Source organism: Panicum virgatum, chromosome 9K (assembly GCF_016808335.1).
Source record: "Panicum virgatum strain AP13 chromosome 9K, P.virgatum_v5, whole genome shotgun sequence".
NCBI classification, from domain to species: Eukaryota; Viridiplantae; Streptophyta; class Magnoliopsida; order Poales; family Poaceae; genus Panicum; species Panicum virgatum.
Genome location: NC_053144.1, coordinates 39,736,761 through 39,808,302, shown reverse-complemented (window position 1 = coordinate 39,808,302; position 71,542 = coordinate 39,736,761). Strand labels below are relative to the sequence as shown.

General features: G+C 47.3%; 3 protein-coding genes across 5 annotated transcripts; 2 read left to right on the top strand and 1 right to left on the bottom strand.

Annotated features, from left to right (window-relative positions):
- Positions 1–3,542: 3,542 nt before the first annotated feature.
- Positions 3,543–10,376, top strand: LOC120651374. 2 transcript variants are annotated; one of them, XR_005666150.1, is made up of 3 exons: positions 3,548–4,774; positions 9,666–9,723; positions 10,064–10,376. XR_005666150.1 is itself a non-coding variant. In XM_039928850.1 (2 exons), exons 1-2 carry the CDS (start codon positions 3,661–3,663, stop codon positions 9,671–9,673), a joined length of 1,122 nt encoding a protein of 373 aa, XP_039784784.1. In that variant the 5' UTR covers positions 3,543–3,660; the 3' UTR covers positions 9,674–9,926. The 2 variants fall into 2 exon arrangements, 1 of the variants encoding a protein (XP_039784784.1); XM_039928850.1 differs by lacking the exon at positions 10,064–10,376 and having other exon boundaries at positions 3,543–4,774; positions 9,666–9,926.
- Positions 10,377–29,954: 19,578 nt separating this feature from the next.
- On the bottom strand, positions 29,955–33,062 carry LOC120651373. 2 transcript variants are annotated; one of them, XM_039928849.1, is made up of 3 exons: positions 31,891–33,062; positions 31,714–31,758; positions 29,955–30,262 (listed from the first exon to the last, which is right to left on the bottom strand). In XM_039928849.1, exons 1-2 carry the CDS (start codon positions 33,011–33,013, stop codon positions 31,715–31,717), a joined length of 1,167 nt encoding a protein of 388 aa, XP_039784783.1. In that variant the 5' UTR covers positions 33,014–33,062; the 3' UTR covers positions 29,955–30,262; position 31,714. The 2 variants fall into 2 exon arrangements, with proteins under 2 accessions (XP_039784783.1, XP_039784782.1); XM_039928848.1 differs by lacking the exon at positions 31,714–31,758 and having other exon boundaries at positions 31,891–33,049.
- A 21,368-nt stretch (positions 33,063–54,430) lies between these two features.
- On the top strand, positions 54,431–57,294 carry LOC120647977 (zinc finger MYM-type protein 1-like). The gene is made up of 2 exons (XM_039924770.1): positions 54,431–55,981; positions 56,069–57,294. The coding sequence occupies exons 1-2, from the start codon at positions 54,431–54,433 to the stop codon at positions 56,996–56,998; spliced, it is 2,481 nt and encodes an 826-aa protein (XP_039780704.1). The 3' UTR covers positions 56,999–57,294.
- Positions 57,295–71,542: the final 14,248 nt, after the last annotated feature.

Sequence of the window (71,542 nt, the reverse complement as noted above, 5' to 3'; positions counted from 1 at the left end):
CCTATTATGCTGTTTTTTCTCATTTTTTTTCATGTTCCTATTTTTTCAACCGAAACGGTATACAATTGGTTTATACGGGGTACAATGCCGGTCGAGACTGATTTTCCCGTCCCGTTTTCATCCCTATTCAACAAGATGTTTGAAACTCAACTTGCTAAGCTGGCTGCTGCTACTCCTACTGCCGAATTAGGGAAGATTCCGGGGCAACCCGAATCTACCCTAGAAAGTGTCAATGCTGTGACTACTAGATGGGGTAAACCATCTAGGAAATCACCTCTTACCAGCTATACAGAGAAGCTCACACGACCCAGAAGAGGATCGTGGGGAGAATTGCAGCAACAATAAGGGAGTATCCCAGAACCCCAAATATCAGTTGCTCAATATTTGATTGCAACTTTGAACAAGCTCTATGTGACCTTGGAGCAAGTGTCAACATTATGCCCAAGGTAACATTTGAGGGATTAGGGTATCCTGCACTTTCCCCTACCATGATGTGTGTGCAATTGGCCGACTCCACCGTAAGATACCCCATAGGAATTGTTGAGAATCTATTGGTGTGAGTCAAGGACACTTTCATACTCGCGGACTTTGTAGTCTTCGATATAGAAGGCGATCTCGGGATTCTGCTCACTCTCGGACGGCCGTTCTTGAGAAACCCCAAGGCCAGGATTGATGTCGGAATGGGGAGGAATCATCCTCCGCATTATGGGAGAAAACCATGAAATTCAGGTTCCAAAACAAGAAGGAATTGTTCTTGATTCATGAGAATAGCGAGAGGGAAGGACTACTTGGAGGATTGGGAGATCCATGATCCCACCAATTGAGCATGCAGGAGAAGATTGAGAGAAGCAGGATCCTCCAGCTGAGCTAGCATGGGAGGATTGGGAGATTCATGCTCCTCCAGCAAATCCAGTAGGGGAAGATTTGGAAGTCCACAACCCAACAACTAAGGATCCAGCTCCCACGCCACCAACACCACCAAAGCACACTAAGAAGGTGTGGCGTAATCAGAAGACATCGATGTCCACTACTACTTCTCCTGGTACGGACGGATCAAATCTCAACCTGATCAGGTATGGAGAAAAGGTCCTGCTCATCGGACCCTAAACCAAGAGCTAACTTGGAGGAGGTCCCCTCCCCTAAGTCAACTATATCCTTTACTGCTTTCAATAAAATATGATAAAAACTCATAAAATAAAATAAAAATATTTACTGCTTTATTTTCATTTCCATATGCGCTGTAAGAATGTTTAAATTTCTCTAAAATTGAAAGGATGAAATTTGCTCTGTTCTGCTCAATCTGATATGTTTAGTTTGTGGCTTAGTGCTCTCTTAAATTTGAGTTTGTTGGCTTTCTTAATTCTTTACCATGAACCTAAAAGTTTTGTGGGTTGCGAATGCTTGATCCAATTCTATGTTGTTGTGAGAATAGATATGGTAATTAGAGCTTTACGATCTTGTTCTAAGTGATGCTTGAAATCTGGAGTTTTGTTTTTAAAAATACAAAGGAATACAAGTTCCTCAGTGATAATAAATTCACACCAGAGCCATACATATGTTGCTTGCTATTTCATTTAGTTTGTCAAATTATGTGACCCTAGTGAGAATCTTTTCATGCTTTCTCGATCAAGATCACGTACACATCCACCTCCACTTGCGAAAATCCTTCACTGAGAATTAGCATCTCCATCTTCCACCAGAATAAATGCTCCATTTGATGGCAAACTCTCTCTTAGTAATATCTCTGAAAGAAAAAAATAAAAGGGTAAAGACTATGGTATCCCCAAAGAAAAAAGATGGCATGCTGTGAAGCATGACCTAGAAAAAAGAGAGAGAGAAAAATGGGTAACCATGTCTGGAAAAAAGAAAAAAACAAAGGAAAAGAGGATGGTAAAAGAGAGGGGAAGCCAATATTTTCAGAAGTAAGTCATCCGGCCCAATTTGGATGGCCCAGTTGTGGCCCATGAGTGCTAAGTGCACATGTTAGTACCACCTTGCTAGTTGAGCAAGGGTGGAGCCAACTTATAAGCCTTTGTTCTTCAGCCATAACACCTTCGGGTTAACCCTTTTACACAAAGTGAGGACGAAAGCGTAAATGAGGTATTATGTGTAAGTGGGCTCGCCTCTTGGAAGGGCTGGGCTGTGCGGTGTTGAGGGGGAGGGGGTGTTACAATGGTATCAGAGCCAACCCTCGCGGTTGCACGTATGGGTCAGTGTGCGGGCATATGGCGCATGGCACGTGTGTGCTCGGGTAGGGACACACGGTATGGCATATGGCGCCGGCATTGGACGTGCGGGCGTGCCAAGAGGGAACGTTCCTAGACATTTGCCCAGTGTGGGTGAGTTGGACCGACGATGATGTCGAGTTCTTTGAGGGGTGAGGGTGCGTGACATCCGGCCCAATTTGGATGGCCCAGTAGTGGCCCATGTGTGCTGCGTGCACATGTTTAGTACGACCTTGATAGTTGAGCAAGGGTGGAGCCAACTTATAAGCCTTTGTCCTCCAGCCATAGCACCTTCGGGTTAACCCTTTTACGTGAAGCGAGGACGAAAGCGTAAGTGAGGTGCTATGTGTAAGCGAGCTCACCCCTCGGAAGGGCTGGGCTGTGCGGTGTTGGGGGGCGGTGTGTTACATCATACCACCATGCATTCATCCACACACATGCATATCTTGATCTTGATTGTATGATTTGTTTCTCCATGGATTCATTCTTTGACTTTATAATATATGGAATACAAGTATGCCCTGTTCATATATCCAACCTTAAGCTCCACAAAAAGTCTATATTCTTAGTAGGAAAGGACAAGAGGCAGCGATTGTTCTGGTGAGGAATCATACACCCTAAGTGATTTGTGAGGATCATCCAAGGGACTTGATCTTGGTTTCAAAAATTCTTCATGAAAAATCCTCATGATGGATTGCTAATCTATGAACAAGTGAGTGTTACTCTATGAACTGTTCTAACTCTCAATAGCTCAAGACAAGGAGAAGCTAACAACCGCATAGACGAGTAAGGAGCTAAGGTAAAGGTACATGGACACCGTGGGGATAGCTTTAGCCATGGAGCTTGGCCATAGAGCTCTGGATGGGGACAAAGGACCTCCACCCACGAGCTGCACTCTACACGATGGCCTTCGCCCCAAGTAGCCCTGTGGCAGCGGTGCAGCGCTCAGCTCGATCTTGGACACCTGCGCCTGCGAGTGGAGATGGAGCAACCGGATCTGGTGGACGGAGGAGAACTGGAGCTAGGAGGCTCGAAGTAGCGGCAGCGGGAGCAGAGGAGCGGTACGGTGGCGAGCGGAGGCAGAGAGAAATCGGGAGATAGAAGAAGCAGGTGGGGGTTCGAGAAATAAAATAAAATTTGAAAAGAAAAATGATAGGACAATGACACATGTGTTCTATATAATCATTGAAAAATAAGGGTTGAAGAGTAGGCACAGCTGCTGGAGTTGATTGTAAAATTAAAGACACCTAAAAACAGGAGTCCCTCCTACCCAAATTAAAGGCCTCAGATAGAGTTCATTGCTCGAGTTGCTTTAACCCTCTACCCGAAGGTGGGAAATGACATCCTCCCTCAATTTCCTATCGCAGCCCCTATTTCCCACTTCCCAAACGCCACCGTACTGTAGAGCCCGAGAGAGAGAGAGCGCGCGCGCCACATGACCTCCCCGGCGGCCCTGGCGCCGCCGCTAGACAACGATGATCTCCTCTCCTTGATCCTCGTCCGCCTCCCGCCGCTGGCGTCCTCTTTCTCCAGCCCCGCCCTCGTCTGCAAGCGCTGGCACCGCCTCGTCCGCGACCCGGGTTTCCTCCGCCGCTTGCGCGCATTTCATCGAACACCTCCCGTGGTCGGCTTCTTCCACAACTCCCCGGACTCCCCCCGCTTCGTGGCCACCCAAGGCATGTCCGGCATACGAATTGCCACCGCGGCGCGGGATCTCCGGAGGGACGGCGCCGGCGGCATGTGGTGGTTCGTCGACTGCCGCCACGGTCGCGCCCTTCTCCGCAGTCGTGACTGGGTCGATCTGCTCGTCTGGGATCCCATCACCGGCCACCACGTCTTAATCAACGTCCCCGACCAGGTACGGGCAGGCGCGTCCGACTGTAACGCCGCAGTCCTCTGCCCATCAGGCACCACTGGCTGCGGGGGCGCTTGCCGCTCCAGCCCCTTCAGTGTGGTTGTCGTGTTCACCAGGGGGCACTGCGCCTTCACCTGCGTGTACTCGTCACTGACCGGAGCGTGGGGCGAGCTGGTCTCCATGCCGACGCCATCACAGGAATGTGAGCTCACGGAGGAGCCTGGCGCCTTTGTTGGGGATGCAATGTATTGGCTACTTGGCGAGAGCAGCATACTTGAGTTTCGACTGGGTGACCAAAAATTAGCTCTTGTTGAGCGCCCGTTGGAGATATTTTCTGTCTACAGGCGGAACATCCGTGTTCTGAGGTCCGAAGGCAGCGTGCTTGCCCTTGCTGCTGTGAAGAATTTTAGCCTGCATCTATGGGCACGGGAGGCTGACAATTGTGGCACTACAAAGTGGGTGCTGCACAGAGCAATTGAACTCTGTACACTCCTTGAACTGCCATTGACGCAGCCTCGTGTGGGTTCCATTCCTGTCTGGATAAGTGGGCTTGGTGAGGACGGCAATGTAGTTTTTCTACGGACTATACTCGGCATGTTTGTGCTCTGGCCTGAGACTATGCAGTTCAAGATGGTCACTAACAACGTGCTCATGAAGACAGTTTATCCGTATGCTAAATTTTATTTTCCAGAAGGTAATAACAACTATCCCTCATTATTTGTGCTGAAGCATACGGTTTCTCTTAGTGGTAATTGATATCTAGGTAATGGCTATTATTGAGCCAGACCCATGTACCTTTATGTGTTGCTCTGTTCTGGAAGCCTGAACTATAAGTTAATTAATATCTTCTATTTTGCTGAGGTCCATGATTATCAATTGTCATACTGGGTGACAATTGACAATTAAACACTTCAATTTTACCTATGTTCGATCAATTTAATTATTATCTGACATCTCAATTCTTATTTGAAAAATCTTTCGAAATTATAAATGTGTGTGGTCTGTAGGAAAAAGCATAAATCTTGTGAGCATGTCAATGTAACAAGCATAAAATTCACATCTTTTATGTAATTCTGTTTACATTTCATATGTCTGTTGATGATAGAAATATTAGAATTCTGACTACAGAAGGAATCTTCCATAACTTATGGACAATTGGACATTGGGGCCAAAATTCATACTTTCCCTTCCGAGTGTGCATTGAAATTCATGGTGACTTGTTAAAGAACATAAAGGAGAATAATATCAATATATTTATGGACTTCAATCAATTAAATGATTGGTTAGTGCAGATAAATTATTGTTACTTTAACTAGGTTGCTTCTCCGAACGCCACATATTTCTCTGTTAAAGGAAGTACAACGATTGAATTGCAACATAATTTTGCTCTGGCCAAAGCCCTTAACTATAAAGGGATGACATGTCAGGAGAGTTATGTTATTTCATTTTTTGTAAAAAGCTGCAATGCAACAAACCTCTTGTGTTGCAGTTTGTTAATTTCGACAAGTAGTTTCTTCTTTTATTGAAATAGCTTTCAAACATGCATTACCAAATGCACAAAAGAACCTTATTCAATATATGCCATCAGTATTGTTCTATGCTTAAGGAACTCTATTAATTGTGAAGGTCTTGTCAGGCTCTTGAACTTCAAATCTTTCCTTTACTTTTGTGTTGAGCATTGCATGATATACTAACTTGAACAATGAATCTTAGTTGATAACTATTCAGGTCTAATGAATCAAAGCTCTCAAACATGAAGAAAGTTGAAATGGTAGCCTTAACCTTAATGGATTACTCATGAAGTCAAGTCATCTATTTTCTACCAACGTGAACCTGTGGGATGAGAATAAGCCATGTATCTAACTGCATGCACAATCATTGATAGCCAAAACTTAATGTACATCAAAGTTCATGGTGAATAGTGATTTATGCAAGAGTATGTATAATATGTGGAACTCTAATTTCTATTTGGTTCAAAGCTGATGTTTGTGATATAGTACCCATTCTGCTTGGCTTGATGAAACACGTCAGCTGCAATTAGTGGGTATTCTAGATATAACATTGATAGTTGGGAATTGCTAAAGATTCAAAATGGGAAGTAGCAGGCTACCCTTTTTCTTCATAAATTAACATTTTTATGAGAAAGTAACTGTTTATCTTTATTTTTTTATATCGGAGTGTTAACTATAATGTTTGCTCATTTTTCCATTTTTCCAATTCATTAATTGTTTAGTGCTGATTGTTATGACTTGAGTCTAATTGTATTGAGCAGCTCCTTGGGCAAATAGTACATGACTGCAAAATTTAGATTCTTCTTCTGACTCTCGTTATTGATCTGGATACGGTGTCAAGTGAGCAAGGATCGGGTCGTCGCTTCCTCAGTGGCGCGCTACATCGGCGCCCGGGTGTAGTGAAAAGTGAGCAAGGGTCTTCGCATCTGACTCGGCGGGTGCGAAGGGCAAGGAAGCTAGTCGAGCCAACTAGGATTCGTCTAGGTAGTTGGAATGTAGGGTCCCTTACGGGTAGGTTAAGAGAGTTAGTTGGTTCAGCGATTATGAGGCATGTAAATATTCTATGCGTTCAGGAGACTAAATGGAAGGGCCAGAAGGCGAAGGAGGTAGAGGATACTGGCTTCAAGCTTTGGTACACAGGAACGACTGCAAATAGGAATGGAGTGGGAGTTTTGATTGATAAGAGCCTCAAGGATGATGTGGTGGATGTCAGAAGGCGAGGAGATAGGATCATCTTAGTCAAGCTCATTGTTGGTGACTTAGTCCTGAACGTTATTAGTGCTTATGCCCCCAAGTAGGACACGATGAGAGTGCTAAGAGACAGTTCTGGGATGACTTAGATGACATGGTTAGAGCTGTACCTATTAGGGAGAAGCTTTTTATAGGAGGAGATCTTAATGGTCATGTAGGAACCACAAACACAAAGTTCGAGACAGCACATGAGGGTTTTGGTTTTGGTAGCAGAAATCCGGAAAGAGAGGAAGTCTTAGACTTTGCTGTAGCTTTTGACCTAATGCTAGCCAACACTTTCTTTCAAAAGAGAGAGTCCCACTTAGTGACCTTCAGTAGTGGCCAACACACTAGTCAGATCGACTTTATCCTCACAAGAAGAGAGGATAAACGAGCATGCTTCGATTGTAAGGTGATACCCGGAGAGTGTGTAGTTTCCCAACATAAGCTGGTGGTGGCCGACTTTCGTTTTCAGATGCGTGCCCGTAGGTCTAAACAAGCCAAGATCGCAAGAACGAAGTGGTGGAAGCTAAAAGGGAAGATAGCCGAGGTATTCAAGGGAAGAGTTATTGTGGAGGGCTCTTGGAATGAAGAGGGCGACGCAAACTACATGTGGGAGAAGATGGCGACCTGCATTCGGAAGGTAGCTTCGGAAGTTTTTGGGATGACCAGAGGGGGTGAGTGCAAAACTAAAGACATGTGGTGGTGGAACGAGGACGTCTAGAGGGCTATTAAGGAGAAGAAAAAGTGTTATAAACGTTTGTTTCTTGATAGGAGTGCAGATAATATAGAGAAGTACAAGGTGGCAAAGAAGATCGCAAAGCGAGCTGTGAGTGAGGCGAAGGATCGGGCTTATGAGGATATGAACCAACGACTGAATACAAATGAAGGAGAGAAGGACATCTATAGGATGGCGAGGGTGCGTGAGAGAAAGACGAGGGACTTCAGCCAGGTTAAGTGCATTAAGGACGATATGGATCAACTCTTGGTGAAGGAGGATGAAATCAGAGTTAGATGGCAAGAGTATTTTGACAGACTATATAACGGGGATAATGAGAATATAACTTTTCAGCTGGACAACTCTTTTGATGACACCAACAGGCGCTTTGTGAGGAGGATTCAAGAATCTAAGGTCAAAGAGGCGTTGAAAAGGATGAAAGGAGGTAAGGCGACAGGCCCTGATGGTATTCCAGTCGAGGTGTGGAGGTGCCTAGGTGATATAGCTATAGTTTGGTTAACAAAACTTTTCAACCGTATTTTTCGGTCGAACAAGATGCCTGAATAGTGGAGAAGGAGTATATTGGTGCCGATCTACAAGAACAAAGGGGATATTCAAAGCTGCACCAACTACCGGGGAATTAAGTTGATGAGCCATACTATGAAGCTTTGGGAGAGAGTTATGGAGCATCGTTTGAGAGGGATGACGCGGGTCACTATGAACCAGCTTGGTTTCATGTCTGGAAGGTCAACCATAGAAGCAATTTTCCTAATAAGATATGTCATGGAGCGGTATAGAGAGCAGAAGGACCTACACATGGTTTTCATTGACTTGGAGAAGGCTTATGACAAGATACCACGGAATGTGATGTGGTGGGCTTTGGATGGGCATAAAGTCCCAACAAAGTATGTGGCCCTCATTAAGGACATGTATAATAATGTAATGACTAGGGTTCGAAGTGATGGTGACACAAATGACTTTTCGATTAAGACAGGACTACATCAAGGATCAGCTTTGATCCCGTATCTTTTTGCCCTAGTGATGGATGATGTCACAAGAGACATACAATGTGATATTCCTTGATGTATGCTTTTCACTGATGATGTCGTGTTAGTTGATGAAAGCCGTGCGGGTGTGAATAGGAAGCTGGAGTTGTGGCGGCAAGAGTCCAAAGGTTTTAGACTTAGCAGGACTAAAACTGAGTATATGAGGTGTGACTTCGGCGCCACTCATGAGGAGGGAGATGTTAGTTTGGAAGGCCAAGTAGTGCCCAAGAGGGATACTTTTCGATATTTGGGATCGATGTTACAGAGAGATGGAGATATTGATGAGGATGTTAGTCATAGAATCAAAGCGGGATGGATGAAGTGGCGCCAAACATCTGGCGTCCTTTGTGACAAGAAGGTACCTCAGAAGTTAAAAGGCAAGTTTTATAGAACGGCGATTAGATCGGCAATGTTGTATGGTGCGGAATGTTGGCCTACAAAAAGGTGGCATATCCAAAAATTAGATTTTGAAGAAATGCGCATGTTGCGTTGGATTTGTGGGCATACAAGGATGGATCGAGTTCGAAATGATGATATACGGGATAGGCTAGGGATAGCACCAATTGAAGAAAAACTTATCCAACACCGGCTGAGATGGTTTGGACATGTCCAACGGAGACCGCCAGAGACACCAGTGCATTGTGGTATCCTAAAGCACGACGGTAATATGAGAGGCAGGAGCCGACCGAAGTTGACATAGGAAGAAACAATTAGAAGAGACTTGAAAGACTGGAGTATATCTAGAGATTTGTCCTTGGATAGGAGTGCTTGAAAAGCCGCGATTCACGTGGTAGAACCATGAATAATAGTTTTTGTTGGGTTTCAACTCTAGCCTACCCAACTTGCTTGGGATTAAAAGGCTTTATTGTTGTTGTTGTTGTTGTTGTTCTGACTCTCGTTATTCTAGGCTAAAATCTAGTTGCATTGAAGGTAGCTTTCTGTTGCTGGTCAGGTGTGACTGAGGTAGCAATAGGTGTGTTGGTAGTTTTCTGTTTTATTTTTTGGACGTAATGAACTGTGAATGTAAAGCTTCTACCGCGCACACCTGGTCTAACATTCTTTTTTTAATGGTTTGGACAGGCCTTTAATCTGGATGGTGTTCATTGGGATTAAGTATTGAAGAAATTTCATAACTGCGGTAATGGTTATAAACTTCTGCCTTATTGGGACACTTTTAGGATGCTACCATTACATGATTACAGCCTTCATTTCTACATCATTAGTTTTAACTTGACACATTTGTATTTTCTTTGAATGCAAGTCATTTCTGCAAGTACATGGCATAACATTCTCTCCATGAATGAATCTTGATTTTACCCTATGAAGAAAAGGGTTTGGAAACTTAGGTGTATCGTGTAGCTCATAGTTATCTGTATGGCTTGTCCTTTTCATAATATTGTTCTTGGAAATATCCAATTCCACTATAAGCTGATGTTAATTGTGTTAAGCTGTTCAATGATCTTTTTTTTTTCGTGCAGGTTATTTTTCTGTTGTTCCAGAATGTGCATTCAGTTGCTTGGTTGAGGCTATGGCATCTGGTTCATAGAGTATAGGACTGCACACCAGGAAACAAGATAAAAATGTTCTCTGGTGAAGTGGCGATTGATGCAGAAGGTACTGCTTCCTATGCTCAGCAAGCATTAGTTCCTAAGCTGTTGTGAGATGTTTAAATGTTTGATTCACTTTATTGGATCTATAAACATTTTATGTTTATGCTGTCTAGTTTGTAATTCATCCTCTTTTCTACTCCCCTATTCTAAATTATAGATCGTTTGACTTTTTTGACATTAAGTTTGACCACTTGTTTTATTTAAAAAATTTGTACAAATATAGTCAAATTTTAAACCATTCTTGAAGAATTCGTATTGATAAAGCAAGCCACAACAAAATAGGTGATTTTTTTTTTTAAAAAAGCCGAGTCATCAAATTTAGAGTCAAAAAAGTCAAATAACCTATAATTTAGAACAGAGGGAGTAACCTATCCTATCATGTGCATTACAAAGCATGCTAGTTCTACTCTTTGTAGGTATAGAAAGAATTTGCAGCAAACACTGGCCACAGAAAGTGATCCGTAGGTTAGAACTTCAATCAAAACTACTGCAGCGTGATCAGCTGCGTGCTGGGATATAGTTAGGGACGAAACACGATGAAAGGTGAGCAGCGACTGAGAATTGAGATGTGTAGTGATTATCTTCGGTCGTCAACTAGATAGATCAACATTGGGACCAGATATGTTGCGCTGTGAAGTCAGGATTGAAATATGCGTTTAAATAGATCAGATTTTAATTTGAGGCAAATTATGTGAAACAATGCTACTGCTATGTATTTCAGATAAAAAATAGATATATAAAAGAAGAACTGAAATATGTATTTCAGATCCAAAACTAGATAGATAAAAAAACTGAAATAAACGTATGTATAAACCCATCTCACTTGCAGAATAGCACTCCGTCCTCATGTTCATATTGACATAACGCAGTGCAGATCGAGCATTCGTGCAGCTGCGCCATCCAGAAATCTTATTGTCATCTCTCATGTAGACTTCACAACGACAAAGGCTTGGAGATACCACTCACCCTTCTCCTCAATGCACGCCAAGGAGAAGAGCTAGCAAGATTCAATAGCTCCGTACCACATCATAGATCACCAGATGAAAAAGGGAGAGGAGCTCGTGGGTGTTTTGTGTGCCTGTTCCTAGACGTCTATGAGACTCCTTATAAACGAGAAGCAACACACTGCTGACCATTTTCGCTATATATTCACGACAAATCAGAAGTAGTAATCACCCAATTAATGCTGCCAATTTAACTCGAGATTATGGTATTGACTGTGTACTAATCACATTAATGACTATTGTTAAAAGAGTAATACACAAATGGCAAAAGTTCGCAAGCCTCGATTCAAAAGATTCACCATAGGGAGGTATGCCCTGCTGTTTGATCCATGTTGTGAAATTGATCTTGTGTTGTCTCCGTACCCACATGCCTCTGTGCATCCGTCACGACCACGGCAGATCTCCTCCAGGTGCTTCTCAACCCACTCCTCCATGACTAACCGATTAAGGGCATTGTGATGAGCTTCTTGCACCATTTTGTATTGTACATCAGCGCGTACTTTCCTCCCTATGCACTCCATCCCTGAGATCGCCTTCTTGCAAATGGATGGGCAACCCAAACGCATTTCTGTCCCGAATGTATTTGGCGCAGCACTTAATGGCCTCCTCCATTGTGTATGCCTTGATCCTAGAGCCCTTTGGGTAAGCACGGTTATGGACGTATCTGTTTAGGGTCGACATGAACCTCTCGTACGTCCACATCTGGTGCAGGTATATAGGCCCAAGGTCCTGTATCTGATCAACCATGTGCATCATTAGGTGTGGCATAATATCGAAGAAAGGCGGCGGAAAGCACATCTCAAGCTGGCAAAGAGTCTCTGCGATGAATTGTTTCATGCCTGGCAGCTCAGCTTCATCGATGACATTTTGTGTGATCCAGTTGAAGAAATAACTGAGGCATGTGATGACCATCTTCACGTACTCTGGACAGATAGCCCTAATCACAATTGGGAGGAACACTGTGAGCATGACATGGTAGCCATATGCGTTGAAGCTGGTTAGTGTGAGGTCCTTCATCGAGACTAGACTCTTGATGTTGGAAGAGAAACCGGTCGGCACCTTCACAGCCCTAAGCCATTGGCACACGACCCTCTTCTCATCTATCGTGAGGTTGTAGCTCGCGCCCAGAAGGTCCACTTTCCTGATCTTGTGCAGGCACGGCGTGTTGCTGTTCTTCGGGTTTGCTCGTTTTCCATAGTCTTGTGGTGATCGGAATTCTTGCCCGAACAATAACCCCCACATTGGTTGACAAATTTTGTGCTACCAGCCTCTGGAGCACTTGGACAGCCCTCTGCGTCCACTTCTGTGACGACCTATCTTCCCTCCATTTTTTTGGTTGGCCGGCGTCTCCCTTTTGACTGGCTCAACGAAGTCGATGCGGAGGTCGACTAAATTACAGAAAAGATATATTAATTGCAAAACTAATCTACCGAAGTCACCATGCATATAGTTTTAAGATTCGTACTGGAACATGCTGCTGTTGATTGGGCGGCGGCGCAAAGTCATCATCTTCTTCATCGGCATCTCCAGACATATTCAGGAACGAATCAGTTGTCCGAGTATCTTCTTCACCGATTGGCTGGGTGGTGTTGGCCCTCGTATCTTCGTTTATTGCGTCCAACATGTATTGTCTAGCGGCATCGTCATCACTGAAGGGGTCCATCCTTAACTGAAACCGTAAAAATGTGTTAGAGTATGTGTCAATCCTTAAATGAAGAAGGAGAATTCAATTCTTTGAACGAATATGTGTGTTTGAAAGAGAGAGAGAGAGTGTGTGTGTGTGAGAGAGAGTGTGTATGTTAGAGGGAGAGAGAGAGTGTGTGTTTGTGACTGTGAGTGTGTGTGTGTGAGTGTGTGTGTGTGAGAGTGTGAGAGTGTGTGTGTGTGTTTGTGTGTTAGTGGGACAGAGAGAGAGAGAGAGAGTTAGTGAGTGTGTGTGTTAGTGGGATAGAGAAAGAGAGAGAGAGAGAGTTAGTGAGTGTGTGTGTGAGTCAGTGTGAGTGTGTGTGAGTGAGTGTGTGTGTGAGAGTGTGTGTGTGCGTGTGTGAGCGAGAGACCGAGCGTCGGTGAGGAGACAGCGAGAGAGCATCGGTGAGGAGATAGCGAGAGAGCGTCGGTGTTAGGGGGCCGCGCTCTAAATTTAAAGCGTCGAGGTGTTAGTGTGTGTGAGAGAGTGTTAGTGTGTGTGAGAGAGAGAGGGTGAGTGTGTTAGTAACACGTAAGAGGGCCGCACTCTAAATTTAAAGCGTCGAGGTGTTCGAGCTCGAGAATTAATTTAAATCAATCTAAATTAAACATGGAATACATGTAATGAGTTACAGAGGAGCTTGATAAATTAAAGTCTTTGAATACATGTCCATTTGCAATAAATTTAAGTATTTAAATATATGTATATTTACAATAAATTGAAGTCTTTGAATACAATAAATGTGTGTGTGTGTGAGAGTGTTAGTGTGTGTGTGAGTAAAAGTATTAGTGTGTGTGTGAGTGTGTGTAATATGTACGAGAGTTAGCGAGAGACCGATCGCTGTTAAGAAGTCATTAAGAAGGAGAGAGCGTCGTGTTTGATTTCATAATTAAGAATGAAGAATTCATAATACATAAATACATGAGTTACAGAAATACACGAGTTACATGATAAATACATGAGTTACATGATAAATACATGAGTTACAGAAATACATGATAAATACATAAATACAAGCCTTTGTCACCGGGTGATAAAGTATTAAAAAATACTACATGTACATTGAATAAGGACATCAAATTCTAAAAACACTACATCTATAATTAAATTCTAAAAATATCACTATATAATAATGGTAAAACTATATCTATAATTAAATTCTAGTTAATATCTAATAATAAAAATACTATATCTATAATTAAATTATAAAAATATCTCTATAATTAAATTCTAGTCAATATATAATAATGGCAACACTATATCTACAACTAAATTAACACATATAACACTGACATCTAACATGCACGAGTATTTTTCCTTCGAAGATCTAGATGCAACTAAACTAACAAAGTTGATTTTGCATTTTTACCATTTTTCTGTGATTTGTTATGCATTTTACAAAATCTCAGCCGAATTAAACAATTTTGGAAAACCCTAAACCCAAAACAGGGCTTGACAGCTGGGCCCCACTGGTCAGTGAGAGGCCCAGCCCAGCCCCAGCTCGCGCACGCCATGGCACGGCGGCGGCGGCGTTCCGGCCGGCGCAGGGCCGGGCGGCGGGAGTGCGGCGCGCGCCCACGGCCAGGGAGGCAAGGTGGCTTCGGGGCACGCGGCGGCGGCGTGCAGCCCCGCATAGGGGCTGCCCGCGATGTGCGTGCGGCGGCGGGACGCCAACCGCGGCGGTGCAGCTATGCCCCGGCAATGGCGGCGCCGGAAAGAGAGGGGAAAGGGGTCGGAGAGGATGAGGAGGGCGTGGGGAAGCTCACCACGAGCTCTATTCGGGTGGAGGTGGACCGGAGCGGCGTCGAGGCCGGTGGGCGGCGGCGCCTCTCGTACGCGGCGGTCGAGGGGGCGTCGAGGCGTCGAGGGCACGCGCGGAGGTCGAGGTGGCGGGTCGAGGAGATGCCGCGGCGGCCAGAGCGGCGCGAGCGTCGTCGAGGCCGGCGGCGCAGTGGGGCGTTGAGGTGGACGATCGGAGGCCGGCGGCAATCGCGAGAGGAGGGGGGAATGGAGGAAGAAGGGCCGGGGCTTAAATACCCTAAGCCTTTGGCACCGGGTGATAATTTCAACCGGTACCTAAGAGCTCCTTAGGTACCGGTTGCAGTTCCACCCGGTGCCTTAGTGAAGCCTTAGGCACCGGTAGAAGTTCCACCCGGTGCCTTAGGAGCCCAACGGGCGGGAATGAAATTTCCCTTTGGCACCGGGTGGAGAAGCAAAACCGGTGCCTTAGGGTCTTTGAAATTTGCTTTTGTAGATTGCTGGCGGGATGAGATCTGAAATCCCTCGATAGCTCAATGGTAACTTTGTGTAATTTGTGCGCCGCGGCCATGGTTCGAACCCGCGCCCAACCCCTTTTTTTCGAATTGCCTGCCTTAGGTACCGGTTGATAATTCTAACCGGTACCTAAGGCTTTCTTTTCTTTTCCCCTTTCTCGTTTTCTAATAAATCTGTTAATTCACTAATAAATCTTTTAATTGCCTAATAAATCTTTTAATTCCCTAATAACTTGTTAATTGCCTAATAAATCAAATATTGCTTGAAAATATTCGAAAAAATATTATGACTAATAAATCAATTATTGTGTGAGAGAGAGAGTGTGTGTGTGAGAGTGGTTCTTTAATAAATATGTTAATTGCTAATAATATGATAGTTGCTTAATAATTTTTTAAATGCCTAATAAATCTGTTAATTCCTAATAAATCTTTTAATTGTACCTAATAAATCACAAATAATATGTCAAATGATGAGTACAAATAATACTCCATATGTTGATGACAAATATTACAATAATACTCCATATGTTGATGCCTAATATTACAATAACACTCCATTTGTTGATGACAAATATTACAAGAGATAATCATTCAACTAATGGAATATTAGTGATGGTTCTCTTTACAATTATTCCTTCATTGTGATCATGACGTGCGTAGGGAGCCTCCTCTTGGGCTAAAAGGATACTTGTATCGACCTCCACAGCAAATGGAGTCATGTCTTCAACCTTGTTGTACTCTTCTTCATCTGTGACGTCATCGACACCCACAATTTTTCTTTTGCCAGCCAGAACTATATGACGCTTTGGCTCATCTCCCACACCAACATGACTTGATTTATTTCTAGACTTGTCCTTTTTCGGTTTGCTTGATATATCCTTTTCATAGAAAACTTGGGTGACATCCTTAGCTAAGACGAATGGTTCGTCTCGATAGCCAAACTCTTTGAGGTCTACTGTTGTCATTCCATACTCGTCGATATCGACAACTTTTCCTGTCAGCTTAACCCATTGGCAACGAAATAGAGGGATCTTCAATGGCCCATAGTCGAGTTCCCAGATCTCCTCAATGTAACCAAAATATGAGTTTGTTTGGCCGTTGGAGTCTGTGGCATCTATGCGGACACCACTATTTTGATTGGTGCTCTTGTTATCTTGGGCTCTTGTGTAAAATGTGTATCCATTAATTTCATATCCTTGGTACATCAAGATTGAATGTGCCGGACCCCTGACAAGCCAAGCTAGCTGCTCATGAATTTCATCGTTGGCCATGACTTCCTTATGCAACCAGGTGGCGAACGTATCGTTATGATGGTTTGTAATCCATGTCTCAAACTTCAAAGGGTACATGCTTCAGATCATTTGCATGTGCTCCTCCATGTATGGAGCCACCAAGGCTAATTGTTGCAGAACTGTGAGATGTGCTTTGCTCAACGTGGCATGATCCATGGGATTTACTGATTTTTTTCCAAGTGTGCCCTTTCCAATTAGCCGCCCCTCATGCCGTGATACTGGAACTCCAATGGGGCACAGTTCATCCACATAGTCAACACAAAACTCAATGACCTCCTCTGTGACATAACCCTTCGCAACTCTTCCTTCCGGACGAGCCCAATTACAAACGTATTTCTTTAGGACTGCAAAGTATCGTTCAAAAGGGAGCATATTATGAAGGAAAACAGGACCGAGAATACCAATCTCTTTGACCAGGTGAACTAGAAGATGCGTCATAATATTGAAGAATGATGGAGAAAATATCATTTCAAGACTGACTAAACTTTGGACAACATCCTCTTGTAGCCTGCTTAAACTCGATGGATCGATTGCCTTCTGAGAAATTGTGTTGAGAAAGGCGCATAGCTTTATGATTGTTGCTCGAACATTAGCTGGTAGAATACCTCTAAGTGCAACTGGAATCAATTGAGTCATCAACACGTGACAGTCATGGGACTTTATGTGTGCGAATTTCTTCTCTTTCAAGTTCAGTAGCCTCTTTATTTTCGAAGAGTAGCCCGATGGGACCTTGATACTGTTCAAACAGTCGAACATACTTTGCTTCTCTTCCTTACTAAGAGTGTAGCACGCAGGACCTAGGTAATGTCATCATTTATCCCTTTTTTCTGGATGTAGGGCGGCCCGTTGTTTCATACATTGAAGATCTTGCCGCGCTTCCAATGTATCCTTTGGCTTACCGTAGACACCAAATAAGCCTAGAAGGTTCACACAAAGATTCTTTATTAGGTGCATCACATCAATTGCGTGGCGGACGTCTAAAACTTCCCAATAAGGTAACTCCCAAAAAATACTCTTCTTCTTCCACATAGGTGCACGTCCGTCATCACTCTGCACTGATCTGCTGCCGGGTCCTTTTCCGAATACTACTTTTATATCTTTGACCATTTCAATCACCATTTTCCCACAACGGTGTCTAGGTTTGGTATGATGATCTGCCTTTCCATTGTAGTGAGCATGCCGCCTCCTTAATGGGTGCTTGATCGGAAGAAATCGACGATGACCCATATACACGATCTTCCTACAGTGCTTGAGGTACGTGCTGTCGGTTTCTTCTAAACAATGGGTGCATGCCCTATAACCCTTATTGGAATGTCCGGAGAGGTTGCTTAGTGCTAGCCAATCATTGGTGGTTACGAAAAGCAATGCACGAAGGTTAAAATGTTCCTTTGTGTGCGCATCCCACATACGAACACCCTCCTCTTTCTACAATAATAGAAGATCCTCAATCAGTGGTTTCAGATACACATCTATATCGTTACCGGGTTTCTTCGGGCCGGGGATAAGCACCGACATCATAATGAATTTCCGCTTCATACACAACTAGGGAGGAAGGTTGTATATACAGAGTGTCACAGGCCAGGTACTATGGCTACTGCTCTGTTCACCGAAAGGATTCATGCCATCCATGTAACACTCTAATTTAAATTTCAGCATTTAATAATAAATTTAATTGGCTTTGTTTAATTTTCTAAGGTTTATTATGATTAGTCTTGCATTTAATCTAATTTTGTTTCACAAGTAAATAAAATTTTTTCTTAGGTCAACATGTTGTGCATTCATGCTGATGCATAATTTTATTTGATTGAGTGTGGTTTGAATTCAAATTTAAATTTGAATTCAAATAGGTTTAGTTTGGTTTGAAATAGGAAATAGAAAAGGCACGCGCTTTCCCTCTCACTGACAACCGGCCCCCACCTATCAGCCCGTTTCTGCGCGCCCTCCTTGGCTCACTGACAGAGCTGGCCCGCGCGTCAGCCGCACCTTTCCCGTACGCAGCACGCTCGCTCGTTCACCCGCTTGATCGCTGACTCCGCGGCCCCACCTGTTGGTTCCTCCTTCCCCGACGCGCCCGCGCCCAACGGCCCCCGCCAATCTCGCTGGGATCACGCCCGAGCACGCCTCCCCGAGATCCTCGGCCACCTCCTTTAAATGCACCCCGACCCCTCCCTGCGTCTCACCTCTCCATCCCGCAGCCGCCACCGCAACCCTAGCGCCGCCTCCACCCCGCTCCGCCCTGTCCCGCCGCGCAGGGCTCTGCGCCGCCGTGAACCCACCACCACGGTGCACCCAAGTCCCTGCCAGTCGCCGCAGCAACTCCGCCTCGACGTCAGGGACCTCACCAAGCTACTGGTGCTCGAGCTCAGCAATCCAATACAGGAATTGCCCTCGGATCCACCACCGCAGGTGAATCCAACCACGGTCAATTCCTCGCCGCCGGCGATCCCTGTGCCTCACTGACCCCCAATCCTCGTTCACAGCTCACCTGCGCGTCGAGCCGTGGGATCCAGAAGCCCGGAGTGTCGCTGCAGCACCTACCTCCACGAGCTCCGCTCGTGTGCCACCGCCGGACTTCGATGTCGATGCCCCTGCACGCCGTCACAGCTCACTTTCGAGCCTCGGTGAGCACCGCTTGCACCCCCTGTCACGTTTGCACTAGTTATTTTTCGCCCGTAGCGCACCCTAGGTGCCCGGACCCGCACGCCGGCGAGCACCACCTCCCAGCGCCACCCATCGCCGTGGCCAGCCCTCTGCGGTGCAGCCCAGCCACTCATGATCCCTGCTTAGGTGTGCTTTGGCACTACGCACGCACACAGAACCCCTAGCACTCGGATCCGAGCCCCAAAGACGCCCAGCGCGTGCGCTTCGGCGAGTGCCACCGCGCAGAGCTGCCACCGCCGTCGAACCCGCCGTTCCGAGCATCCCCGAACCCTGCTTAGCGCCCAGGTGGATCACGAATGTCGTGCTGAACCTCCCCGACCCAAGGACCGGTCGATTTGACCACCAGAGCATCGAATTCGATGAACTCCGGCGAGCCCGGGCCGCGCGCCTCCGCGAACCCGAGCTCCGGCGTGTTCCGCCGCCGCCCCGCGCGTCCAAGCCATCCTGAACCGTTAGATCTAGATCCGCCGGCCACCATCCTTAGATACCGGTTCGGCCTGGAAGACTTGCTAAAGAGCCCCTGAACTTCTTTGAAATCAACCCGCAGTCCACGCCAGTTCAAAAGTAATTCCAGATCAGCCCAGTTTTTAACGTTTAGGACCCTGAGCTTTCCCAAAATGGAACCCGCAGTCCAGCCCCTGCAGTTTTGCGCGCCGACCCCAAATCTTTTCAGTTTTTACATATAGGTCCCTCGTTTTTACAAAAAACCCCTAGAAACTCTGTTTTTCTTGCAGTTTAGCCCCTAGATCTTGTTTTAAGCCTAGTTTTCACGTTCTAGCTCTGTTTTAGGTGTTCTTTATGTCCACACGATCGTTGTAATGCGTAGAATAGTTCTAGCTCAGTTTTGTTTGCTATTTTTTTTGAATTATTGTACTATTTCTTATTTTTTGCCTTTATTTGCATGTATGTGTATGCGTTGGACTTTGTTTTGGCATTGCGATCGTGAGTAGACGTTGATCCTTCGGAGGAGTACCAGGAGCCACCTTCCGCGGGACACTTTGAGCAGCAGGAACACTTTGAGGAAGGCAAGTATATCATGAACACCACCTATCACTTTTAAATACAATTTCATACTGCATTTTAATACTGTATGCCTATAAGGACTTTCCTAGCGACTTTATTACCTTATATATATTCTTTGGATTGCATTTTGGTTAGTTGTGCTAGGTGCCGCGCTATAACACACTTGGTCCTTTTTAATTAATTTGATTAATGGTATATGCAACTTAATTCTGAGAGTGGCCCTCTGTGTTCTGTGCTTGAGTGGCTCACGTCTCGTTAAAATTGTTTTGTTAGAAACTTAGTTTAGGGGGCCAGCACGATGCTTAGTGCTGGGTTGGCCACTCTCTATAAGGACTGGTTCATAGAGCGACAACCTGGGACAACAGCGCTACCACAAGACTGGAATGGGATGGTCTTGGCTTACTAATTAGGTCATTTTGGTTCGGGAGTACTTACCGACGGGGCAAGAGGAAGGGTGAGCTTCAATGTTCCCTGTGCTGTGAGGCTTGGTCTGTGTTATCTTGTACCCCCTCGAGGTGGGCCCCATCATTGCGGAGCCTGAATCCTTAGCGGTTACACCTTACCAACGTGGTCCTTTGTAACGGCCTCGTAGTGAGTTTGCTAGTCATCTCACCTACGGAAGTGTGATGAACAACTAGCGTAGCTCACGACTTGTGGGTAAAGATGTGCAACCTCTGCAGAGTGTAAAACTGGTATACTAGCCATGCTCACGGTTATGAGCGGCCCAGATCCTCCTTTTGATTAGTGGGGTTATCTTCCTTTGATTAGGGGGGTTCCCCGGGTGGTTTGGTTTGATTTGGTTTGGTTCTCAGTAGTATCATAATTAATTCTAATTAATTACTATGTAACTGGTGTATGGTAATTCATCAACTTGTAGTAAATAGCTTTAATAAAATTTTGCCAAGATTAAAAGCTAATGCAGTTGAGTCAGCCAACCTTAGAGCCTCATAGTTTGTGTTATACTTGTTGAGTACAAGTTGTGTACTCACTCTTGCCTACTCTACTCTTTTCCTCTTGTTCTTTTTGGGGATACCCTACTGCTGTTCAGTTCCCGGCGACGTGGAAGAGTTCACTTGGAGCTACCAGGAGTACGAGGACTTCTAGGCGGTCGTCTCCCAGTCGTCGTCCCTATGGCGCCCAGCTTCAGAGAGAGTTTCGTACTTGTTCTACGCTTCCGCATATTTGTATCAGACATTTTGTCATTAATGTAATAAATAACATTCGTACTGGCTTTATTATATCTTTTACGTGATATGTGCTGTTATATACTGTTCATTCTGTTGTATATACGTGTGACTTGATCCTGGCACGTATATGATTGCTCGGTTTATGTCCTTTTGTAAACCGGGTGTTACAATCCATACTTAAGCCGAACCTTATATTCCTCGCATCATTTGCAAATGTTGGGAATGTTCTGTCCACTTTTCTCCACTGCGACCCATCAGCGGGGTGTCTCAACATATTGTCTTGCTTACGTTCTTCTTTGTGCCATCGCATCAATTTAGCATTCGTTTTGTTCATGAACAAACATTTCAGACGTGGTATTAGAGGAAAATACCACATCACCTTGGCAGGCACCCTCTTCTTGACACGCATCCCCTCAACGACGTCTGGATCATCTCGAGAGATCTTATACTGGCATGCGTTGCATACAGGGCATGAATCCAAATTTTCATACTCACCTCAATATAGGATGCAGTCATTAGGACAAGCATGTATCTTCTGTGTCTCTATTTGTAAAGGACAAACAACTTTTTTTGCCTCGTATGTTGTCTCCGGCAAGGTGTTACCCTCAGGGAGTAAGTTTTTTATAAGTTTCAGCAACTCCTCGAATTCCATGTCAGACAAATCATTTGATGCCTTCCATTGCAACAATTCCAATGTGGTACCCAACTTCTTTTGGCCTTGTTTGCAATCTGGGTACAATAATGTTATGTAGTCCTCCAACATACGCTTCTGTAACACTCCTGTGTTAATCATGCTCGCTAATCATGTGTTTAATCACTAATCATGGCTTAAGCACGTCATTAGCATTAACCGAGTTTGCGTGTTAAACATCATTTTAGCCGTGTTCGACTACGTTTTTCTCCTTGATCCGAGCCTCAAATCAACTTTTGCCCAAAACGAAAGTTGTAGATCTTCTTTTACTCTACAACTTTTGTTTTGGCCAAATTTAAAGTTGCTATGTGAAATTATAAGTTTTCGACAGTCAAATCGAGTCAAAACTTCAGTCAAAATCGAACACAGTTCTTCTTCTGTGCACCACTGTGCTAGTCCCGACGCCCATACCAGCGCTGTGGCCGCCGGCGATCCTCGCCCTCCGCGCACGCCGTTCTTATCCGTTCACGGGCGCTGGATGCTTCTCGTCCATTCCTTTTCCCTTCCTCGAGCTCGCACGAGCAGAGCCTAGCGAAGCCGCCGTCGCTCGACGCGCCGGCCGCTCCTCGCCACCTCGTCTCGACTCCTTACGCCAGAGCCTCCTTCGCCTCACCCCGCACCCACGCCGCACCGCCCCGACCTCGATTAGGCCGTTTCCCGAGCGGAATCGGGCCGCCGCCGTCCACCATTGTCGTCCGCCCCAAAGCTCCGCCTCTCCGTCGATCTCTCCTCTCCGGCCACCCTCCGCCCAAATCGAGTGCATGGTGAGCTTCGCCGCATCCTCCTCATCCTCTCCTCCCCTTTCCCCGCCTGAATCCGGCGCCGTACCCGCCGGAGTGTCGCCGCATCGCCAACGCCGCGCGCACGCCGCAGGCCGCCCTACACGGGCCCGCAAGCCGCTGCCGCGCGCCCCGAAGCCGCCGGCCTCCGCGGATCGCGCCCCCGCCACCGGCCAGGCCGTAATACCGCGCGCCGCCGCCGGAGTGCCGCTGCGCCGCCACAAGCCGCTCCGCGCGCGGGTCCTGCGGCGCCGCCGCGTGCGCCTGGCCCCGCCGGGCTGCCCTGGCCGCGAGCAGGCCAGGCCGCACTGCCGCGAGCTGCCTGGCCGCGCGCCGGCCGTGGCGCGAGCAAAGCAGGGGAGGGAGCTGGCTTTCCCCCCTGACGTGTGGGACCGGGTGTCAGCCGGTTTAAGTTTTGTTTGTTTTCCAAAATCTTCTATTTCGGCTGAAATTTCATAAATGCATAACAATTCACAAAAAAATACGAAAAATGCAAACTAAATTTTGTTGGATTTCTAAAATCAAGATATTCAGAAGAAAAATACTCATGCTTGTGAAATTTCACTTTTGCCCCTGCTAAAAATTTGGTTTGTGTTTAAGCTAGTTTATTTAATACCAATTGTGCTGTTGTTCTAAAAATTATGAAAATTACGCAGTGGTTTACTCCTTGCATGTGTAATCCATTGTAAAAAATTCATGTGCTAGTGTTGTGTACTTTTGTGTAAATCTATTTATGTTTAGTTTACCTTGCTAGAGTTAAATAAATGCTTTCTATCAGCAATAAATGTTGGAAAAATTTGATGGCATGCTTTATTAATATCATGTTAAGCTGGTAAATTTTTGTTGCTAGATCATGTATGCAAGTTAGGTTTTTACTTTTAAATTGCCCCTAGCTATACTCTTTTCTTTTATAAATGTTGTTAGTTAATTATTTTCATGCATGTGTAACCTCAACAAAACAAGCTCCTGCCTTAATCCATGCTACTCTAAGCCAGTTTAGTAGTTGTTGTTTTGAAGGAAACACTTCAGGCTAAACTAGGTTGGAAACTAAACTTACCTAGCAGCGCCAAGCCGTTTCTTTTATCGCTTGGTTTCCTTGTTGTTCGTTAAAGGATTGCCAGTCATGTCATCTTTTAATCGCGTTGCATTGCATCATGGCCGCCATGCATTGTTTTAGTTAGTGCATGACATTTTTTTCATATGTGTAGACGCCACGAACGAAGCCGTCTACGAGCTGGTTGCTGAGCCGGTCCAGGAGCTGCAAGTAGGAGAACAGCAGGAGGACGCAGTCGAGCACGCTCCTGAAGAAGTCGCTAACCCCGCTGACCTGCAAGGCAAGCCCCGGAGCATAACCCTAATTTAAGTATTCAATGTTTATTTAAGTATTTGTGCATTTAAGTTTTAGGAGTTGTATGAAACCCTTGTATGCATGTTTTCCCTAGGTACCTATGAGTCCATACTAGTGTGCAGGTATCGTTAGCAATGCTTTGCTAAGTAGGATCTCGGTAAAAGTCGAGTGATTACTGTCACTCGTGAGTTTTAGGATCTTGATTCCTTAGCTATGGCTTTGAAATGTGTTGATGAGTAAAGAGAAATGGAGACCGGGCGAAGATGAGTTGGATCTGGATATGAAAGGAATGGAAATTAGCCTCCGCCTGTGTCAATTGAGGACCGTACCATTGTTGGCTGTGCTGACCAAGTTTGAATAGTACTAACCACATGCCGGAAGTAGGAGGTAGTCGAAACCGGTAAGCTAATTACCTGATTTGCACCGATACTTTGAATCGCGACCCGCTACTCTAGGAGTGGAATGATGACGGGTGTTGGATAGTATGTCGCCTCTGGTTTCTCCCGGAGTTCGCTGTGAGGGACCCTTCACCCGGGTTTTGGTAGGCGTGATTTAGACATCGGGGTAAAGAGGGGAACGGTTGACGTGTGTGACCCGATGGGGTTTACGCGTGTCGTGTGAGTTAGGTCCACCTTGCAAGGTTAAATCAGATCGATTCGCCGTCTCTCTCGGTTAAGGGAACCTTGGTCACTTCATCACATCGTAGTAAAGGATGAAATGAGAATGAGTTGAAGACGTTTGAATGGTTTTAATAGAGGTTTAATGTGATCAACCAGGTGTGCTCTAGATGTTCAGGCTAATCTAGTTGTTACTTGTCAAACGAAATGTAGCTAAAATATTGAAAGTAAGGATCCAACATAAGTAGCTTTTCAGCAAAACAAACCCAGAGCCAAAATCCTGTATGTCTAGGAGTCGGCTAAGTATATACCATAATCGGGTAAGCCTCGCTGAGTATTAATATACTCAGGGTTGTTGTTGTAACCCTCCTGAGCAGGTTGTATCCTAGCTGACTTGGAGGAGGTCTGTGCGTCCTGGATTGGACAACCGCTTCCTGCGGGTTGGACCGTCGAGTGGGTCCCGTCTTCTCCGTGAAGTTCGGGCCAGTTGGCAGCACATCGTGGGCAAGATGTGAAGCCCACTTTTATCGTCGTCCGTAGTACTTTATTGTATTTCGAACTCGGTTTTAACTTCCGCTGTGTATTTGAACTCTGTTGTTTGTATTTAAAGCTTTTATGTAAACTTGTGTTGTAAATTAATTTGAGTATCTCTGTATGCTTGTATCACCTGTGCTCGTCTTCGCGCGAGACTTCAGTGCTAATGTCATCCTGAAGTACAATAGTTTAATCGGGATTTACCCAACGGACTGCCGGATTACACCGTTTTAAGTACGTGGTGACTTTATTATTCATTAAGATGATAGTTAGCGCACTTAAGCCGGTTTAATTTAGGCGGATCTGCTACAGCTTCAGATCTCTCGATTCCTTTTCTGTTTGGCAAACTTCCTCAGCTTTGCGCAGCGTCTGACCAAGATCATCTTCTACAACGTATCCTTCAGTATCTTCTTCAGGCTCACCCATTGCAGTGTCATTGAAAAATGCATTATAATTGGCTGCAAAGTCAGGAATCCTGTCCTCTTCTTCTACATTATTATCCAGCATAATTCCTCTTTCTCCATGCTTGGTCCAAACATAGTAGTTCGGCATGAAACCACTATTGAAAAAGTGACTGTGGATGGTTCTTGATGATGAGTAATCCTTCTCATTCTTACAGAATTTACATGGACAACGAACAAAACCACCATATTTGTGTTTCTCGGCCACTTCTACGAATTCATGCACGTCATCAATGAACTCCTTTGAACGCCGGTCGGCCATGTACATCCATTGCCGACTCATCTGGGTCCACAATACATTTATATACATCATTGTAGTGTACAAATAGTTTATTCATACTACCAATTTATAACTAATATTGAATACACTATTAATAAAACTTAACAACAAAATTATAACGATGCCTAGAGCCTTGAGGATTTGGGATCATCGTCTGTGCAATGATTCTCTTTGACACGGTAATTCTGGCTGTATTAATGGCAGTGGCACGATAATGTTTTTTTCTTGTAGACGCGCACGCTGCAGCACAGCAGCGGTAGGCCTAGCTGAGCTGCGGGTCTCGAATTGGTGCAGCATGCATCTCAAATGTGGAATCTTGTAAAGTTTTAGAATTTTGAAGGAAACTACATAAAGCCCCTTGCATATGTAATTGATAATATTTCCATACAAAATTTGAATTTAAATATATAATTGATAATGCATATAACTATAATAAATAGATATTATTCACTTATCAAATAAATTGATAAAACATATAAATACAATAATTTGATAGTATTCACATATCAAATAAATTGATAACGCATATAACTACAATAAGATGCTACAAAAAAAATTATCATATATATAAACTAAATTAAATGATAACTGCTTCTAAAAATTAATTGCTAAGTTATGGAGAAAAATAACTAACCTTTTTTGAAGAAAAAAAGAAAATCGCCCCTCCCCTCACTCAGCTGCCATGAACAGTGAGTTCACGGCTGCTTGGAGGGGGGAGGGGTTGGGGTATTTATAGGCATGGGCCAATGGCACACCATACGGTGCCAAACAATAGGCTTAGGCACCGGTTGAAGTTACCAACCGTTTCCTTTGTGGTGGGCACGTGGCGGCACCGGGTAGTGGCAAAACCCGGTGCCATTGTCCGCTCTTTTGGCACCGGTTGGTGCCACCAACCGGTACCTATTCCTCCTTGGTACCGGTTGGTGGCACCAACCGGTGCCTATACTGGGGTTTTGGTACCGGGTGATGCTTTAACCCGGTACCAAACCCCTTACCTTTGATCGCCACTAGCCAAAGGTACCAGTTGCTTTTGCAGCCGGTACTGATGCGTGGCATTAGTACCGGTTACAACAACAACTGGTACCTTTGGCCAGGATCTTTGGCCTGTTTTCTAGTAGTGATCTTAAAAAAAAGCTCGATGGAGCCAAGTTCTTTTGTGAATAGTTTCCTAAATCTTTGATAATATAATTAATGATCTTCTCCACTTCATGCTTTCGCGAGGAGCAAAATCATGGCTAACAACCAGGCAACACAATCTAAAAACATCTACACATTGTATAATAATGTGAGGTATGTAACGTACATGAAGCTTGAAAAAAAAATCCAAACTGAAACTCTTGCTGTATGAGATAATTCATATCTGATGGTTCGGTGAGCTAAAAGAAACCACCGATATATAAACCAAAGAGTTGAAACCATATCAGCCAAGAACGAGGAACATACGGTACGTAGATTATTCCAAACATTATAGTTCGAAACTGTACAGCCCTGTCTTGCTGTTTGCAAGACAAAGTTAAAGTTTGAATTTACCATGCTAATGCATAGAGCAAACAAAAAGTGCTTTCCAGGGATTAGTTACAGACTAGAATCTAGGGATGTAAATGGTATGGATATTATCCGACTATATTCAAAGTCCATTCGGTTTGGAATGGTTTTATCCGTCCATATCCGATTTCAAGTATTCAATATCCGTTCACTAATACAAAAAAAAGATTTTTAAAAGCAGGTAAAAAAATATTTTTAGGGATGGGTGCGGTACCCGTTCTAGTTCTCACGCTTAAAATTGTCATTTTTAGGGGTGGGTGCGTTAGGGGCGGGTCATGGCGTTATCCGTCCCTAAAAATCGATTTCTAGGAACGAGTCATGTCATGGCCTGCCCAGAAAATAAAAAAGGTTAAAAAGTCCGAAACAGGAAAATAAAAAAGAAAAAAAAACATCCTTGCCAACCAGCCACCACCACTAGCCCTGTACGGTCAAGCTACATTTTTTTGACAAAATATACACAATTGTATCACTCGCCCCTACAAATGCATTTCTATTTTATCTAAAGATTCATTTAATTGTTTACATATAGTAAAACAAATAAAAAATGTGAAACTTCTATACTATGGTTATTATGAACTATAGAAACAAAAAATATGCCAAGTATATTTCAGTGTATATAAATGATAAGATTGTGGAAATTTCGAAGTATTACTTGAGTTATATGAGATACTATATAATTATAGCTATTAGAGAAACTATAATAATTTTTTGGACCATTAAATGACATTAAATGAAAAGCTATAAACTACAAAGCTTTAGATCTCGTCAATCTATACAACTTTGATATAAAGTTTGACTTCATCTGACATCATATGAAAAAGTTATAATTTTTTTTTGCGTGGAACCATTTGTAGGGGTGGGCCATACCATCATCCACTCCTAAAAATGCATTTTAAGCGAGGGTGAGGCCATGACCTGTCTATCGGTGTTTAACCGCTAAGCCCACCGAGGGATACCCCCGAGGTGGTTGATTGTAGATAGAGACTCGTCGAGATCAGCACGCTATGGTGCAAGAAACACAATGATTTAGACAAGTTCGAGCCGGTAATATCCTACATCCTGTATGGTGATTTGTATTCCCTTAGGAGTTGATGATGAGGCTGTATATGTTGTGGAGGGGTCCCTGCCCGCCCTTATATAGTCTGAGGGAAATGATTACATGAAAAGTCCTAGCCAAGTATTAGCAGAGTCCTACTTCAACATGATCGGGTAGTTTTCTTGTACATCGACTAGTTCTACTTCTGTACGAGTAGTTACAACAATAACCTCTAAATTAGACCCTCTAAATGCTAAATGGGGGCTGCCTCTATTTTATAGGAGCTTCTTAATTTATTTCAATTCCAGCAGTAGCCCTCAATTATAACTTATAATGGAAGACTCCCTATAGACATACTAAAAATGGAGGGTGGAGAAGGGAATTTGGAGGCTCCCAAAATAGAGGGCTTAGTAAAGTGTCTGCGGGAGTGCATTTTTTAACCCTATAAATTTATGATAGGGGGCTAGAGTGTCCGCTGGAGTTTCTCTAAGAAACATTGCCGAAGTGTGGGCTTTGGGTTTTGTTTGCGGTGTCCATTTGGAAAGGGAAAAAAGGACAATCACCTTTCACTCTCCATTTGAGTTCCTTTTCAAAAAGAGGGAAAAATAGCAAAAATTAAGTAATTTTAATTCAGAGGCCTTCCTTAAACATTTAGGATATGTTAGGGGGTACTCCAAAATTCCAACAAATGACTTGTTTCATAAAGAATCAGATTGCACGTCTTTAGTGGAGTAGCTTTGCGGCACCAAGGTAGTGGGTTAATCCAGCCAGGACAAACCTTAGGACACCCGAAAAGGTTGACCAGCGAGAAAGAGCATGGATAAAAATGTGGTGATGAACATGGAATAAAAATATATTTACACCTATTTTAATCAAATTTTTATGTAATACATGGTTGAAAAGAAACAATAGTCAAAGACGCTTATTGAAGGCAATATATATTGTGCTGTTTGAGACTATAAAGGATCAAAGACGCTTATTGCACTTTGGCTGCAACTATTTTTGAAATAATGAATACGCAACTCTGGCACTGGAACCTACCATAGAACGCTCAAAATGCTGGAAAAAGCTTGGCAAATTCAATAGGTGCATTCCACAGTTGTACTTTGCAATCAAGCAACAGGGATGTGCCACAGTTGCAGCTTGCGCTTGTGCATTCCAATTTGTCAGTAAAGCTATCGCCATGCCCGAACGAGATAATATAAACCTACTCCGAAACAGCACCGCAATCAGTTATGTAATTATGTTAGATAGAGAACCGCGCATCCCCTCTGAGAAAATCCACGGAGAATGGCTGCTTACGAGCTCAAAATATCCAGAACATTCGAGCCAAGAGGGAGATAGTGCCAGTTGACCCAACAGTCGCAACTGTACTTCTGCCGATTCTGCAGCTAACAAACAAGTAGCCATGTTATGAAACAACCAAGTAATAAACCAAGCATATACACCTCGATCAAGTAATAAGTTTCTCCACATAGCTAATAGCTTTCGCTTCCTTACGAAAAATAGCGTCATTTCATTACTTGTCGTCACCTCTCCTTGAGCCTAGACAGTTTCTCAGCAGTAGGTTCAATGGAGTGACCTTAGTGAATTATGGTTCTCAGTTTTACTGTTTCCGTGGCCATCCTCCCCACCACCACCGCCTCCACCTACAACCACCGGAAGTAAAGGATAAGGAGAATGTTCAGGCATATGAATCAAAAGATATAACCCAGTGCATGGAAAGAAAAAGTGGAATTATACATAAATAAACATAGCTACAACAATCCATACGGAAAAAATGCCCATATAGCTACCACAAAAATAACACCACATCCAACATCAACAAGAGATAAACTAAACTACAACGCCGCACCAATCTTCGTAATATCGTTCAGAAATGACTTGGAAGCAATCCTATATTAACTGACAGTGGAAGATGCAAAACTAGATAATTAACCTAATGTAATTTGTTTATTCATGTTCTATAAGGTGAAGTCAATTCTAGCATAAGATTGGTATCCAAAAGGCCGGATTTTGTAACTATGCTTATGCATATGTCAATTCGGAAGCGAACAGATACTGGAACGAACTTCTATTGAGACCTTCAACTGCTGCTCTATTATGAATAAACCATATAAAACAAAGCACCGTCTTGATTCTCCCTTGTTTTGGACAAAGATAGTTAAATAAAACTAAGCAATAAAAGGATTACCATCTCATCCCTTGCACACTCAAGATGACATGATATGATATTACTCGGTAATCAATCATATAAATGACAAAACACCAAACCATACTGTGTTTTAGTTCAAATATACCAAACCGAATATACTTCCTAAAAGACTTAAACTGAACTGAAATATAATATAAAAGGATAGTAAGTCCTTATTCATAATAGTCTGAGCACTCAGTCACAAAACTGTAAAAATTATTTTGCTCAAAAAAAACTGTAAAAATTATTTGCAATGACCATCACTACTGCACCACTTAAATCTTCTTTTCCTTCTAGAACTCAAGACACTAACAGAGATGATAAAGAATCCAGCCTCAAGGCACTGCAACTGCAACGGTGCAGCCTGACTAAGCCTGTGAGTTGCACAGACCCAATCTGAATGAAGTTCAAACCTTTTGCTGCTCTCTGATGTGTCATTTTAGGTATGGTTAAAATGTTTTTTACAGTTTATTTGACCTCATCTGCTGTTGCTTATTTATTACTTTCAAACTTAGCTTCAAATGGAATCAGTTAGTAATTTTCAAAGAACAAGCGTATATCAACATTGCCAAAGACACAAGGATGTCATAAGCATAAAGTTTCCGATTCTATTAACTCACTCTTAATATTTCATCCAATCGATAAAGTTGTTGGTATGCTTTTATCTGCAATTAATTTGTTTTCAGGAAAATCAAATGAGTGTTAAAACATTAATATATACACTAGGGGAACATGATAAAATAACACTCCATTATCCTGGCTGTTTAATAGCAGAAGATTTTGATTTTGCTACCATCAAATTACTTCTGTCAGCAGGAAGATCAATATGACATGACAAAGGAGAATAGAAAACAAATAGACATTAAGTGCAATACTGATATGCCACTTCCATCACCTAATGCTGACCTTATTTTTCTGCAAATTTGCGGCAAGGTTCGCCATGTGAAGGCGCTGCACAAATATATATCCATTGATGTGTGATTAAACTTTCCATGCCAAATATTGTGCAGTTCATGTACCCATTTAAACTTTAAAGATAAACCATGCTTCAGGCGAAAGTAAATTGATGTTAATTGTTCATACCTGCGACAAAAAAGCTTGAGCAAGGACAAACAATCTCCATGAGGCCAGCATCAGAGACCTTCTCGAGCTGCACTGCCACAGCGTCGAGGGAGAGCATATAGATTCCGCATATGGTCCTTAGAAATGCGAAATCGCCACCCTCATCAACCCCAAGTATCTTGATAGGCGGCACAAACGTGATCCGAGGAGTCATCCCTGGCGGCGGAGCGAACACGCTAAGGTCAAATGCAGTGCGCAGCACCCAATTCGCATTGCCATCACCGTCGGCCTCCCGCACCCACAGATGCAGGCTGTACTGCTTCACGTCAGCGAGGCCCAGCACGCCGGCCTCAGACTCCATGAGCTGGATGTTCCCCAGGTAATGGCTCTGCGCGTGCGGCGGCGGCTCCACCGAGGCCAAACTCTCTTTGCCCAGATGGAGCTCGAGGATGCCACCCTCGTCAAGCAACCAGTAGACCGCGTCCCCGACCAGCGCGCTGGGCTTGTCGCAGACGTCGTCGCAAGGCGCCTCCGCCGTGATCAGCCTGCCCCAGGCGCTAGTCTCAGACGAGTAGACGCAGGCGGACGCGCGGCCGTTGCCGGTGAAGACGAAGGCCACGCGGAAGGAGCCCTCGCGGCGGCCCACGCCGACCGGGTCGCCAAGAACGGTGGCATTGCACGCCTTGACGTGGCATCCGAGCCGGCTGAGGCGGACGCAGCGGCGGTGGCGGGTGATGGGGTCCCAGACGAGGAGCTGGAGCCAGCCGGGTCGACTGCGGAGGAGCGCGCGGCCGTGGCGGCAGCTGAGGAGGACCCAGCTGGCGGCGTCGGGGAGCGCGAAGGCCGCGCTGGCGACGCGGTCCGGGGCCTCTCCGACGGGGACGAATCGGCCACTGCGCTGGGAGATGCGGAAGAGGCCGAGCACGGGCGGTGTTCGGTGGAATGCGCGGGAGCGGCGGAGGAAGCCCGGGTCGCGGAGCAGGCGGCGCCAGCGCGTGCAGACGAGGGAGGCGCGGAGGAGGCAGGCCGGGTGCCGCGGGAGGCGGAGAAGGATCTCGGAGAGGAGGTCGTCGTCGTCCAGCGGCAGCGTTGGCGGCTGCGGCGCGTGCGCTCGCTGCCGCGGCCTGGAGATCATGCTTCCCATCGCGCTGCCGGATGGGGATTGGTTTGGTGGGGGCGTCCGGAGCAACACCCACTACACCTCACCGGTTTAGCTGCGCTGGGGTTTTGGAGTGCCAAGTTGGCGTGTGGGCCAGCGCTTATTTATTTTCTTATTTTATCTATATGTTCGTTTGTATTTTTCAGCTTGTTCATATATGAGTTTCAACCTGAGGTTTGACCGTTTGACTGCAGAAATGTGTGTCTGTCAAAACTGGAGATTGAACAGAGGCCCTTATTTTATTTCAACGCCTACTTTGAGCTACTCTTATAAGTTCGATCTAATGCGAGTTTCAGTTTTAGCAGCCTGAATCTCCCCGTAACCATCACAAACAGCTGTTTCAATTCTCTCTTGCATTGAAGGATCCATCAATGTCAAGGTACTTTTCTTGGAGCCTATCTTTGCCACAGGGCTATTTGGTCCGCGTCTAACTTTGCCAAGCATAAAAATAGGTGGGCGAGCAAAATAGCCATCACACTTGTGGGAAATATTGATACAGCAATGGACTTATGACATATGATGTGGAACAAGGGTTAATAAAAAAAGGTTTGCCAAGCCACAATTGCAGCTTGAACATAACACTCACACCTCACGCAACATTTATTGTGCACTTATTTACTAACTTCTCGCCACATTTACGCCTAAATATTTGTTGGCCGCACGTTGCCTAACCTATTGTTTCTGCCAAGGGTACGGTGTAGCAAGTCAGGGCTTTTCACCAAGTCATTGGTTTTGCATCAGCTTTTCTTTAGCAAGCATGTAGCTAGCTGTTCAGCATCTTACAGCAGGAGTCTAGCTATGCCGCCTTCACCTGAATTGTTTCTGTTTGTTTCAGACCACCACGCCCGGCCGGAGCAGAGCACACAACTTCATCTGCATTTTGGTCTCCATTAACCATACTGTACAGTACCTGCCGATATTGTCCTGAAGGTCAAAGTGCTATGGGATAGGCACCCGAGGTACATTTTCATTTAAGAGCAAGTATAGTAACCGGCGAATAGTGAGTGAGATCCGATGTTGATGAGAGAGAAAGGAGGAAAGAGAAAAAAACAGGCGAGTCGCACGAGACGGGCCGGTGTCGTGCACTATTTGATAGCGGAATCGCGCGCTCGTCTGCTTCCATGTCGCAACTGAGGAGTTAAACTGGCGGGGTGCACCACTATCGCTGTACAGCTCATCCAAGCTGGAGCGCAAGACGCCCGCGAGCAGCCGAATTCATTAAACTTGCTCTAAGTCGTTCGGTACTTAATTAGTTGCATGGATCAATGCAGCCTATGTAGGATAAGATGGTGAACATAAGAAAATAGGCCGACTTCGGTACTTAATTAGTTGCATGGATCAATGCAGCCTATGTAGGATAAGATGGTGAACATCAGAAAATAGGCCGACTTCGGTACTTAATTAGTTGCATGGATCAATGCAGCCTATGTAGGATAAGATGGTGAACATCAGAAAATAGGCCGACGGATCATGCAGAACTGCAGAACGGACCGATATGGTGTCTCACATTTCTACCAAATCAACACATAGGTTGTCACTCGATCGGTTAATTATATTTGCTTCTTCAAGGCTCAAGCCGACTCTTCATCGACTACTGTGTATGAGTTATCCTTGAGCACCGACCTGCGACTGAGGCTGTGAGGTTCCATAGACCATACAAGGTGACGGAATGCATACGGCAGAGGCGGAGCGGGCCACGAAGGAGGCTACAGGATGCCAAGTGACTCTGAACTATGCTGTTAGGCGCCACGGCTACCAAAAAAAAAAAAACAGCAGTGTGCTTGTGCTGTTGCGCAGGGAAATCAGACTTAGCAAGGCAAGAAGCCAAGAACGGACCTAAAAGAATGATACTTTCTCCGTTTTACTAAATTAAAATTATATACCTCACTTTTTCTTTGTCCTAAGTAAAAACTTCTCTAGTTTGAAAAGTTTGTATAAAAAATTCTTTGCAGTTGTTGTGCCGTTGCAACTGCATTTTGTTTCAGAACAAACCGCTGTTGGATAGCCATATGCGTTGCCTGGGCTCATTGGCAAGTTGGGTTTCGGCCGGATCAAAGTTGGGATTGGCCTAAGGACAGCCTAAACAAGTTTGGGCCGTTATGTGGACCTGATCCAAAGGTCTAAACTGTGGCTTGCTTGTCAAGAAAAACAATCCGGTGAGCTCAACCTCTGAACAAAGCGAAAGGGCATGTAGTCTAGCGGTTATAAGAGCCTCGGTAGCATTTGAGATCTTGGATTCGACTTCTCATGGGAGCGAATATTCTGGGATTTAACGGTGTTGTGCATTAAGTGGTAGGTGACGTTTCCGTTGACAGCGAGGCGTCTGTGGTGACTTCGTCAATCTCGAGGATTTGCCGGCTCAGTCTTCGAAGATGCTCATAGAGGTAGGGTTTGTGTACGTGTGTTCATAGAAGTGAGTGTGCGTGCGTTGTGAGTGTCTGAGTTGTACTGTGTATCTTAAAAAAAAAACCTCTGAAGCAAACCCTCTCCAAAAAAGGAAACGATAGCAGAAGCTTAAGCCGCTTTATTTTTCATGAAACAAGTTACATAGATATAAATGTTCATATATTAATCCATATAAATACACATAACACCCTATTTTTATGAACACTTAGAAACTAGGTTGTCAAATCTTAAGAGTGGCGAAGTCACCACTAGCATCTTAATCACGATAGCTACGTCCCCTACTATTGAAAGAACAACGAAAATAATTCTTACAATAAATCTAGGAAAAATGAGCGCCCTGTCGGGTTTCACCATAATAAATCCACAACGCGCTTTAGGTCCCCACACCAGAAACCGTTTGGTTCACTGCCAAACTGGCGACGCAGCATCGCTGGGGTATGATCCCGGGGTAGCGATAGATACATATTAAATCGTTCGACTCGAGATATCTAGAAGTCGTCAGGCGACAAAGGATGGGAGGACGTGGCATGTCGTTTAGGGGTGCAAATTGTCAAATTGGTGATCTTCACATACACCTCCAATCCTATTTAGTTCAAATATATATGTAGTACAAATATTTAAACTATGGAGAGTAAAAATATTTGAACTAAAATAAAGTTAGAGGCGTACGACCAATTTACACACCTGCCTCGGATCGGGTGCGGTGGAACCTACTGGCGAAGCATCGTGCGCGCGGCTGGGCCCGCCCTGGATAGTAGCAGCAAAGCAAGGTGGCAAGCAAGAACCTGGCGTAACCTCGTCCTCGTGTTGCATGCATTGTATATTCGGTTATCAGTACATCAACTTGGCATGCAATGCAATGCAACTTCAGTCGATCGAGAGTTCGTAATCCTTTGGTTTGCACGCGCGCATGCAGGTCGCAGCAGGTGGGCGCTTTTGCATTGCTCCGTTGTTTGTTGCTTTTAATTAATTTATTATTACTGGAGAAGCAAGGGGCCAGTCGGCCAGAAAGGCCGGCCGATGCATGTCAGCGTATGCATCCATGCGCAAAAGCAAGCTAGCTCTACCTTACTACTGTACTAGCATAGCAGGCAGACAAGCAGCGTGCGCGGCGTACTCGTGATCTCGTGATCCGTATATCGGCTGGGCTGGGCTTATGTACGGACGTGCGGCACGTGGAACCTATATATCTTTCGGAAGTTTTTTTTTTCTAATCATTTTCCACTGTCCGAGATTCGTGCAAAGCAATCACAATCTTTGGATCTACTCTAACCCTATCTTCTATCTCCCAGCTGCTCTGCTTCCCCCGACCGCCACCGCCGTCGCCGCTCAGCGCGCTCGCCCGCCCCACGCGCCTGCACCGCCGCCGTGGCCTGCTCCGCCCGCTGCTTGCCTACTGCATACGTGCCGCCGCCGCCTGCTGCGCGCCGCCGCTCGCCTGCAGCGCGCCGCCGCTCGCCTGCAGCGCGCCGCCGCCCCCAGCTCCGAGCGCCCCGTGCTTGCTCCGCCGCCGCCGCGCATCTCCTGCCCGCCGCCGCCGCCAGCAGCTCCTCTGCCGCACCCGCCGGAGCTCCGGCACTGTTGCCGGCACTCGCCGGCACCGGTGAAGAAGATGGGGAAAAATATTGAGTTTCAACATTTTTGAAATACTAGTTCAACATTTTCGAAACATTTTCGAAATACTAGTTCAACATTTTTAAATGCTAGTTCAACATCAACTGAGTTTTAATGGGCTTTATTGATGATTTGCTTAATCATCTTCTACAAGATGCATAGGGTCCCCGTGCGGCATGAGTGCATCATGAAGCGGAAATAAAGTCGCAAGGGACGAAGTTGCATGCCAAGCTTCCCCACGGACACGACGCATTCGCGGCCGGTGATCAACTCATCACGATGGCCAGCACAGCAGTGAACGAACGTTCAGGGCCAAGGGCACCGACACCGACGACGGAAGGCCGGAATGAAGCTGCGTTGCTGAACCGCGCGATGCCTACAGCTACAACGGGCGATGGGTGGGTGGCGTGGCGGGGGCGCAGAGCCCCTGTACTGTATGTACTGTACGTGTGCCCACACACAGTAGCCGATCCAGGCGGGGGTCCCGGTCCGACAGCTCGGCGTGGTAACGGACGACGGACCTTTGGCTGGCTGCCCCGCCAGGCCGCCACCGTAACCAAACAGAAACAGGGTCAAGCGAGTGGGGTAAAAGCAAGGAGGGGAAGCCGTGGATTGAAAGATGCTGTCGGCCTCTGCCTCTTTTCCTCGTCCGCCAGTCATTCCCCGCCTCCCCGTCGCCTCGGGGGCCAGGCCCACGACCCACCGCTGGTCTCAACTCGTCGTGTCTTGTTCGGACGAAATGGACTCCAGCTCACTTGGTTGGATGGTTTGGGTAGTACTTTAGTTTGACTTTCACTTTCGATGAGAGCGAATTTTAGATTAAGGTTTAAAAAATCTGCCTCGTTGGCAAGAGAAGCTAAAGTTCGGAGGGATTTCTTAGCCGAGAAGCCGAAGATCGCTTCCTTTTAATGAAATTCGCCGGACCGTCATACTCATACCCCCTCTTGTCGAATTTTTTTTTATGTTTCGTTGTTCGGTTAATCCTCTGAGGATTGGGAGAAATTGGAGGGACTTTATGTTGACGATTAAAATTGGCACTAGACAGTACCGACTGGTCTGACCGGTGCGCCCTAGAGGTCTAACCAGTCAAACGCTATATTCGGTCCGGCAGCAGCCGACCGGTCTGACCGGTCTTCGAGGAGTCCGAGTGCAATTAGATTATTTCATGGGTTTTTATCTGTAAATGGATTCCTTGCGGGATAAGTTCACCCCATCCTATAAATATAAATGGTCACGGCCGATTAGGGTATCAAATCGATCAAATACAAATTTTTTTTTATCTTTTTACTTTTTCTTGCCCTAGCTTTTTCAATTTACTATTTGTTGTTCCTCCTTGTCTCTAAGTCAATTGAGGGCGTTTTGGTGGCCTGTCGATTCTCGAGCAACCCTGCGTGCGCCTGCCCCGACGAGTCCTTCCCAGGCGACGTTTGTTGGTCTCACCGCCGGCTTTCCCGGCGACAACCCGTCTGACCGGTATACCCGACCTGTCTGACCGGTCTGAGCATCGGCACTGCATTGTGCCGTCGCTCGTTGCTCACCGCTCTAATTCTGCGCCAACATACTTTTTGGCGACTCCGCTGGGATCAGAAAAAATAAATCGGCTGCCATGGCCGGTATTTCTAAACCTGGTGAAGTTGATGCTCCCAATATCAAGAGGCCGACTGTTCAACAACTTCCGGCTGAGCATCAGAAAGTTCTTGATGACATCCAAAAGAAGATCAGAGAAGAGAAGGAGAAGGAGATCCAGAAGCTGGAAGAAGAAGCCATGAAGCAGTACATCTCACACTTCTCTATCGACCGTCAAGGAAAGGTCATAACGGATGCCGCCTTCGATGCTTCACAGTTTGAGGTAAAATTCGATGAGAACGAGCAGCCTGTCCTTAATTCTAAAATAGCTAATGCTATAGATGATATTGTTTCTTCTCATGTGAATAATAAGTTAGAATTTATTGGTCAAAATATGCATGATATGTTTGATGATCGCTTTAGCCGAATTGAAATACATCTTGGTATGAAGTTTGTCGGTAATAATGCATTTACATCTAATACTGATAAAACAATGTGTGGTTCGGCAATTTCAACTAATAATGCTATTGTGACTAATTCGGCTAATCAGCAAAGCCGAATTAATTATAATGCATCACCTAGTGCAAATGTGACGCATGGGCAGCAAGTTCGTTACGACATTCTACACCGCCGTACTTTGCTCAACATCATGGTACACCTAATGTAAGTCGGCCTATGGCTGATGATTTTGGATCTGGCAGCATTAAAGATGAAGTGATTAAAATCTTTAGACAAACTTTTGGTATAGATACAAAAGGAAGATGCCGATCATATAAGAGACCATACCCTGATGAGTACGAGCATGTTGCATATCCATAGGGTTTTAAAATTCCTGAATTTGTTAAATTCACTAGTGATGATAGTAGAACTACATTAGAGCATATCGTCCAATTTATTATACAATATGGTGAGGCTAGTACTAGTGATATTTACTAATTGAGATTATTTTCTTTATCTCTATCGGATGTTGCATTTACTTGGTTTATTTCATTGCCAACCAATTCAGTTCGCACATGGGCCGATTTAGAGCAGAAATTCTATGATTATTTCTTTACTGGTGAAACTGAATTGAAATTGCCACATCTTATATCAGTTAAGTAAAAGATACATGAAAGTGTTTCTAAATATATTAGAAGATTTAGAGATACTAGAAACTGATGCTGTAGTTTGACAATTTCTAATAGAGATTTAGCTGATCTAGCTTTTGCTGGTTTACTTGATTTTCATAAAACAAAGATAGAGGGATAAAAATTTCTAGATGTTAGTCAAGTCTTACAAAAAGCTCTGGCTAATGAAAGCCGAGTTAAAGAAGCTAGAGATTCCAAAAGTCCAATGAAAACCCTAATCGTCCTCTTTATGTGCTTAGGTGTGATTCTAATTATTCGGATGATGAAGGTAAGGATGTTTATACTGCTGAATTTGTTTGGCCTTCCAATGATAAACCTTGCATTTGTGGTTCTCTTAATCCGGTTCACAAAGTTCGGCAAGAAAGATTTACTTTTGATGTATCCAAATGTGAGAGAATATTTGATGAATTATATAAGAATGGATATATCAAGATGTCGCATGTCATACCGCCGCTTGAAGAATTAAAGTGGCGAGCTTATTGCAAATTTCATAATACTTTCTCTCACACCACTAATGATTGTAATGTGCTTCGGAGACAAATTCAATCGGCTGTTAATAAAGATCGAATAATTGTTCCACAAATGAAGGTGGATTAGAATCCTTTTCTTGCACATACACACATACTTGAATTGAATAATCCCAAAGTGTTAATTCGGCCAAATCAAGCCGAATCGACAAAAAGAAAAAAAATATAATTGTTGGTGAAGAGAGATCTGAGCTTTCAAAATCTCGCAAGGAAGCTCCAACAAAGAAGGTCCCTGAAGACTCATTGAAGAATTCAACGCTCGGGGAGGGGGGGGGGCAAGAAAAGATCAAAGCACCAGGTCTGCTAAGACCGGTCTGATCGGTCTAGAAACTAGTCTGACCGGTCACTCTGAGAATTCTGGAAATAATTCCAGAAACAAAAATGAAAAAAAGCCGAGTTTTAAAGAACTCTTGGCCAAATATGAAAAGAAAGGAGTCGTCCAGAAGCAGAGGGACGGCCAGACAAAGTAAAGGATACAAAGCCATCATCGTCTCAAGAGCAATCGAGTTTGAGGCAAGGTAATTCATTTAATGGACCGATTGCTCCATGGTATTGCTGGTATCCTTATTATATGTCTTTGGATTATGGTAGGATGCACATGCAGTGATATTATATTCATTATCCTTCTATATATCTGAGTTTTGCTTCACAAAGACCGATTAGCGATAATCTGGTCAAAAAAGACATTGATTGCAGTAAAGAGTGTGAGAAGGGCATAAAACAAGATTCAAAATATCTACAGCCGAGGTGGTGTCCCTCAGGCTTGTCTCACACCCAAAAGAGAAGGCTGCAACGGATGCCCAAAAAGGAGTCCATGGAACAGCAAGCGGAGGTTGTACCAGCGAGGTCGGCGACCATGAAGCAGGTATGGAGGCTTAAGCAAGTTGTTTCGTCATCAGCTTGAAGAAGAAGCAAGATACGGCCGATAAATTGTTATCGCCCTTAGCACAAAAAATGGCCGATGTATTCATCACCCTTAGACAATTTTGGTCCAGAAGAGTGTTCTTTGGCACACAAGCTTTGCCAAAGAATAAAGGGGTATATGTTGATGACTAAAATTGGCACTAGACACTACCGACCGGTCTGACCGGTGCGCCCTAGCGGTCTAACCGGTCAGACACTGTAGTCGGTCCGGCAGCAGCCGACCGGTCTGACCGGTAGGGTCGACCAGTCTGTCCGGTCTTTGAGGAGTCCGAGTGCAATTAGATTATTTCATGGGTTTTTATCTATAAAAAGAATTTCTTGCGGGATAAGTCCACCCCACCCTATAAATATAAAGAGTCACGGCCGATTAGGGTATCCAATCGATCAAATACAAAAAACTTTTATCTTTTTACTTTTTCTTGCCCTACCTTTTCCAATCTACTATTTGATGTTCCTCCTTCGTCTCTACGTCGTTTGAGGGCATTCTAGGTGGCCTGCCAACCCAAGAGCAACGCTACGTGCGCCTGCCCCGACGGGTCCTTCCCGAGCGACGTCCATTGGTCCCGCTACCGGCTTTCCTGGCAACAATCGGTTTGACCAGTATACCCGACCGGTCTGACCGGTCTGAGCATCGGCGCTGCGTTGTGCCGTCGCTCGCTGCGCATTCTAGCGCTTTGGTGTGTTGACCCTAATTCTGCGCCAACACTTTAATTTGTTGGTGATTTAATCACACCCAACCATGTTGGGTTTGGAGGGAATTGAAGAGGATTGGAGGGGATTGTTATAATTCACAACAAGTCAGCAAGTCAAAATCTCCAAACCCCTCCAATTCCTGGCAAACTCCTTAGTCCCCGTTCGGTTCGGGTCGATCCGGGCTATTCCATTTGCTTGCCTCCTTCCAGCCCAGAATGCCTACTGACGTTAAGCTAACCGTAGTTTGAGAATTCTGCTAATTCCAAGTATTCCATTATTATTGTTAATAAAAAGAATATAAAAAGTAAAGAGGAGAAGGCATAACCAGAAGAATTGTGAGCGTTTCTATCCCCTATAGAATGTGCTTTATTTTCGTATTGGGATTCGATTTAGCTTTGTTAGACGGGTAGGAGCCGGGCAATGGTGCCGTTGAATGGCTTTTTAGCCTCTAAGAGACAACAAGAAGAGCCTAACCAGGACCTTGAGATAACAGCCCATAGGGTAGCCCCTACAGAGCAAAAATCTAAGGTCGGAATACCGGAGTGGCCTCGAACGATCTAGAACCATTCCAGGCTTTATTCTAGGTGTGAAGGACTTCCTAGCCTGGAACGGTTCCGGCCTAGAGCTGAAGGGGCCCTTAAGGATTTTGTTGTGAAAACTTCTAAAGATTATAGATTCTTAAGATATTGATAAAGCTTCACAACAGCATAATTTTAGATTCTGCTCATTGTCTCACCACTCCATAAGAAAAAAAAAATCAATTGTTCTATTCTTCACATGATGAGCTAGAGTGTGTAAAAATGCTATTACTCTCTCTCTCTCTCTCTCTCTCTCTCTCTCTCTCTCTTAACGAGGTATTTCTTGTACCACTCAACCTATCAATATCTCTAGGCATCTTACATAATATAGAAAAAGTTCTCCTATCCATGCAAAGGTCATTTATGCAGTTAACATCACTCTCACGTATAAGACCATACATAAGTTGATTTCTATGTTTTTTTAACTTTATCCTCCTTTCTATTTCCTAACACTTCCACTTATATGATAGGACTAATATAATAATGCCAAGATATAATAATACATTAGCATGATGGAACACACCATATTTTTAAGGGCTGTATTTCATTGAGTTAATGGAATACGAGCCATAGTGCTATTCAAAGATACTAATGTGTGAAATTACAATAGGACAATGTTGTTCAAAAGTCTAAAATAAAAAGAGCCTATCTCTACTTCAACTCAAACAAACATACAAATTAGTAGAATAGTATAGTGCTCCTACTCGCCTCTTCTCATCCTCTGTCATCCACCGCCACCCCACCCCCATGGGCCACGGACCCACAAGGCCACAACCTCACACCCCCACAGACTGGTAGACTACCATTCCTCTTTGCTCAAAACAACGAGTTTTGTGGAAAATCAAGAGAGCATACACGCACCCCCCAAACTCAATCACTTGATGATGGAGATGGTCGAATATATACGATAAGATATGACGGAAGTGAGCGGATCCAAAACCTTCTTGTAGAATGAAGCGGGCAGCAGCCTACCTGGAGGCCACATTAAGAATGATTTATGACCCAGGTACTGGGGCCAGCCGGTCGGGTACATTGTACGGTAACAAGCATTCCAAGTAAGGATGGATCCGGATGGCTGAATATTCGAATTATCCGTATTCGTATCCGCTTAAAACGTAAATATGGATATTCGTATTCGTATTCGATTTTAATATGGATGTCATATGGATGCATCCGAATTCGACTTTGAGAATTTTTCTCTATCCGATTCCATATTCATATTCGAGGAATATCCGATCATATCCGTATCCGTCCGTATCCGCAAAGAAAAAGTGACTAGTGAGACAATCTTAAACTTATTTTTATACCTAATTACTTAATGATGTATACTATTTAAATTATTTAGAAGACTAGGTAACTAATAATATATTTATTAAATTAGTAATGATATAAAAATTAACTTTAACTATTTAATATATTTATTTCATGATTAAAATTATTTTATATGATTCAAATTAATCATTTATTTAATGATAAAATCTTTTTATATATCTTAATTATTAAGTATTTAAATATTTCTTTATTTTACATTTAAAATTAGTATTATATATTTAATATAAAAGCTATACATAGATAATTATATTCTTTTTTATTAGCTATCTTCTAATCCTTTACTCCCTACTTGTATAGTAATTTTCATCTACTATAAAATATAGTAAAAGGTGACATTCGCATTCGTATCCGAATTAAAATATAGTAAAAGGTGACATTCGGATCCGATTTGATCCGTATCCGATCCGAATCCATCCTTAATTCCAAGGCCATGTTTAGTTCCCACTCCATAAACCCCGTAAACACAAAAAAAAAGTCGCATTGAATATTTTGACACATGCATGGAGTACTAAATGAAGTCTATTTACAAAACTTTTTACATATATGGGCTGTAAATCCCGAGACGAATCTAATGAGTCTACTTAATTCATGATTTGCAACATTGATGCTACAGTAACCATCAACTAATTATTAATTAATCATGGGTTAATTAGCATCATTAGATTCGTCTAGCGATTTACAACCCATCTGTGCAAAAAATTTTATAAATAGACTTCATTTAATACTTCAAATTAGCAAGATTCCATCGCAAAATTTGTTTGCAAAACATCTAAACACGGCCCAATTTCCTCCGGTGCTCGCTGAAAACATCTAAACACGGCCCAATTTCCTCCGGTGCTTGCTGCTCTTGACAAGCTATGCATGCCAAACATGGGGTACAGTGCTACCGTGATTCAGTGATTAGGCTGTAATAAATGTTATGCCCGGTCCATGTCCATGAGCGAGAGCTCGCCGCACCTTTTGCTTTGGTCGTTGGTGAAGCTTTTGCATTGGTCCACAGGTTCACTGCGCCAGAAGCAACCACAGTCCACAGGTTCACCTGGTCAACCAAACAAATTGGCCGCAGGATACGGCTGCACCCAGAATCTACAGTTATCAACCGCAACAACTCCACTCAACGCCTCAGCGGAGGCAACTAATTTAAAAAAAAAAACTGGAATGTACAAAACTGAAGAACAAGATAATTTTGGAAAACGACACACAAATATGCTATGCAAATTAACCTTCTTTTGGCTAACGACAAGATTATTTCAAGTACTTCCCAAATGAATATTTACTTATCAAATTCTTAAGTGGAAAATTAATAGCAGCAAGCAGACTTACTTCCTTCGAGCACAAATGAAGGTGGAATTAGTTCTTATCTTTTTTGTGGTGCAGTACCACTTCTTGTCTAAATGGATGATGTTTTCCATTTCGATGAACTTAGCTTCATTTGACAATGTCCTTTGATCTAACAAGGAAATACAACATTGTGGTCTTTCTTTCTTGTTTGCTTCTATCAATAGAGGCTTTAGTGTGCTGGTGTGGCATCGTAGTTGCCCATGCTTGAACCACCTATGTTAGGTGCTCTTCATCACACCAATGCCTTCAGCTACAAATCATATAGTAGTTCTCATGCGTAAGGGAACACTAAAGATGCATTTGGTTGGGTTGTGACTTTTGGGAAAGCTGCTGTGAAATGTTGCCTGGAAGTCTGTTTGGTTGAGCAGCTGAAGCATTGAGTATAGCTTCTTTCACTTACGAGCGGACCCCACACACCATAGAGACAAATTACGTCTTCTTCCTCTCTCTCTCTCTGAAGCTGGCAGGGGCAGGCCGCCGAGGCCACCCTCTCCTCCTCCAGCGCGTCGTCGGCGGTGGAAGTCGCTCTCCCACCCACGGGCCCCTGTCAGACCCGGGACAGTAGGACTGTCCACGGGCACAGAATATTCTAGAGTAGGGAGTAGTACATGGTTATGCCCTACCTCTTTTTGTATCTACCCGAATAGGAGTAGAACTAATCGATGGTCTCGGGAACTAGCCGAACCTCTCGGACTAGAATCCTAACAGAACTCGATTAGGACTTCCATGTAACCCTGCTTCCCCCGATCATATAAGGGCGGACAGGGACCCCTCCAAAAGATCGAACAATACCAGAGGGAATACAAACCACCACACAGGACGTAGGGTATTACGCTTCGGTGGCCTGAACCTGTCTAAATCTTTGTGTTCCTTGCACCATCGCGTTCTGATCTCGGCGAGTCCCTACTCATAACCACTCTCCTCGAGATACCCCTCGGAGAACCCGACGGTAAAACACCGACAGCTGGCGCCCATCGTGGGGCCTCTCGCCAAAGATCATTAGAAGGATTCGATGGCATCCTTCGCCTTCGGCTTTCCGTCGATTGATGCCGGAACCTCCTTCATCTTCGGATCGTGAGTCTGCATCGCCAACGGATCAGGAGGCTTCTCTAGCCATCTGATCAACCCCACGAATACGAGGGCTCCCCAGTAAGAACAATTCGGCGGAACCACTCCGCCGAGATCCTTCTTCCCGGAATCGCCAAGGAAATCGAGAACATGTCCTTGTCGGACTCGACACCTACTCGTTTTCCTTTCGGACTGAAGAATTCGGCCATGTCGTATTCAACACTTTCCCGCCGATGGAACTGGACAGGGACTCGGACTCTTCCCTTGTTCGGCTCCTACCCGGACTCAGATGATGACTTTGACTCCAACTTAGATTCACTCGACTGCTAGAATCTGACCATCCTGGTGTCGGGGACCACGATTAGGGGCACCCTAATCGCGGTACTGAAATCACCCTAAAAACGCAAACACATATTAGGCAATTGAGCCCGCAAAGGCCTACGGCCTCCTTCCAATCTGGAAGAAAGGAAAGGACTCAAAGAAGCCCAGCACGTGGCCCATCCGCACCCCCCTCGGACCCGCGGGGTGATCTCCGCCTCGCTCGAGGGCTCCCATCGATACCCTCGACCGCGCCCCGCATCTCCGCCTCGCTCGAGGGTAGCGAGCCTACCCTCGGGGAGGCGAATCGTCTCCGCCTCGCTCGAGGGTAGCGAACCTAACCTCGAGCGGGGCGAATTGTCTCCGTCTCGCTCGAGGCCACCCCTCAACGAAGAGGACAAACGGCCCTTCCGCTCACCCGCCCGTCGTACGGAGGCATTAAATGCCAACCACTCCTCCACAGCGCCCAGGACTGTGACACCCTAGGTGTCTGCACAATCAAATTGCATTCATTGTATCGGGACGTTACCCGACAGACCAAGAATTGTTCCGTTTGAAGTGCGTTTGAGCCGGTGTTGCCTTTATGGTGATGGCCTGCGCACTTGAGCCAGGATAATTCAGGTGGTTCTGCCACAGCTGGCATCAGAGCTGCAAGCATACACCAGAGGTGTTGGAACCTTAAAAATTATTTTCCGTATAAAATTGGAACAACAAGGTATTTCGGAAAACTACGTTGGATTCGTTAAGGATTGTGCATAGAACGTAAAGTCCTAGGGAATTTACGGGAATTACTAGGTGGCTATTTATGTATGGTTTATGTTATCTGACTTCCAGCACTTTACATTTTGTCAAACCATACTCACAAGCAACCCTTAATTTTTGTAACGACGCACCTACGTGAGGTAAGAAGGTAAGGATCCTCAGTCAGCTGAGGGAGTCTGACCTTCCCGTCGGCGATGCGAACCGAACGCTGCGCTCAAGCAGTGACCTACTTGAGCTGCTGCCAATATACTGACTTTGGTCGACTATATTGGGAGTAAAGGAACTTGTGAATACGCCACTAAGTGGTGTATGTTAACGTTGGCCATACGGCGGAAATTGTATGGCTGCCGCTTCTATAGTGAGCGGTAATGTATGGGAATGCTTTCATGGGTGCTGGCATGAAAGGTTCAATGGATATATATATGTTCTGTCAATCTTCTGCAGGTACACTAACCGCGATTCGATAAGTTAAGAACGGTTAGAATGTATCGACTAGCTATATAGGGAGAGCCGTATTTATGTATGCCACCGTGCTAACTACGTAAGCCCAACGATAGTTGGCAATTGTTTATCTTGTGAGGACGGTCAGGACGTGCATGCATATTTGGTTGATGTTCGAATTAATTCCTAGTATTTGAAGTTGTTACATGAGCTTTTTAAGGAATTTCTTGTATGAATCCTCATAGATAAGTGTTAGTGTGCTTAAATCATGAGTGAGTTAAATTTTGATTCTAGGAGCATGCTTGTTCAAATGCTTAGACTTTCTTGGATGAAAAAGATGGTTTTGAGTCGTGCCTTCATCCTAAGCCTCATCTTGTTGTTAGAAGGATCTTTTCATTCCTTAGAATCTCAAATGATGAACCAGTACCAATTGTGGTTTATTATTTTCTGAGTTTGGAACCATATCATCTTTGGAATCAGAATCATATTTTCCCACTTTCTTCTTAAAAAGCTTTATTTGAGAAGGTCTTTTGTAGTTAGTGGCTTTGGATTTTGTATGAACCTTACCATTAATCATAGCTTGTTAATCAATCCAACCCTTGATCAATGCCTTGAATCTATTCCTATCAAAACCATTATTCCTTTTCCTTCATGGCTCCCTAGTTAAGCCATGATGTTGTTAACAAAATCCCATCAATAATCATTCTATTCCTCTTGGTGTTATGCCTGATCTTGCTGGCTATTTTGATTTCAACATATGAATCCTATATTTTCATTCTTGCTCAGTTAATTTGAGATAAAATTAAAAAGGTTTATGGTAATAATAAACTTTTGAAATACAGTCCTTGATGCAATAATCATGCATCACATCATTTCATGACATTCGTCAATGCATAGTGTTGCATCATGATCGGGAATCTCTAGACTGACTAATGGGTATGCGTTTGAGTACCACTTCGTGGGTTGTCTTCGGTTCCTATTTTATCGTTGCTGGCGCTATTGGGTTGCCACTCTTGTTTTCTCTTGTGGTGGAGTTTAGTCATATAACCTTGATGCCGCGACGAAACCTAGACTCTCGTGTGTGCTGCAGCCACATGATTGAGTTACTAGGAGCGCGCTGGTGTCTAGTATGTGTGACGTAACTCACTGCAATCCCCTTCTATGCAACCTTGTTAGTGTCCTAACTTCTGATCCTTACTCAAAGGTACAAGGCTAATGAGTTTTGGTCGCGGGAAAATAGATACGCTATGCGCATTGCACTGTGTGCATCATCAACTCATCCTTGTGGGCATCATGCTTATGCATTTCATACATGCATCCATCAAGAGCATCATCATCGTTGCATCAGAGTGTATGCAAATTTGGGTCAGCATCGTGGCAATGACATTGTGTTATAAGCACCATTTCAATTGTGTACAAAATATTTCGTTACTGCATTGCACCAGCATTGCAATCATACATTTCGAGGATGCATTATTCTCTTGGTCATCGAGCATATGCATCTCGCATCATATTGTTTAATTTAATCAACAGTTTGAGCAAGAATGTCCTTGAGCAAAAACTCACCTTGATATATTTTCTATCTAGATTCACCACCAGATTGAGACCTTGATTCTACCAGAACTTAGGTCCTCTCTTCTTTGCAAGATCCTACTATATGTTAGTACTAGAATAGTCCACCAGTCTTTTCCAGCCGACTTTGATGGTGATTGTGATCTCATGTTTTATCCACAGACTCTTGCTGCAAAGAATGAAGTCTTGGAGCCTTCAGTGTGGAAAAAACAATTGATTAGTTCACACAATGGCACAGTAATTCCTCTCGCTCATAATATCATACCTTGTTTCTTGAACTTTCTCTAAGTTCTCAATCCTTATCTACAAAGGATCATATCGCCAACATCAGTATCCTCTAGTGTAACTTTGTCCTGCTGGATTGATGATTGGTCTGCTCCTTTTCCCTCGAAAGTCTATCTTTTAGAATCTCGGGGAGAGATTCCTTTTAGGGGGGGAAGGCTGTGACACCCTAGGTGTCTGCACAATCAAATTGCATTCATTGTATCGGGACGTTACCCGACAGACCAAGAATTGTTCCGTTTGAAGTGCGTTTGAGCCGGTGTTGCCTTTATGGTGATGGCCTGCGCACTTGAGCCGGGATAATTCAGGTGGTTCTGCCACAGCTGAGGACAGATGGCGTCAGGCCGCCATTCCCCACAGTGGTTATGACCGGAGTCCCGCCCGCCAACTCCGGTCACTGCTCCTCCATCCTGGACGCTGTACGAGACGTGCTCGGTATAGCTCCCGTCACTATTCTGCCAACTCCTGCTGTCCGGACTCCACCTCACCACACCTACGACCCCGGACCCGTCCCCTACTCGGGAAGGGATCCGACGTCGCCACGTGTCCCCCAAGGAAGGATGCTCAGCACTAGCAGCCGGAGGCCCGGACCTCCCCCCTCGAGGGGTCCAGGACCTCCACGTGACTCCCGGACCCCCTATGCGCACACGCTAGCACTCCACCTAGGGGGTCCCGGGACCGCCACGTGCCCCACTACCGCTGGCACACATATATATGCAAGACCCTTGCCTGCAGGGCCACGGAACACCGCCACACCACACCTGGAAGACAGTACACCCTACAGCGACGACCACGGTGCCTGTTGGGGCTGTCAGGACGCCGACGCGATCTCCGCAAGGCCGAGGACGATGCCCAGGATGACTGCCACGCCCGGCGCCATGCCCCACAGTGTACTTCCCATAGTGCTCAACCACTGCACCCCCGTGATTCGGGGGAAAGACGACGACTTCCACGATCCCCTGCGCATGTACACCGTCCCTCCTTGTGTCTATAAAAGGAGGAGGCGGGCTTCCTTTAAGGGGGTCGTGGTCGGACCATTCGATAGTACGCAACACTTAGCACCACTGAGCCTCCGATATTGGCACACGCCTCAATCAACTCCTTCTCTAGCAGAGACTTGGGAGCTTCCCTCCCTCTCTCGCCTCGCATGTACCCCCTACTACAGGCACCTCTAGTGCAAGATAATACAGTGCCCTCGCACACCCCCTTGCTGGACGTACGGCCCCGAGGCCGGAACCAGGATAAACTCGTGCGTTACTATGTTGCCTCTTGCATCAACATCTGGGACGAGGAAACACGCAGCAGCATTACTAGTTGGGTCCGGACCGCCGGGTCAGGACACCGACAGTTGGCGCGCCAGGTAGGGGTGTGCTGCGTGACATTTTCTCTTTTGTTCCCATTTGATCTCCAGGGATGGTGTGCAGATCCAACCCATTCCCCATGGGGGTCTCAGATCCGCTCCCAGCAGGATACACGATCTGGTTCGGGAGTCTTGAGTTCAAAGCAACCGGCAACGGTTACCTCATGGAGCTCTCTCGCCCAGACGCAACCCTGACATTTCGACTTCACCAGCCCGGCGCAACAGGTGCTCGGGCCAGCACTTGCGACAAGCGCGCGTGGAGCGGCGCCGGGCGGCACGCCTCAGCTCCCCCCACGTTGGTTGAGGTTGCCATGTCACAGCTCAGCGTTGCGGTCGACGGGGCCACCGCTACGTCATCACGTGCTTCGGCGCCAGCGACATCGGCACCATCATCGACTGCAGCCCTAGTGCCTCCTAGGGGGGCGCGACTGCGGCGTCGCCCTTCCCCATCGAGATGCGCAATGCTGCCTCATACGCCTCTTCGTCCAGCACCAACTTCGCCGAGTATAAGGATCTGCCGGGTCATCACCTCCTGTCGATCCGCAACCTCATCGCATCGTCTCCTAATGACTCCAACCCCGAGACGGCGAGCTCGATCGCCGACGACATCAGGTTCTTCATGGTCAACTTCACGGCCGAGGAGGCCGAGGACTACTCCGGGATCCGCGACCCTGACGCTTTCCGCTCGTTCCAGCTCGCGGCGGCTTACTGCCTCACCTGCTCCGAGGACTCTAGCGAGGGGGGTTACGATCCCACCCGGGAGTGCTTCATGGTCCAGCTCACGGACGGGCAAGAGGACAACGCTCCGGGTGATGACGGGAACGGCGGGGCAGACGCGCAGGCAAACCAACCGGTGGTGCCGGCTGCGGCCCCTTCTTCATCAAGCTCGGCGACGCGGCAGGCACAGCTGGCGCAGCTCAAGGAGCTTCAAGCCAAGCTCGACGAGCAGCGTCGGTAGACTCAGGAGCTGCGCACCGCACTCGAGCAACAGCGCACCGCGCGTGGCGCACATGCCCAGGCGGCGGCACGCGTTGCCCGGGAGCGGATCCTAGCCGATGACAACGTCGACAAACCTTCGGAATTGAAAACGGCTGGTGAAAAACTCGTCGCTGCGGCCTACCTACTCCAAGCGATGCCCGAACCGTTGACAACTTCGGGTCGCAACCTGCGCCTCGAGGCACAGGCGCTCATCGAGCAAGCTGCTGTGCAGCAGGCCGAGAGCTCTGCGTCTCGCATGCGCTCGATAGTCCCGAGGCAGCCCGGTGGGACTACACGCCAGGACCACGAGGTTTCGGTGCACACTCCACCAGGAGGGAAGGGAAAGGCAGCCGTAGCGCATGATGCGAAGGCACCCTCGGTGCACGACCGCATCGGAAAGGCTCCCGTAAGGGAGCGACTCCATGACACACGCGGGCATGCCGGCGACGGCGACGCCCGCTACATCGTCAACGGTAGGGAGTACACCCCTCGATGGGGTGGACGCTTCGACCCCGAGCACGACAGGGGCGAGTCACCGGAGCCTCCGGACACAAAGGTGTTCAGTCAGGAGATTCGAACCGCTCCTTTTCCCCCACGCTTTCGGCAGCCCACCACCCTCGTCAAGTACTCGGGCGAGACCGATCCCGCAGTCTGGCTCAACGATTACCGCCTAGCATGCCAGCTGGGCAGTGCGACGGAAGATGCGGTTATCATCTGCAACCTTCCCCTTCACCTTGCCGACGCCACACGAACGTGGCTTGAGCACTTGCCCGCGGACAAGATCCACAACTGGGCCGACTTAGTCCAGATCTTAGTGGGCAACTTCCAGGGCACGTACGTGCGCCCTGGGAACTCCTGGGACCTCAAAGGATGTCGGCAGAAGCCCAATGAGTCCCTGCGCGACTACGTGCGGCGCTTCTCCAAGCAATGCACCGAGCTCCCCAGCGTCACCCACGTCGAGGTCATCAACGCCTTCCTCGAGGGCACAACGTTCAGGAACCTAGTGCACGAGCTTGCGCGAAGCCGTCCCGCCAACACCAACGAGTTGTTTGACACTGCCACCAACTACGCCGCCGACGAGGAGGCAGTTGGTGCAATTTTAGATGATAAGCCGAGCAAGCGCAAGGAAGATGCGCCCGTAGAGGGCGGCAACGCCAAGATCAACGCCCCCGCCAGGAAACAAAAGCGGGGGAAGAAAGGGAAGAAGTAGGCCCCACCAATCCAGCATGGACCATGGCAGGCGGAAGACTCCGACGAGGCCTTCGTCGCCGCTCCGGACCGCAAAGGACCTCGAGGCCCCCCTCCAGGTGGAGGCGGCCTATTCGATGACATGCTCAAGAAGCCGTGCCCTTACCACAAGGGCTCGGTCAACCACACCCTCGAGCAGTGCGAAATGCTCAGGAATTATTACAACCGCGTCGCGCATCGCGACGAGGACAAGAAGAAGGACACTAGCGACAAAGGTGGAGATGACAAGTTCCCCCCGGTGGAGAACGCCTTCTTCATCTTTGGAGGACCAACGACGAACATGACCTCTCGGCAGCGCAAGCGCGAGCACCGGGAAGTCTTCTCTGTCACCAAGGCCACGCCATCCTACCTCGTCTGGTCGAAGGACACCATTTCCTTTGGCCGCGAGGACCACCCCGACTACGTCCCACACCTGGGACAGTACTCGCTTGTTATCGACCCCATCATCGGCAACACCCGCCAGGGGCGTCCTTGGGCCCGTGCGGGCTGTGCGACCGCACAGGGCCCCCAAATTTGAAGGGCCCCTAAAATATTAAGTACATCTTAGTATATAGTAGTATAGGAGACTTCAATTCCATGAGTTTGCAGCCCATTTTGTATAAAACAAGGCCCAAATTGATGGAAGCTGAACCGATCGGAAGCCTTCCAATTCTCTGGGCGCACGCACGACGGGAAACCTAACTGACGCTTCGGCTTCCTCCGTTCCTCGCCTGTCGCCATCGCCATCGCGCTCGCAGCAGGCATCGCCCCTGCCGGCCGGCAGCCCATCGCCCCATCGGCCATTGCCCTTAGCCCCTGCATGTGCGCTGCGTCCAACTCCAAAGCAAGCAGGCAAGCAGCATCGCGGCCGGCGGCGTCAGTGACACTGACGGGTGAGTACTGAGTAGGATTCGTCTCTCGTGTCAGGGCCCAAACCACCCAACGCCCATCTGCATTCAAATAATCAAATTCCGTTTCCAATTCCCTTGCAGGTCACAAGTTTGTTTCATCGTTGCTTGCATTTGCATTTGCAATTGGCTGCACCTGCAGAGGCACTCGGCGGAAGGCCAGCCCAAGAGTAAGATTTAATTCCGTATTATTTTCTTCTTTCCTCGTTTAATTATGTTGATGTCTTGATGATTAAAATACATCGATTAATTTTGTTCTTTCCATTGCAAATGCAAGTCATGTCGTCGGCAAAACAACATAGGAAATATGATTCCGGCTATCAAAAGCGTAAAAAGAAACAAAGAATAGATGAACTAATTGAATCTCAGAAAGGGGCAATGGAAAGGTTTATTAGGAAAGAACCACAAGTTTCTCACCCCGGTAATCAGGGGCAGGGCAGTACACAAAATACTAGTGTTCCCAATGCCAATGAACCAAATGATGGTGAGACACAGGTAGAAAATACTATTCCTACGGATGAGATAGAGATAGAAAATATTGAGGAAGTTCCTAATAATAGTGATAACATGGATGGCACTAGCACTGATGTTAACTTGGAATTGGATAGTTCTTCTCGTGATGCCAATGTGGATACTTCTTTTTCGCCAGACATATTTGATCCAAGGTATTGGGATTCCCTTGATCCTAGGCAGGTTGATATTTTAGCAAAAAAAGGTCCTAAAAGAGATTTATCCATTAAGAAAGGTCCCAAGGATAGATATTCTAGGAGGTGGTCGGCACGATCCTATATTAGAATCCTACCAAATGGGGAGAAGTGCAATAGAGATTGGCTTGTGTATTCCAAAGAACTAGATAGAGTTTTTTGCTTCAGCTGTAAATTGTTTACAAATGGGCATCGGAAAGGTCAGTTAGCAAATGATGGGTTTAATGATTGGACACATCTTTATGAAAGAATTACAGAGCATGAAACAAGTTCTGATCATGTTTTGACTATGACTACTTGGTATGATCTACGTAATAACTTGGAAAAGGGTAAAGGTATTGATAAAGTTGCTCAACGACAACTTGAGAAAGAAAAAGAGCACTGGAGAAAAGTTCTCTTCAGAATAGTGGCCATTGTAAAATTTCTAGCCAAGCATAGTCTAGCATTTCGTGGCCATAATAGCAAACTGTATGATGATAGCAATGGGAATTTCTTGGGTTTGATTGAAATGTTGGCTGAATTTGATCCAGTTATTCAAGAGCATGTTCGTCGTATTACAAACGAAGAAACTCATGTCCATTATCTGGGACCTAGAATTCAGAATGAGTTGATACACCTGCTTGCTTCTGCTATTAAGTCTGAAACTATTGAGAAAATAAAGAATGCAAAGTATTTCTCTGTCCTTCTTGATTGTACCCCTGATGCAAGCCACCAAGAACAAATGTCTTTGATTATAAGATATGTGGATTTATCTTCAAATGATGTTAAAATTGAAGAATCATTTATGGGATTTTTAGATGTAAATGATACAACTGGGCAAGGCCTTTTTGATGTCCTAGTAAGTGAATTAAAGAATCTTGGTCTTGATATAGATGATGTGAGAGGACAAGGCTATGATAATGGGTCAAATATGAAAGGAAAAAATCAAGGAGTACAAAAGAAACTCTTGGATGTAAATCCTAGAGCTTTCTATTCTGCTTGTGGTTGCCATAGCCTTAATTTAACACTTTGTGATATGGCCAAGGCTTGTGCTAAAGACTTCTTTGGAATAATCCAACGCATCTACACAACTTTTGCTAAGTCAACTAAGAAATGGCAGATTTTGAAAGATAACATATCAGGATTGACTCTCAAGTCGGTGTCAGCTACACGTTGGGAGAGTCGCATTGAAAGTGTTAAAGCTATTAGATTTCAATGCGCAGACATTCGAGAGGCTCTACTTCAGGTAATTGATATTTTCTATATTGATAATGATGTAATCCCTTTGGCTAACACATATTATTAATACATATTTTCTTTATTCCAATTTCAGGTATCCGATATTGATAATGATCCTGGATCAAGTAGCGAGGCTAAAGGTTTGGCAAATAATGAACTTGGAGAGTTTGAATTTATAGTGGCAATAGTCATTTGGTATGAAGTATTGTATGCTGTTAATTTAGTGAGCAAACATTTGCAAGCAAAGGATATGCTTATCGATATTGCTATTGAGAAAGTGGAAGGGTTGATTTCTTTCTTCAAAAACTACAGGGAAACTGGTTTCTTGGAGGCACTAGAGACAGCCAAAGGAATTGCGCTTGAGATGGATATTGGAACAACATTTCGTAAGAAACGAGTAATTAAAAGAAAAAGACAATTTGATGAGACCTCTGATGACACAAATTTGGCCACACAGTCTGCCGAAGAATCATTTAGAATCAGCTATTTCATTCCCATTGTTGATCAGGCTATTGCCTCACTTACAAGAAGATTTGAACAGTATCAAAGTTATCAGAAAAATTTTGGTTTCTTATTTACTTCTGAAGCATTGAAATCATTGGATGCTAAGAGCTTGAAATCATCTTGTCAGAATCTTGAAGCTATCCTTACAAAAGATGGAAAATCCGATATTGCTGCTAGTGAACTGTACGTGGAGTTGAAGTTCCTTCAAGATTTCATTCCTAAAGATGATATGGGGCCAGTTGAAATTTTGAAATTTTTGAAGCGACATGATTGCTTTCCAAATGCAAGCATTGCATATAGAATTATGTTGACTATTCCTGTGACTGTTGCATCAGCGGAACGAAGCTTTTCAAAATTGAAGCTATTAAAGTCCTACTTGCGCTCTACAATGACACAGGAAAGGCTCAACGATTTGGCTATGATAGCACTTGAAAGTGACATGCTGGAGAAGATTGATTATGAGCGCATCGTTGAAGATTTTATTTCAAAGAATGCCCAAAGAATAAAGTTCTTCAAGTGAACAATAGGTACGACAATTTTTGAAATATCCCATTACTATGCTACTTGTTACTATTATTTGATTTTACTAGGCCACTAGGGCCTCATCTTAGCATTTCGCACTGGGCCCCTGATTTAGCCGGGACGCCCCTGCACCCGCTTCTCCATGGTGCTCATGGACGGAGGCAGCAGCCTCAACATCATGTACGCCCACACCTTGGAGCTCATGGGGATTGCATTGAACAAGCTTCGCCCTAGCAAATCGCCATTTCATGGCGTTGCGCCGGGGAGGCGAGTCCAACCCCTCGACCAGATCGATCTACCCGTCTGCTTCGGCACGGCAGCCAACTTCCGCACGGAAGTACTCACCTTTGAGGTGGTGGGGTTTCGGGGATCCTATCACGCCATTCTTGGTCGTCCCTGTTACGCCAAGTTCATGGCCATCCCCAACTACACCTACCTCAAGCTGAAGATGCTGGGTCTGAAGGGTGTCATCACCGTCGGCTCTTCGTTCGAGTACACCTACGTGTGCGATGTCGAGTGCATTGAGCACGCGGAGGCTCAAGCAGAGGACGAGGCCCTCGCAGCCACCCTCGACAAAATGGCAAGCGAAGCCTTGGACTCCATGCGGGAAGCTTCGAACCCGCCGAGGGTATCAAGAAGGTGACCCTCGACCCGAATCGCTCCGATGACAAGGCGTTGCAGGTCAGCGCCACCCTTGACAGCAAATAGGAAGTGGTGCTCGTCAACTTTCTCCGCGCCAACGCAGACATCTTTGCGTGGAGCCCCTCGGACATGCCTGGCATACCGAGGGAGGTCGCCGAGCACTCCCTTGATATCCGACCCAACTCCAAGCTGGTGAAGCAATGCATGCGACGTTTCGACGAGCTCAGGCGCCGGGCGATCGTCGAGGAGCTGCAGAAACTTCTGGAGGCCGGATTCATCAAGGAAGTATTCCATCCCGAGTGGCTAGCTAGTCCTGTATTAGTGAAGAAAAAGAATGGGAGTTGGCGGATGTGCGTAGACTACACTAGTTTAAATAAAGTATGTCCGAAGGTTCCCTTTCCTTTGCCACGCATTGATCAAATCGTAGATTTAACTGCAGGATGCGAACTTTTATCCTTTTTTGATGCTTACTCCGGTTACCACCAAATTAAGATGAAAGAGTCCGACCAGCTCGCGACTTCTTTTATCACACCTTTCAGCATGTACTGCTATGTCACGATGCCCTTTGGCCTCAGAAATGCCGGAGCTACATATCAGCGGTGTATGCTCCACGTTTTTGGGGACCATCTCGGGCGGAACGTAGAGGCATATGTCAACGACATCGTTGTAAAATCCAGGAAGGCGGACGACCTGGTTGCCGATCTCAGGATTGTATTCGATTGCCTAAGGGCCAAAGGGGTAAAAGTCAACCCCGAGAAGTGCGTATTCGGAGTCCCTCGAGGCATGCTCTTGGGCTTCATTGTCTCCCAGCGGGGCATCGAACCCAACCATGAGAAAGTCTCGGCCATCACTCGGATGGGACCGATCCGATACCTAAAGGGGGTATAGAGGGTCATGGGATGCCTAGCGTCCCTCAGCCGATTCATCTCGCGTCTCGGTGAGAAAGTCTTACCCCTGTATCGACTCTTGAGAAAAACCGAGCGCTTCACGTGGACCCCCAAAGCTCAAGAAGCCCTCGACAGGCTGAAGGCATCGCTCACTCACGCCCCCATTCTCACGCCACCCGTCGAAAGACAAGAGGAGGGCCATGCTCTGCCTATCCAATGGCCGGTGTACTACATCAGTGAGGTGTTGTCTGAAACTAAGACACGCTATCCGCAGATTCAGAATCTGCTATACGCAGTGGTTTTGGCCCGGCGCAAGTTGCACCACTACTTCGAGGCCCATCCCGTCACCGTGGTCTCGTCTTTCCCTCTGGGAGAGATAGTCCGCAACAGGGAAGTAGAGGGTAGAATTGCCAAATGGTCTCTGGAGCTGATGGGAGAAACTCTCACCTATGCCCCCCACAAAGCGATCAAGTCCCAAGTCTTGGCTGACTTCGTGGCTGAGTGGATGGACACTCAGCTACCCCCTCCACAAATCCAGGCTGAATGCTGGACCGTGTACTTCGACGGGTCGGTGATGAAAACCGGCGCCGGCGCTGGCCTCCTCTTCATCTCACCCCTCGGAGATCACATGCGATACGTAATATGCTTGCACTTCCATGCGTCTAACAATATGGCGGAGTACGAGGCCCTCCTCAGTGGCCTCCGCATCGCCATCGAGCTTGGTGTCAAACGCCTCAACGTACGCGGTGACTCTCAACTCGTCATCGACCAAGTGATGAAGGAGTCTAGCTGCCACGACTTGAAGATGGAGGCATACTGCAAAGCAATACGCCGCCTCGAAGACAAGTTCAACGGCCTAGAACTCAATCATGTCCTGCGCAAGTACAACGAGGATGCCGATGAACTAGCCAAGATCGCGTCAGGGCAGACCACCGTCCCCTCGAACATCTTCGCTCGCGACATCACCAAGCCCTCCGTCGAATTCCAGGATCCGGCAGAGCTAGGCCCCTCGAACGCCGGGCCCTCCGGCGGGAACCCCCCGGCGGACGAGGCCAAGTCCATGGACATTGACTTCGAGACCTCCTCCACGGACGAGGCCGAAGCAATGGAGATCGACGAGGCCCCCACTTCGCAAGATTGGCCCACCCAGTACCTCGACTGGATGATTCGAGGGATCCTACCCTCGGACTGCGCTCAGGCGCGGCGCCTCGCTAGGCGGGCCAAGTCCTTCGCCCTAATCGACGACGAGCTATACAAGCGCAGTCCCTCGGGCGTTTTGCAGTGATGCATCCCCATCCCCAAGGGCAAGGAGCTGATCCGTGACATCCACGCTGGCACCTGCGGTCATCACGCCGCGCCACGAACCCTCGTGGGTAATGCATTTCGACAAGGTTTTTACTGGCCCACCGCGGTCGCCGACGCCACCGACGTCGTGCGGACCTGCGAGGGTTGCCAGTTCTACGCTCGAAAGACGCACCTCCCGGCCCACGCTCTGCAGACCATCCCCATCATGTGGCCATTTGCCGTGTGGGGGCTGGACCTCGTCGGCCCGCTGCAGAGGGCGCCCGGGGGCTTCACCCACTTATTGGTAGCAATCGACAAATTCTCCAAGTGGATCGAGGCTCGACCCATCGGCAAGATTAAATCCGAGCAAGCCGTTCTGTTCTTTACTGATATTGTCTTCAGGTTCGGGGTCCCAAACTCGATCATCACTGACAACGGAACCCAGTTCACAGGCAAGAAGTTCTTGGCGTTCTGTGACAGCTTCCACATACGTGTGGACTGGTCGGTTGTGGAGCACCCACAAACGAACGTTCAAGTGGAGCGTGCTAATGGCATGATCCTCCAAGGACTGAAACCGAGGACCTTCAACAAGCTGAACAAGTTTGGCCGGAGGTGGCTCACAGAGCTACCTTTGTTTTTTTGGAGCCTGAGGACGACCCCAAGCAGAGCCACGGGCTTTACCCCGTTCTTCCTCGTCTATGGCGCCGAGGCCATACTCCCCACGGACCTGGAGTACGGGTCACCAAGGCTCAAGGCCTATCAAGAGCAGCAGAACCAGCGAGCCCGCGAAGACTTGCTGGATCAAGTAGACGAGGCTCGAGACGTGGCGTTCCTACACTCTGCGCGCTACCAGCAGTATTTGTGAAGATATCAAGTGCAGAGAGTTCGGCGCCGAGACCTCAACAAAGGGGACTTGGTGCTGAGGCTTCGACTGGACAACAGGGGCCGCCACAAGCTCTCACCACCGTGGGAAGGCCCATACATCATCACCGAGGTGCTCAAGCCCGTCACGTACAAGCTGGCGAACGAAAACGGCGAAGTCTTCACCAAGGCTTGGAACATACAGCAGCTACGTCGCTTCTATCCTTAGAGTTCCGAGCTATTTGTACATTGTTTGTACTCGTATTTTCGATTTCCCGAAACAATAAAAGAGTATGCTTCACTTGTTTATTTTTTGGAAACGTTCCGGACCCTCGGGGGCTCGGACGCGCACGAACTCTGAGGTACGCCTGGCTTTACCCTCGGCAAAGCCAAGCCTCCCTCGGGGGCTACTAGGGGGGAACCCCCGAACGTCCCCAAAAATCGCCAACGTTTTTTTTCTTTCGAAAAATTTCCGTCTCTAAGTTTCTCGTACACTTGGAAAAAACGGACACGAGGCATAAGCAACTACGGTACGGGGCCGGTCGAGTCATGGGGCCGCCTACGCCTCCGGGATACGGCACCCCGCTCACCACCCCACGCCTAAGTCGCTTATGAACGCGAAATTCCTCGCAAAAGTTTACCAAAGTCGCATACGAGAACACGGAAGTAGAGTAAAGAAAACGAGGGCTCGAATGCACAAGGCCTCGATGGGCCACATTGTCGATTTACGATAACGAATTTCTTAATTCACAGGTACAATTACAACAAGCACTAATTCATTACATGGGCTCCGAGGCCCAGTCTCCCTACAGGTTATCATCCCCCCTTTGTAGGTCTGCAACAGCATCGAATTCGGCTATCGGGGGGATGTCAGCTTCGTGCAACCCGGCCAGGCCTGTGGCGAACTCCTCGGCGGCTGCATTGGCGTAGTCCATGATGGCCGACGCGGCGTCCGCATCGGCGTTGTTGGGAACGACATACCCCGACGACACCCTCTAAAGGTCCATGATATAGTGCGTCGAGGCCACGGCGAGGGCTCGCAGGACACCGAGGCGGAAGGTGCTCTTGGCGTGCTCGGCGATCCGGCCACCTAGCGCTCGCAGGCGGCTGATCACCGAGCTACCAGACACGGCGCCCTCCCCCTCCAGCTCCTGGCACACGCTCACAGCGGTCCGCTCCAGGTCAGTGTACTCCGCCTGCGCCGCCATGAGCGCGGTGTTGACCGCCTCCTTCGCCGCAGTCTCGTCTGCCACTCTCTGCCTTAGCTCTGATCAAAGGAACCAAGATAAGCTGCGAAAAATTAGAACCCAACAACAGCGAAATTTCGAGCACACACCTGCGATATTCTTCTGCGCCTCCTCCTGCTGGACTCAGGCGGCCTCCTCGAGTGAAGACAAGGAGTTCTCCTTCTCCTTGAGGGCGGCCTTCGCATTCCGGATGGCCACCTCCTTTTCCTCGAGGGATTTGCCCTTCTCCTCGAGGGTCCCGGTGAGCTTGGCGACGGTCGCCTTCTCACGCTGGAGCTCAGCCTCCTTTCCTTGGAGCTCGGCCTCCTTGCGCTGGAGCTCAGCTTCCTTCTACTCGAGCGCCGTCCTAGTGCACTGCAGCTCGGCGGTTTGCGCTTCGGCTTCCTGAGCCTTCTGCTCCGCTGCGGCTCTCTGGACGTCACGCTCGCCGGCGGTCTGTGCCAGTTCCTCCTCTAGCGCCTGCTGATGCGCCCCCAGATCCGTCATCTTGGTGTTGGCGTAGATGTTCTGGAGCACCAAGTCAGCATTGTGCTGCCCAAGCCAGCGCACCTGAGAGTACAGTTGGGTCATCTCGGCACTCTTTTTGCATGAGATGTCCCGCAGCCGCTGCAAGTGGAAAGGCGTGGGTAAAACAAATGAAATCAAGGCCAAATACGAACGATTCCCGGGGGGGGAGCCGCTTACATGACTGATCTGGTAATCCGTCGTCCTATGGAGCTCCAGGGCGCGATCGAGGTGGTTCAGAATCTGAGAGCCTACCTCGATCTGCGCCTGCCAGACGGCCTCCTCCTCCTACTCGTCGCGGAGAAACTCCGGGGGGACCCCGGACTGGATGATTGCCCCGTAATGGGGCCCCTCGGACATCCCCGCATTGAGCACCTCCCCGCAGGCCGATGTAAACTCGGCGATCCGGTCAGCAGCGCTTGCCGCAGCAGCGGGGTCGATGTCCCTCAAGTCCCCGAACTCCTCGCTGCTATCCGGCAGCTGCACCACCGGCACCACGCTGTCCGGCGCCGCCTCCGCTGTCGTTGTCGCAATGACACCCTCGTCCTGGGCCTCTGCAGGCACCGAGATGTGGGTATCCTCCGCCACTAGCGCCCTCGGCGCTGACTCCCCCTCCTCCACGACGCCCTCAACCCCAGCCCTCTGGGGCTCGGGAATGAGGGTCTCCATCTTCGTTTGGCTGGCAAGGTGCTCCTGCGCGTCCCTACCAGCTCCTTCTTCTGCGACCGGCCGGGCGGCGCTATCCGCGTCGCCCCGACTGGCCTCAACTTCAACGTCCGGCCGGGTGGCGTCATTTGCGCCGCCCCGGCCGGCGTCCCGCACGGCGTCAGCCTGAGCGGCTGCTTCAATGCCACTCTGGCCGGCATCGACCGCATTCCCCGGCGCTCGAGCCTATTGGGCCGCTTGGGCCCCTCGAGTCATCGCCTCCCGCAGCTTCGTGGCCTCCGCCACAATATCTACGACGGGGGGGGGGGGGGGGGGGGCTGCTGTGCCGTGTGCGGCGTGGCGCGCTCCCCGGTCTTGAGGGCTTTGGCCAGCGCGAGCGGGGCTGCATCCTTGGCGACAGCCCTGGAGCTAGAAATCGGGAAGAAAGGTTGAGGGTAGCAGGATTGGGGGATTGATTAAATGAACACAAAGAATAAAACCAAAACCACTAACACGGACCGGGCGCTCATACTGCCCTTGCCCGTGCAACTCCTTTGGGCCCGCGGCACACTGACGCCCCTCGATGACTGATCCGAGGGTGTCGTCCTCGGATTGGCCTGGAGCCTCGAGGCCATCTGCGCGGGCGTCTCCGCGCTCGCCGCGGACCCATCGCCGCCCGTCGACATCACGGGCGTGGGGCTCCCCTCACCGGCGCCGGCAGGGGCGACCTCCGCTCTGTCACGGGCGTAGACGATCTTCAGCCCGCCGCCGGCATGGGCGACTTTCATCCTGCCGCTGGCGTGGTCGACCTCCGCTCCGCCCCCGTGAGGGGCGGGTCTATTAACAACCCCGGTGTGGGCCTCACCTCACGCAGCATCACTGGCGCGTCCTCGTCGCCAGCCCCTTGATAGACCGACAGAGAATCCGCGCCTGTTGCCACCTCATCATCATCCGGAAGGTTGAACTCGGCATCCGAGGTGTCCTCCTCCTCATCCGTGGACTCGGGCGTAGCGGGCCGCGGCTTCCCCTCCTCACGTGCGATTTTGCATGCCTTGTCGTGCTTTTCTTTCCTCTTCCTCTTCCTGTCGGAAGCCGCCTCCGCTGCTTCTTTCTGCTTCTTCACCGCCTTTGCGTGCAGGCGGTTGACTTCGCATTCCTCTAGGATCGGAGGCCTCGAGGGGTGGCACCTGCGGCTCACCCCCTGCAAAACGCAATCAAATCAGAGTCAGGGAGCGGGGAAAGGAATATCACACAAGTCGGCAATGGATCGAAATCGAGACTCACCACTAAAAGGTACCCCGGCTCGGGGCGCATCTTGATCTCCCAGAGATCGTTTACGTTGTCGAGGAACTCTGCCACCGCGTTCCTCTCCCTCCTGGCAGCGATGCCTCGGGGGAGCAGCACCATCGACGTCCTCGAGCCCGAGGCCGGGACCCTGGGGGTGAGGCCGAAGATCGGCAGGCTCCTCTCCGTGAGAGGAATCACCCTCTGCCGGTGAAATTTCGCGATGACGGCAGCCGCCGTCAACCCCTTCCTCGCCAGGTGCACCAACGCCTCGGTGAGCACTTTGAGCCTGGCTTGATGCGCCGGGGGCGATACCTCCCAGTCCCACTTTGCTGGTCTCTCCCGAAGCACCTTATTGGTGAATGCTGGGAGCCTGTTGCCGAAGTTGCGTAGGTAGAACCACCCTCGAGTCCACCCGGCATTGTTCGTCGTCATCTTGTTGGGGATGTATAGGTTCTTTCGGCTTGGGCGCAAATGGATCATCAGACCGCCGGTGCGCGCGAACGTCTTCGGCTGGCCCCGCACGTTCTCGACGAAGAGCTCGCCGCGGAACAAGTGGATCCATAGATCCCAATGTGCTTCAATCCCCAGGTATCCCTCGCAGACAGCGACGAAGACCGCCGCCTGCGAGATGGAGTTGGGGCCGAAATTATGCAGCTCCGCCCCGTAGTACTCACACAACTCCCTCATGAATCTACTGACGGGGACGCCGAATCCCCGCTCGTGGAGACGCATGAGGCTCACGACGTAGCCCTTGGGGGGATTCGGCTCGGTCTCCTCCGGCCGCGGGGGAATCCACGCCGGCCGCTCCAAGCTCATGTTCATCGGTAGCAGCCAGTCGGCGACCAGCTGCTCCAGAACCACCTCTGTGGCAGTGGATTTCCCCCACGGCAACGGCTCCCGGACGTCCGACATTGCTTCGAATTACGGGGGGGATGTGGGATGGCAAGCTCTGCGGTGCCTGAGGTGCGCTCTCGCTCTCTCCTTGTTCCTCCTCTCGCTCTCGGCTGTGGGCTCAGGAAGCAGGGGAGGTGGAGAAGGCAAGGGAGATGAAGGCAGATGGCCATGTGAGCCCAAACAATCCCCCCTTTCTCACTTTTATTCACCACGACGGGCAGATTCGCCACCATGGCATGAATCCCCCGCATTGAATGTGATAGATTTTGTGTTGCTGATGGATGGGCCTCATGACCGCGGAGTCTCCCACGCACGCACTCAGCAATAACTACGGTGTGGTAACCGATGGGCGCGGCGTGACTGCTGCACTGTTATATCCTTCAGCCGCCGCCCACGCCGCTTCGTCTACCCGAGGTAGTCACCTGAAAAGGCGCGCCCGCACTGCACCGCACGAACCGGGCCACGTCGCCCATGACCAGCGGAAGACCAGCGCACATGACCAGCGACTCCGCGACGCTTGCGAACCGTGACGGAATATTCCTTTCGGGGGCTCTGCACCCTCGAGGGAACCTTATTCCGAGGCCTTACTGATCAGGGGTTCGAAGCCTGGCCCGTCGAGGGTTCGACAGGTGCCCCCAGATCGCCAGAGTCAGGGACTGCATGGATGTGCCGTACAAGCTACCCTCGAACACGGAGTTCGAGACGTCCTACGCAGTGTTCAAGGCCAGTCAAGGGTGCCTAGCAGGGGGATCCCATCGAGGGAGAGCATCGAGCCCTCGGACCCTATCGAATGGGTCCGTGCCCCGCCTAGCGAACCTTTGCGAGCGCTTTTATGTGACGTGTCCTCGGACCACGAGCCGACCCTTATCTAACGGGGCACCTACGTCCACTTGAACTACCCGGTAACAGCTCACTGAAGCAGCCATAGCTCGCGGCCCGGGCATGGGTAGCATGGTGCGCTTCACCCTTCCTCCCTGCGGAAGGGCGACGAGGGCCATAACGAAAGTCGAGGGTTCCCCGAATGCCTTTACGCAGGCCGGGGCTAGGGGGCTCCTCGCACACCGCGGCTCAGGCCGCACCCTCGAATGGATCGACGACCGTTGATTACGAAGTTCCATGTGTTTAACCAAAACCCCCACTCTTGACGCGCGCCTGCTAGATGGTTCAGCCGGACACTGGGTCACTGTGTCAGCACGAAAAACGTCGAGGCCGGTTGAAAGGAGTGTCGATGCCGGCTGAAAATGACGCTGGACGGCCATCTCAGTGAAGCAACCAAGCAGGATGACGTTTATAGCCCTTGGACGAGTGCAAATACTCATCCAAGACCTCGGGGGCTACACCCGCGGGTGCGCTGACGCGCCCCCACGGAGGAAACTTCACACATTCGAGGACCAAAATCCCCTGCAGGGGTGGTGCCCACCCATACACTTTCGGTCGTCCTCTCCGCGAAGGAGAAGGAGACTTCATTGATCTTTGCGAACAAAGATTACAAAGGGTTACCGGCTTAAAGCCGTCGAAAAGTATAAACGCATTGCCACCTATTGGCGCTCCTTAAGTATCCATTTTATCCCCTGTTTAACTTTGATAATGGCATGAATTTAATATCAAAATCACTAACCATCCTAACCTCGGCCCAATTATTGGTCGTTTTCACGTTTGCACATATATTTTGGAGGTACTTCGTTTTTGCAGGTTTCTGACCAATTTTGGAGCATGAAATGGCGAGGCCCACGATCACGCGATGACACAAAGAATGACGAAGGCCAAAGCCCGAACAAAGAATCGAAGGCCATGATGATTAGAGGCCCATTCATGCACATCCACCCTCCAATGAAGCCCAAAAGACAAAGCCCACAAGATAAGATTGAGATGCTTCGGGGCTAAGCAAAGCAAAGAGATATTTAAGGAAGGATTTTCCATCCTATCCTTCTTCTCGAAGAAATCTCGAAGATAACGACGTCTAAAGGGGTGCAATCGTGAAAGACATAAACTCTAGAAGATTCCAGGAGACTTGGGGAGAAAGTTGAGCACCAGCCGGCGAAGGAAAGACCCAGGCCGGCCGGCCTAGGCTCATTGGGCCGGCCGGCCCAGCCTGTTTTTAGGTCGGTTCGACCTCCCCTTTGACCGAGGGTTCCCTGAGGCTATTTAAAGACCCCTTCCCAAGGTTCACGGGGAGAGCAATTCGGGAGACGACGCCAAGGAGCAGAGAAGATAGAGGGACACCTCTCGGAGAGCCGAGGGTCGTGCTAGTTGTCTAGGGTTTGCCCTAGCCGACGTGGGAACCTTGCAAGGAAGACCACGTCGGAGTTCTGGAGCTAGGATCATCAAGATCAAGGTAGGGCCCCGGTTGTGATCTTGTGATGTACTATCATTCATGGTGAAGTTATTTGTGTTTCCGAATGTTTAGCGACCATGTTCTCCTCTTTTTATTTCGTTCTTTTCTTTGGGTTCGCTTCATCTTAGATCTATTATCGAGATAGATCACTTAGCATGATCTTGTAGTCATGGTGGCTAGAGGTTTATGGCGGAACTACTAAAGTGAGTTCGACTTGCTTCAGGGTATCCCGTTGAAAAGGGGGGCGTCGTGACAGGCCGTCTCCACAGAGTAGGTTGGGTATCGAGGGATCGGATTGGAGATTTTGGGGTTAAAGAGGCTTTTCATTGAGATTCACATCTATCTTACTTCACTTTATCTAGCTGGAACTACAACATATGCATGATCTAGGTGATCTAGATTGGTTATCTCTAACTTTCTCTTGCTACCTTCGGTGTTTGTCGTGTTTTTAGTAGATTAGATTCGTTTTCACCATCTCACATAAAGGAATCTCTATGCTAGTAGATTGTTTCTTGTCTCTTTGGTTCCATGGATTGATAAACCTTGGGGGAATACTCTAAGGTAAAAGCTACACGAAACCGTGCGCTTGCGGTATATAAATCGGGGGCGCTAAGGAGCGTCAACACCACCTGCGTGGCAATTTTTCCTGTCTTGGGGAGGAGCGAGCGCCGATGAAGAGCACCGAGTCCTTGGCCGACGCGACGGCCAGGCTGCTCGGGATTGCAAGGAGCAGCCCCCGAACTGCACGGGTCCAGCGGGATGCCCTCCTTGCAAGCTTTCTTCTAGCATCTTCTCCACCGAAGGCCCTGCGGGGGGTCAAGCTGGCGGACAGCACCCTCCACACCATCTCCCCGAGAGCGACATTGTCGCCAGGAGGGACGATGCGAAAAACGGCCAACAAGCCTGGCACCAACGCCATGGTCAGGCGTCTCAACCCCCCTTCAGGCTAAGGGACATCACAGAAGTAGGACCCCATGGGCCCAATGCTCTTCTGCTAGTCCCACTGAAGCTAAGGGATGGTGCGCACGCCCTCTCCAGCTTTCCCCCGCCGCTCGCAAGCATTCTTCTAGCACCAAAGCCTAAAAAGCCAGGCCACCCCATCTGGGGGCCGGTCGTGAAAGGCAAAGGAAAACATTACGAGACTTAGGCAATGCTAGAAGTAAAAGTAGGGAAGTTGGAGAGGTGTTGGCGCTCCTTAAGTATCCATTTTATCCCTTGTTTAACTTTCATAATGGCATGAATTTAATATCAAAATCACTAACCATCCTAACCTCGGCCCAATTATTGGTCGTTTTCGCGTTTGCACATATATTTTGGAGGTACTTCGTTTTTGCAGGTTTTTGACCAATTTTGGAGCATGAAATGACGAGGCCCACGATCACGCAATGACACGAAGAAAGAAAAAGGCCAAAGCCCAAACAAAGGATCGAAGGCCATGATGATTAGAGGCCCGTTCATGCACATCCACCCTCCAATGAAGCCCAAAGGACATTTTCCATCCTATCCTTTTCCTCGAAGAAATCTCGAAGATAACGACGTCTAATGGGGTGCAATCGTGAAAGGCATAAACTCTAGAAGATTCCAGGAGACTTGGGGAGAAAGAAGGACATGAGACGGCGAAGGAATGAGCCAGGCCGGCCGGCCTAGGCCCATTGGGCCGGCCGGCCTAGGCCCATTGGGCCGGCCGGCGCAGCCCTTTTTTAGGTCGGTTCGACCTCCCCTTTGACCGAGGGTTCCCTAAGGCTATTTAAAGACCCCTCCCCAAGGTTCACGCAGAGATCAATTCGGGAGACGACGCCAAGGAGCAGAGAAGATAGAGGGACACCTCTCGGAGAGCCGAGGGTCGTGCTAGTTGTCTATTGGCTTCCCTTGCCGACGTGGGAACCTTTCAAGGAAGACCGCGTTGGAGTTCTGGAGCTAGGATCATCAAGATCAAGGTAGGGCCCCGGTTGTGATCTTGTGATGTACAATCATTCATGGTGAAGTTATTTGTGATTCTGAATGTTTAGCGACCATGTTCTCTCTTTCGATTTCGTTCTTTTCTTTGGGTTTGCTTCATCCTAGATCTATTATCGAGATAGATCGCTTAGCATGATCTTGTAGTCATGGTGGCTAGAGGTTCATAGCAGAACTACCAAAGGGGGTTCGACTTGCTTCAGGGTACTTTTGTCGAAAGGGGTGGCGTCGTGACAGGCCGTTGCCACTAAGTAGGTGGGGTATCGAGGGATCGGATTGGAGATTTTGAGTTTAAAGATGCTTTTCATTGAGATTCACATCTATCTTACTTCACTACATCTAGCTGGAACTACAACATATGCATGATCTAGGTGATCTAGATTGGTTATCTCTAACTTTCTCTTGCTACCTTCGGTGTTTGTTGTTTTTAATAGATTAGATTCGTTTTTCACCACATCAACACAAAGGAATCTCTATGCTAGTAGATTGTTTCTTGTCTCTTTGGTTCCATGGATTGATAAACCTTGGGGGAATACTCTGAGGAAAAAGCTACACGAAACCGTGCGCTTGCGGTATACAAATCGGGGGCGCTAAGGAGCGTCAACAAATTTTTCTGGCGCCGTTGCCGTGGAACCATCGATTTAAGATCCAATCTTACTTGCATTCGTAAATATTTCTTTTTCTTGATTTTTCTTTTTGACCTTTTTAGATCTCTTATTTTTTCTGAGCTAACTAAAAAAACGGATCTATTCCACGAAAATCAATCTAATCTAGAGTTTGCTTTATTTTTCTTTTATGTTTTAGATCTTGTATATTCATCTTTTAGATCTGGTATATATTTTTCTTTTTCACTAACCCCTAACAGGAGATGGACGGGAGCCTCTCCAACAAACCTGAAATTTTTGTGGATGATCCAGAAAAAATTTACAGGCAAAGGAGACGAGAAGCACGATCAAGGAAGCCGGAACTAGTAGATCCAAAAGTCGAAGCCGACGGTTCATCGTCTTCACCTCAAGCAACTCCACCAACAAGTCCAAAGGAAGCGCCACTTCACCAAGGGATGGCGCTACCGGAGCAGGAGCGTACGATCGGAGAGCTATGCACTCCGGACGTTCGGGACTTGCCGATCCAAAATCTCGACAACATCAAAGTTCCATTCGAGATCAAGACTTCAATCATAAGGATGGTGCAAAGCTCGCCCTTCACTGGAAAAGAAGATGCTAATCTACATCTTCAAGCGTTCCTCCAACTATGCCGCACCTTCGACATGCAAGGGATGACTCAAGATCAAATAAGAGCGAGGCTCTTTCTGTTCTCTCTACTTGGGAGAGCGTTGCAATGGTTTCATTCTCTACCACCGCGCACGGTGCAAAATTGGGAGTCCTTGATGAAAGAGTTCATGACGGAGTTCTACTCGCTGGGCAAGACCCAGATTCTGTGCAATAAGATTGCAACATTTGCGCAAGCCCCGACGGAGACTATTGCGGAAGCCTATGAGCGCTTCAACGACTACATCCGCGCCGTACCTCATCACAAGTTCTCAAGGGAGGATGTGGTCCAGAAGTTCTATCAAGGCCTCACTACTGCATCAAATGGGATCATTGATGCATCGGCCAGAGGTTCTATCATTGAGCTCATGCCTACTCAAGTTTTCAAGCTATTCAAGAAGGTGGCAAACAATGACGAATGGGCATCATCGGGGCGCCTACAACCACTCCAAGCCGTGGGCGCCGCGAAGAGTGTATTGCAAGTGGAACGTGAAGAAGTGCTAGAAAGGAAGATCGACTTGCTCATGAGAAGGTTGGAGAAGATGGAAGTGGAAAAGAGAGAAGCCCAAGCTATTGATTTAAAGGCGGCCGAAGCAAGGTCTACATGTGAAGAATGTGGAGAGTACAACCATGTCCAAAAGAATTGCCCGGAGGAAGTCAAGATGCTCGACTACATGAAGAAGGGAGAATGGATCCCACCACCCAACTTCCGCTACGGGCAAGGTAGACCCC

Bases quoted from the DNA above. Each gene is read 5' to 3' on its own strand.
- LOC120651374 (XM_039928850.1), top strand. From the start codon at position 3,661: ATGACCTCCCCGGCGGCCCTGGCGCCGCCGCTAGACAACGATGATCTC.
- LOC120647977 (XM_039924770.1), top strand. From the start codon at position 54,431: ATGGAAAGGTTTATTAGGAAAGAACCACAAGTTTCTCACCCCGGTAAT. The intron at 55,982-56,068 runs GTAATTGATATT...TTCCAATTTCAG, and splicing joins TTCGAGAGGCTCTACTTCAG to GTATCCGATATTGATAATGA.
- LOC120651373 (XM_039928848.1), bottom strand. From the start codon at position 33,013: ATGGGAAGCATGATCTCCAGGCCGCGGCAGCGAGCGCACGCGCCGCAG. The intron at 30,263-31,890 runs GTATGAACAATT...CGGTGGTTGTAG, and splicing joins CTCAAGCTTTTTTGTCGCAG to GTGGAGGCGGTGGTGGTGGG.